This window comes from Halichoeres trimaculatus, unplaced genomic scaffold (assembly GCF_033239565.1).
Source record: "Halichoeres trimaculatus isolate MK-OKI-2021-1 unplaced genomic scaffold, fHalTri1.1 fHalTri1_scaffold_23, whole genome shotgun sequence".
Classification (NCBI taxonomy): Eukaryota; Metazoa; Chordata; class Actinopteri; order Labriformes; family Labridae; genus Halichoeres; species Halichoeres trimaculatus.
The window spans coordinates 13,400,088-13,461,035 of record NW_027437201.1 but is presented as its reverse complement, the minus strand read 5'-3'; the positions used below and the strand labels follow the sequence as shown (position 1 = coordinate 13,461,035).

General features: G+C 41.6%; 3 protein-coding genes across 3 annotated transcripts; 2 read left to right on the top strand and 1 right to left on the bottom strand.

The window, feature by feature from the left end:
* Positions 1–3,322: 3,322 nt before the first annotated feature.
* Positions 3,323–7,833, bottom strand: lrrc3ca (leucine rich repeat containing 3Ca). The gene is made up of 2 exons (XM_074663503.1): positions 7,336–7,833; positions 3,323–4,584 (listed from the first exon to the last, which is right to left on the bottom strand). The coding sequence occupies exon 2, from the start codon at positions 4,512–4,514 to the stop codon at positions 3,720–3,722; it is 795 nt and encodes a 264-aa protein (XP_074519604.1). The 5' UTR covers positions 4,515–4,584; positions 7,336–7,833; the 3' UTR covers positions 3,323–3,719.
* A 9,439-nt stretch (positions 7,834–17,272) lies between these two features.
* top2a (DNA topoisomerase II alpha) lies at positions 17,273–27,738 on the top strand. The gene is made up of 35 exons (XM_074663435.1): positions 17,273–17,483; positions 18,100–18,246; positions 18,490–18,580; positions 18,689–18,752; positions 18,857–19,002; positions 19,228–19,325; positions 19,426–19,638; positions 19,942–20,115; positions 20,462–20,563; positions 20,654–20,791; positions 20,887–21,025; positions 21,115–21,272; positions 21,445–21,570; positions 21,689–21,799; positions 22,060–22,165; positions 22,292–22,401; positions 22,553–22,645; positions 22,729–22,843; positions 22,950–23,071; positions 23,206–23,354; positions 23,461–23,692; positions 23,776–23,910; positions 24,099–24,299; positions 24,385–24,580; positions 24,655–24,746; positions 24,834–24,980; positions 25,073–25,156; positions 25,328–25,513; positions 25,620–25,740; positions 25,870–26,013; positions 26,311–26,491; positions 26,572–26,624; positions 26,707–26,808; positions 26,956–27,164; positions 27,256–27,738. Exons 1-35 carry the CDS (start codon positions 17,466–17,468, stop codon positions 27,403–27,405), a joined length of 4,653 nt encoding a protein of 1,550 aa, XP_074519536.1. The 5' UTR covers positions 17,273–17,465; the 3' UTR covers positions 27,406–27,738.
* A 1,283-nt stretch (positions 27,739–29,021) lies between these two features.
* Positions 29,022–29,885, top strand: LOC141785424 (gap junction delta-3 protein-like). The gene has a single exon (XM_074663751.1). The coding sequence runs from the start codon at positions 29,022–29,024 to the stop codon at positions 29,883–29,885; it is 864 nt and encodes a 287-aa protein (XP_074519852.1).
* Positions 29,886–60,948: the final 31,063 nt, after the last annotated feature.

Sequence of the window (60,948 nt, the reverse complement as noted above, 5' to 3'; positions counted from 1 at the left end):
AACAACCAGAGGGACACTCTCAGTAGCTTCAATGAAATGGTACCAGACTTTTGAAGCGCAGGAATGAACAGAGCATTTAGCTCTGCGTGTTTTTGAGGGCACTTAAGCTTGTTTTTGCCATCCAAGAGGGCAGTTCATTATGTTTTGCCAACTAGCAGGACACAAGCATGTGTTTTGGCTGCAAAGAGGGCATTTTGGCGCCTGTTCGTCATGTATGGCCACATAATGTGAGTTGTGATAAAAACCTATAGTTAAGGCCACTATTTTAAAGCACTGTTTTTTCTTTTCAATTAGCAAGATTAAATTACACAACAAAAAAGGCCAGTAACTGAGCAAAGTTGCAAAACCGTTGAGGGTAAAAGAATGGTGGGTTACTTTGTTAGTGTAGTTGTATCCATATAATAAAACTAAACAAAATTGTTGGATAAAATATATATGTCAGGGCCCTTGTGTTGATGTGTTTTAGTACAGTTTATACCTACACAATCAAATAAATACATCAGTTTACAAAATAGGCCCCGTTGTTCTGTTGTTTAGGTCCCTAAATAGTTTTGGGCTAGGGCCATTTATTTTTCTTACGTTTGCACTTTTTCTACAGCAGGGAGAGCTGTGGAGCTTAAAATAAATTTTGGGTTTAGTGTGCAGCCTCTCCTGATAGAGGGACCACAGCTGAAATATTCCCTCTCATCTTAAGTGTATCCTTGTCTCTCCACTTGTTTGCTACTCCTTTAGTGTCACTTATCTTTTTGTAATAAAGAGGAAATCATGTGCCGACTGGGAGACCCCATGTGATCTAGACACCTGGAAACATTTTCACCTGCAACCCAACCCCAAACCGGGCCGCGCTCTGTGGGATTGGATGCGTCACCTTATCCCCCACTTTGTGTCCCATTACCCAGCAGTTGTAATGCTCACACCAGTGTAACGTGTCCAAGCTAGCAGGCGGGGCAAGCTGAGCCGACCTGAAATTTAAATTAACCTCAGTGACATTTATGTGTGCAGGAGAACAGAGGTGTTACATTACTGGTACCCTCACTCCCGTCATGCACACACACCTGTTGTACATACAGGTGAACAAAAGAGAAGGAGCGCTCACATGCATTAGCAGCAAGATGCCACACGTGTCTGAAGCTGCTTCGATGTTTGTCTCCCCCGGCGGGCAGCTCCTCTTAACGGTGACTGGTTTCAAAGCCACCGTGAGAGTCTGTTATCTGGGTGAGGAGAGAGCAGTGTGTGTGTGTGTGTGTGTGTGTGTGTGTGTGTGTGTGTGTGTGTGTGTGTGTGTGTGTGTGTGTGTGTGTGTGTGTGTGTGTGTGTGTCAGGAAATGTCAGCGAGAGAGGCTTACCATCTATTTTTCAGTACTGTTGAACCTCCTGCTCGTCATGGGAGGTTGTACCTGGGCTTCCTTGAGATTAACTCTGTCAAGATCAATATCATTGTTTTCTGTAAAACAACTCAACCTGTTAATAGAAACTGTGGAGCATGGAAACTGATCAGCACGTGGGGCCCACAAGAGCAAAGAGTAAGGACCACTGAAATAATATTTTTAGTCCAAGTATCAAAGGAACAGCCTAACATTCACTCATTTTCTTTTTCTGGTTAAAAACTGTGTTGTGTTGGGAATTATCAAGGAGCTTTATGCTTCTCTCATGTTTATATGCTAGGCGCTATAGCTAGTTAGCTAGCTGCGTAATGCTTTAAGTGGACAGCACCTAAAGCTAATATATTCACTTGTTATAACTTTGGTAATTTACTAGCATTTTGCATCTGGAAACTTCTTAGAATACCCTATCTTTAATTAATGTAAATTGTCATACAGACATAACTGTTGTACGGCCTCATATTTCTGCGTTGGAGCAACAAAGCTATGTCAAGATGTCTGTTCTTTTAAAAAACCAGGCGCTCCTTTGGGAAAGGTTGAGCTGACTTTAGCTGCCAATGTGATCGCTCTTGAACCTCACCCAGCAGCTAAGGGGCATTTGGAAATAGCTCTACCCAAGCAAGGGTGGAGCAGGGGGCAGCTGATCCCCTGTGGCATTCCTCTTTTACTTCCCTCCGAAAACTGGGTCATACAAGCTGATGGGTTCAATCCTGAAAGTCTCTTCTCAAGTGTTTTTTATGGTCAATGTTAATCTTTTAGTAGTCTTAGTCGGGAGGCATTTGTATGACTCAGGGAAATCCTTGATGACAAACCATTTCTCATATCTAAATCATAAAAACACAAAACTCGATGTTTCAGTGTTATTCTTACCTTTGTCTGCAAAGAAACAAGAGCAGTTTTTAACACTGTGAGTTTTTTCTGCATCAAATGCATTTCCTTTCTATGGCTTCTGTTTGTACTGACAATTTCATCAGAAGAAACTCAAGTGCATCTTCCTCTTTGCAGTGGTCTGGTGAAATAGGAGAGCCATATCCTTTACAGCTCTCTGAAGTGCATCAGTAGGTCGTGGCCCCATAAATGTTATTTGGAAAACCCATAAGAGTGACCACATCAGACAATATGGCTCCCAGAGGCACCTTAGGCACTTACTTCATGCAAGACAAACGAAAAACAGCACATCAGCAGGTACTTAATCAGCGATGATAAAGAAGAGTCCGAGAATAATGCATGTTTGCTGATGGCTTTTCCCAGCAGACTCAAAAAAAAAAACCCAGAGTAGACTGAATGTCTCCTGCCCTGTTCACTTTTTAAAAAAACATTTTTACTATCATTTACTGGTTTAACTGAACGGCAGAAGTGTGACAGTCGGTCTCTGTTATTTCTGAAATGAGCCACCTGCAAGATCTTTGGCCACACAAAATAGGGATGTGTAAAGCTGTGATCATGCTGAAAACATTAAAACTAAAAGTATATGTTTGTTTTTTTTACCTCCTTAAAACACAAACTAATGCATTGTCACACAACTTTCGATGGACTAGCTACTAGAAGAGCACAAGGATGCATTTCTCTGTGTAGTCCAGGGTGTGCTGTGTGGGTCATTTCAGGATCCTGAGTTATTGGAGCGAGCAGACGTTCCTTGTCAAATATTCTTAACATGAACAGGCAGCTCAGAGGTTTGCAGGTCTCATCAGTATGGATCACTTGTACAGTACGTTCTATCAAACATCACAGAATAACCGACGAGTCCTTCATCGTACAGCAATCTGATTCATCAGCAGTGAGCTGAATCTGCAATTTCTAAAGTGTGATTCAGATCCTGTATACTTTTGTGAAGCAGTGACAGGTTTTGTAAAGAGAAACAACCACTGTCCACAACAATATAAATGGAAAACTTTGTTTAATACGCCAGGAATATCATATGGAATTGAATGTAAAACAGCTGTAAGTGGAGTTCTTCATTCTCCCTCCTGTTGTTTCCTCTACCATCTGATGCTGCATCCTGGATTATCTCTGAGCAGGATGCATCAAGGTGCATGCCCTGTTGGATAAACCCCATTTGTAACCCATATTTGGAGTTTGCCAAAAGCATCACGGTGCTTTTACTGCCTTTGTACACAGACTGGACCATCATCTCAGCCTACAACACTCGTAATGGGCCACTGAAAGATGAATAATTGATCTGGGCTAGGTTGCATCGGCCTGGTTTCCTGTGCAGGCACTTGTCTTGTTGCCCACCTGATTCAAAGACAACAGCTTGTAACAACTGAGACTGAAGGAACACTAAAGTTGGAGTCCCAACCAATTCAAATTAGGTTGCTGCAGTTCTATGTACAGCTCTTATACAACAGTACTAATGGTGGAAGACTCTTCTGACTTGCCCTGTCTGCTGGGCAATGACTTGAGGTACTCTAGGTGTCTACGAGCATCCTCCTGATTGGCCCTGACGTAGTAGACCAGGTAGGAGATGACCATTGTGAACCAGCCAAACATGACGACCAGCATGGCTACATCTGTAGTCCTCTTCATCACCACACACAAGTCTATCTCTGGTGCCAACAGGAAGGCAAGTCCTTGAACACCTATCTCCTCAGGATCCGAAGTCTGGCACACTATGCCTGTTAACGATGCAGGCTCGAGGTCCACGCGGGGCATCGCCATCTGCAAGTTGCAGTCACAATGCCATGGATTGTTTGTCAGATTGGCGCGAGCTCGCAGGCCTTCGAAAGCATCTGGGTTGAAGTGGACAAGCTTGTTAGAGGAAAGGTCCAATAGTTGTAGTGAGGAACCAAGGCCTCGAAATGCTCCTGGTTCTAGTTGGCTAAGCTCATTGTGTGATAGATCCAGTTCCACCAGCTGGTGCAACCCTGCGAAAGCATTCACAGGGATAGTAGTGAAAAGGTTAAAGTCCAGGTAGATTCTTCGAGTGTCATTGGGGATGTCCTGAGGGATCTCTGTGAGCTGCAGATTGCTGCAGCGCATCGTCTTGCCAGCATTGTCGCTCTCGGAGCAGTAGCAGCTCTTGGAGCAACTAGTGGCAGCATTGTGGAAGCAGAAGGTCATGAGCACCAAGCTGTGCAGCAGCAAACACATTACCACTGAGTGGCGCAGGAGCCAGTCTGTGAGTAGGGGCATTGTGGGATACTGGCATGCTCCAGGACACGAAGGATGATGTCCACGTCAACCTCCACAGTAGCTGTTGAGCCTGTGACATAAAAAAATGACATAAATGCTCAATTTTTAACACATCTAAACAGAGGAGTGCAGATTATTTTTCTGGTAAAAAATTGGTGATTTTCCACTTTCTGCAGAGAACATTGTGTTATTTAACACAGAGCTGGTGGGGTTAGTGTAGCTCATCTAATTGCACTGAGGAGGCAGCAGGAGGCTGTGTGCTTGTTTCAGCTTGTTGCAGGCCAGAAATGACAGCATTTCTGTTGTACTTCCAGGATCAAACAATCCCTTCATGACAACACAATAAACAAGCTGGAAAGCCTTTGGTGTCACTGTGTGTCTTTTATTATCGACCATCCTGCCATGCAGGACAATTTCAGTGCAGAGACTGGCATTAACATGGGGATGGAGAGGCACAATGAGGAAGACAGTGTTCTGAACCAACCATTGACTATGTGACTTTTTGAATTGAGTTGGAGGGTGAATTAAACTTGTATCAGCTGTTTTAATTTATCCTTCCTTGGTGGCTATTAAGCTTTGTAACAGGTAGTTCTTTTGTTAATTTAGTCAAAGTGTAAGTAACACTTGTGTCTGATAAACGCTTGTGTCTGTAGATTTCACTCTTTTTTGTGTATGTCTTTGAAAATAGCTGGTCCACCCTCCCTAACATACTTCATTAATAGGTGATCAGGGCTCCCTCCTATCCTGTTACTAATCCTCTTAAGAAAAAACTCCTTAAGTCAGTGTAACATCAGTGTTGGCCACCCAATCCTTTTGTTTGGGGTAGATGCAAATGCTATAAGCAGTGCCAGGGCAAACAAAACAGACAATGAGAAGATCCGTCACCTGTTGAGACAAAAAGAAACTGAGTTCAATCGGACTTCTTAATTTCTTCAAAATGGCTGGAGGCTGGGCAAGATCCACTTACCAAGATTAAAAAATGAAATCGATCTCTAAGTACCTCTAAGTATCACATGACGTTGAGGGTGGAGGGCAGAGTGTTGTGGTAATGTTGGTGTGTGTGTACAAGGGATGGGTGATTTGTCTACAAGACGCAACTAATAATGCTCACCATGTTACGCCCATTCATGAGATGCATAACAGACAATCAATCATGAACCATTGGGGATGACTAAAGCTGAGGCACAGGCATCTCTGAAAGGCTTCCTTTAGCTCTACATGACAGCAAACAGCACCGCACATGCCGTAACTGAATGGGTAACATCATGGACTAATAAAGGCTATACTTTCCCTGTCACATGGCATGCCAGCATGGTATTTACTGAGGGATAATGGGGGAGTGGAGGTCGAAGGCTGGTTACAGAGGATGAAGAGAAAGCATTTTGGTGAGAAGGGTAATTGGACACATGAGGAGCACATGAATGGGAGATAAAGAGTGATATCAAGAGGGTTTAAGGAGAAGGGTAACATTACGATAACAACAGAGAGAACGGTGCGTGACACTAATGAGATATGGAAGAAAGGGACAAATGTTTGCAAGACACAGCTGATGAAGACGGCTGCAGAGAGGCGAGATAAACCACAAGAGAGGGTGTAATGAGTCCCTGGGTGCAACAAGATCATAAAAAGATGTCAGAATCAGTTTTTCACCCTGTATATGCTTCCTGAAGACATTAAAGTCATCCTTATAATAAAATTTAGCCCATCCTACATCCTTACAGTGCAAAAACTGGCCTCTAAATCAGCCAAGTCTTTGGTGATGTTCCTAAAGTCAATGCCTATTTCTGTGATAAACAACCCTTAACAACACTCATGCAGGCAAAGGTCAGTCTCTCACGTCATAAATCCAGGCTGTGCAAGCAAGTCTCAGGAACCAATCACATGGAGAGCAATAATTTGGACTCAAACCCAAACATAATAGACATCTGAAATTTATTATGTCATAAAATTTGGTGACATTTTGTTTTTCATGCATGAGTCTGACCTCCCCCCTGGCATTGGATCACAGCTGTAAGACTGGCATGAATGTTAAATGTGCTGTTGGTTCTATCAATGGAGGGGTGGGCTGGATGACAGGAAGGGAAGCAGGGGGATAAAGCATCCCTGACATCTATGCTCCAAAAAGGCTTTTTACAAGGCTTCTGTAATTGTGTTTTTGTGCTTTTAGCTCAATCCGCTCCCCATCTCATTAGTCAATGTCTATCCCAATTACTACAGAGGTGTTTTTTTTGTTCCTTAGTGCACCATTAAGCATTTGATTGTGAACCTGAAGTACTCAATTTGATCCTCTTGGAATAATCTTTTATTTTTTCAACACAGCAACATGTAAGATCACAGTGTTGCAGAATGCAGCCAGTTTTTCCTCTATGTCATGACATTGTGATCAATAGTCTTTTCAGTATCTTCTTTAGTATTACTTTCATATCAATTTCCACGACATAAACTTCAATACAAAAGAGAATGATACAACTTGCTACCTTTTGTTACGTTTTGAACACTAACAATGATAATTAAGCTGCAAAACCAAGCCTAAAATTATTTTATTTTCGTAGTTTGTTGTACATTTTATACTCTATACCAAAGAAACAAGCGTCTGAAATCAACTGAAGAAAAGGAGGTAAAAGACGATGTCTCAAGGGAACTGATACCCTCGATAAGTTTGTATTTCACCCTCTTTTAGTCGGTACTTTCCAGTTCTTACTTCCTGCTCCAATTGGACTGTGAAAACTAGAATAACATTCAGGAAAAAGCCACTCCTTCGTGGTTTAAAAACGTATCGGAATAAATGCAATATCGCGAGGAAAACATGCGTAACACTCACGTCCGAGCCGCTTTCCCTCTCCTTTTCATCGTGCGTGTCCAAGCGAGAGCTCCACAATGAAATCCCCCGGATCAGATCGCTCCTAAACTGCCGGTCTGATCAGTGCCTTGGTTCGCTTCCATCAGGTCTTTTTAGCTGCTCGTTAAACTTGTGCTGAGTGCCGCTCTGGCAACCTCCAAGGAGCGCCACTGGAAACGCTCCCACGGTTCAGTTCAGACAAGGCTCGGTCAGAGCTGCCGATTCAGTTTCCACGCAACCAAAGAACTGGCAACATTGTTGGAGCCAGCGCGAGGGCATTGACGGTCTCTGATGGTGGTGCCACGCTGACTCTGCTCCTGCATGTGGTAAAAAATGGAAATGCAAAGTTTAAAATGACAGGAACGTGGCGCGTAATCCTTTTACGCAGAGCATGTCTGGATAGATGACGCCCAGTCAAAAGCGTTGCGCATACGTGATGCAGTGACTGATTGCATTCATTCACATGCAGCTCCTGATTGCTTCGAGGGAAGTGGATTTGATGTGCATTCATCAGGTGCCTGTAAAGTGAGCAGTACCCTTCCCTTCCTCTAACACACCCACCCGCTCTCACTCAGACACTCTCACACAGAACAGAAGTGAGCTCATGAACTACAGGGCGGGTTGGTTGGCAGACCTCTCTAATCAATCTTCATTTAAGCTTGTTGTTTCTCACATGGATCTCCTCTCTCTGCCGTCTCCTGCACCCTTTCCTGCCTGCTGCCAGACGATAAGGCAGCCTGATCAAATCCACTGTGAAAACAGGGGTGTGTGGGCACGGGCCTGTGAGAATGTGCCAGGAGAAAGCCGGTTATAACCTATTAATGGAATTAAAATCAATAAAGTAGGCCACCCCACCCAAACTCCCTTTCTGGTTCCTCTGAACGACAGATTTTGAATTATTTGCTGCAGCTATAGGCTCTTTCTTACTTCCTGTGATTTTATACACTTTCTCATGTGGTCTGTCTCTGCAGCTCTCCATCAAAGTGTTAGATATCTCTATGTTATACTCCTAGAAAGGAAAACTCCGTTACTTTGCTCTTTTAATTTCAGGTTTTGGAAACCACACAGACTGCATTAAAATCTAGATTTCTATCAGGGTAAAGCAAGACATCACCTTTTGACCCCGGTCTAGCAGAGCCATAACTACACCTTTCACCTTATGAAACAACTAAGAAAGTGACTTGATTTTAGAACAATTCTTAAATAAATAAAAGCCCAATAGTATCTGGAAGGTGGTGCCCAATGTCACGGCTTAATGTGAAGCTGATCTTGAAATATAGGACCAGCCTGATGTTTTAGAGGCAAATTCAGTTGGGATCCAGGAGTTATGGAAAGCTAATGTCAAAATATATCCTTTAGCGCATGAGTGCTTTTTCCCTTATAAGTCTGACCAGTTTGCAGATAATATGGAGGCAGAAAAATACTGTATCCCCATTAATCCTCTGGGAACATATTGCAACTGTAATACTATCATAGTGTCCCTCTGTCATAGTATGAAAATGTTGATGCAAACATGGTGAAACCCTTATGAGTTATGTTTTTTTATCGTTTTCACTTCATATTCATCTTATTAGCTGTTACATAACCAGAGGTATCTTTTTTATGTCAAAACTCTTGATAGTTGTATAATCTACATTTTTTAGATCCCTGTTGATCATCCAAGTAGTTTATTTTTTCACCCCAGTTGTCTCTGCTCTAAAAACGTGTCCTGCAAACTTTGAAGACTTTTCTTCAGACAATGTTCGCTAAGTGATTCAGACTCTTGATCTTGCACCACTGCTGTGCAGCATTTGTCTCGGTATGTTGTGTCAGGGTTGATTGATTGATTAAACCATGATAATGCATCTATGTACTTCAGTGCCCACGAGAGGCTCATATAACTGTTGCTGCTCTCCATTAACTACTACTACAACCCCTGAGGTTACATCACGGCTCTTGTCAATTAGAAGACGATCAGATAGGTGGAGGAGCGTATGACAGTGAAACAGGAGAAAATAGGATTACTGTCCTCATCGACAGAAGAGAGTGCACTGGCAGTCAGTCTTCCACAGTTTTATCAGATTACTCTGAATGCTTTGCTGTGGTTGGCAGCTAGATGGGCGCTGTGTGCATTATCTACCACGCATTAGACCTGATAGACTTTGCTTTCAAGCTGATCAAAGTGGGTTTTCCTCATAGCACATTTTCTGGAGCATGCAGAAGTGTCTCCAATTCTACCCATTCTTTCTGTAACACTGACATCAGTGTAGCCAACATAGCTTGAAGACAAGACCTTTTCATATTTTTGCACAGCCACCTCTTTCCTTAAAAGATGAAGCCTGAAAAACCTTGAATTTTAGCTACTGTTAGATAACAGCTACGTCTAACCATGACACTTACAACTTGCCAAACTAACGTTAGCTAGCATCTCGTATGTGCTGAGAGCATCTCATATAACCTACATTTTTACAGAAATCTTATTTACCTTTTGTTTCATGTTTTTATCACCTTAATTTTTTTTCTGTAATTAATTCGAATGTTTTGGCTGTAGAACACTGTTTACTTTCTACTTGCTAGCTATTGATGCTAGCTAGTGTTGCTTATAATTCGTGGCACACCTAACTGACCTGAACCTAGATTTATATGCTGTTTTAAGTGTTTTGATGACTTACTCATTAATGTTTACAAAATCATAGGAAAGAAGGGAAATTAGCACTTAAGTTACCAAGAGATAACTGAGAAAACTGTAGCTAACAACAGCTACTGGCTAACAGTAACCAACAGAGGCTAAATGTGTGATGAAAATAACTAACAGCTTATGACATTATGTAGCTTAGCTACAGCAAGGCTAATAACAGTGGCTGAAATCAAGTTTAGCTCATATTAGCTAGGTATTAGCTAACTGAATCTAGGGTAAGTAGAATTATGTAGCCTGTGCCTACTTGGTTATCAAACAGGTTTCCTTTGGCTGAAGTAAGTGTCTATCGCTTTGCATTTACTTTCACATTGTCTTTTCAAACGCAGTTGCACTGAAATTAGCATAATACGTCAGCTGCTCTAAATTATACCTTTTTACAAAGCTAGAACACAACAATAGATCATAATTACAGCATTTCAGCTTCTCTGAGCTCGGTGTTATGGGAAAATGGCCACCATGTGATTGTGTTAAACGATGCATAAGTGTGAAGGGTGAGTATGGCTGAGAGCAACATGGCAATGTTCTTTCAAATGCCTTATCTATTTGCTCCTGAACAAAGAGACTCTCATAAATGAGAATTAATTTTCATTTTATATAATTCATTCACTTGTATACTCCATGTAAACACTTTTTTCCTGTTTTGTCTATGGCTCCAAGCTAACTTTTCACTCTTGGGTAACATCAAAGTGCTCTTACATCTTTTTGAATATAACATTACCCGGCTTTATTTTTTTCTCACCTGTCTGGAAGCTTTTAATCAGAATGTGGGAGAAAGCGTATTAAAAGGATTTCCCTGCTTCAGCAAGGAACAGAAGGGTCACAGCTCCTCATCTTTCCTGTATGGAGCCTTGTCTTTGAAGTCTGGTATGAGTGACATGAAGGAAACAATGGCATGGAAATATGAAAGCGGAGAAAAAATTTCCTGACCCTTCTGAATTTCTGCATGTCAGAAGTACACCTGGCCTGGAGTCTTGATTCTTGATCAAAAGCAGTTTATGGATGGATTTCTGCATCATAGGAATGGGCTGGTTACTGATTTTATTTGAAAAAGAAGCAAGTCAAGAAAAATATGATTCTTTTAATAGTTTTGGGCTTGCAATTCCCAATCTTTGGAACATTGATTTAAGAAGACACAAAAATTGCTACTTGCATATTGTGGTTTTTTTTTCCATTTTAATCCCTGAATACTGGTTTCTTTAGCCCCATGCTTTTAGCCTGATTTGAACCCAAATATTCAAATTGAGTGATGATGAAATAACTGTTTAATTCTTATTTTCAACATTGATAGAGGTTGCCGTGTTCACTATTTTGTCTTAAGCTAAGATTAGGAATAAAAAAACTTAATAACAATCTAATTGGAAAAAAAAAGAAATTATAAAAAAAATAGCGGTACAGGGACAGTCAAGGTTCTTCCTCTGAGGATCATCAATTTATTTTGTTTTTCTTTTTTGATACCAACCAATCCAGCAATCTAGCAGTGTGAGCAATATTTCGGTTTCAACCAAAATGATCAAACTGATGATTTCTTTTTAAGTGGAGTGGATCTCTGCAGGACACTTGATTACAACCCATGCAGCTATCAAATAGTTTTACTAAAAAAACATTAAAAAGCAGCCTTATTGAGGTATGTGTTGGAATTTTCCAGTTAGGTCTTGAGTAAAACAAAAAAAAAATATCCAAGTGTTCTTGTCTTGTCTTTATTCCCTTGCAATAGGAAGCAAGCAAGTCTGCAATAAAGCACCATGAGGGTCAGTCCCTTGCTTGTTTATACACAATAAGATTCACAAGAAGATGTCAGTCCATCTAAAAGTAAAAAGGGACAAGTTTCACTATTTCATGATTTATTTATGCATTTCCAAACTTTCCTTATCAAATTAATGTGAGTCAGGTGTCAGCAGATGTCTACTGGCACATAGAATTATACAATGAATAAATGAACATTAAAGTTTACATTACATGCGCCTATAGAAAAGATCACAAACATTAGGGTCTATACTCTGGATGAAAGTATGTACAAAATTTTACACAAACATGTCCAAAGGATTGAAGTAGTTAAGAACATACGATAACTGTGTGTGTACAAAAACCTGGACACCAGGCAAAGCAGCTCATAAGACAGATTCCCTGACCGTGCATTTGATCTGCGCTGACCAAGCTTAAAGAAAACCTAATGGCCTCTGAAGCTGACTGGTACATGCACAGAACAACGATTTATGCCTACATCAACTCAGGTCCCAGTCAATATTATTGAGGTCATGGTGCTCTATATTTCACTCTGCCAGCTGATGAAGCCATTAATCCAGTCTGCTTTCTTTGTTGAGTCCACGTGAGATCCAAACCTTCATGAGAAAAGTCTTTATAAAGTCAACATACACCACTCTGAAGAAACTCACTGCAAATACAAAGTGTGGTCAGTGTGAAACCTTTGTAGAAGGTGGAACAATGAACCAATCAAAAGGAGCCACTGATTGCACGGCATCTTAAATGTTAAGTTGTTACAGTGGCATGCCAACACAGGATAAAGGTTTTTGAAGCTGCCTTCCACTAACCTTTAAAAGTAATTAGTAATTCTTAGTCCTTCATTGTGTTTCTCAGACCTATTCACAATGACAGCCAGGGAGGGGTGGTCACCTCAAAGGTCACATTATGGGATCTTAAGGACACTGCCTGGAACGTGACGGTCAAAACATGAGGCTGAGAGTTAAGTGAAAAAAGAATATCTTCAGTGCCTTAAATGTTAGAGGTCAACTGTTAATGTTAGCTCTTTCCTCCAACACTGGAACACTGGCTGCAGTCACAGGATTGATTTTAAGAGCAGAACCAGAATGTGTTATTCAACATTTTTTAAATCTTGGCTACGCTTGACCAAGATCCATCACACACCTGGAAATAGGTATGAAAAAAACATCTGCAGTACAGGCTGTGCTCGGTTTTTCCTAACTTTCTTATTACACTCTGAATGAGTGTTTTCATATTAGTTTGCTCATTACACTCTACATGCTCTACTTGCTGTCGATCCTCTAACACCCATGGAGAGAAATTGGGTTAGTTGTTGAGGTAATTACTCAGAAACCATGAGATGAACTTAAGCTAGCTCCTTGAGGAAGATAAAGTTTTACATTCTCTCAAAGAACAACTTGATGGCTATTTCTGGGTACAGACTTACTTTGAATAAGAAACAGCTCAGTTAAAATTGAGATAAGCTAACTCTGGTGCCTGTGGTTTTATAGAGCCATGTTTAATTTATCTCTGAATAAATTGTGTGTTTTTAAATAACATATGTTAGCATGTGATGGTGATTTAGTCCACATATGAAGCTATAATAATCATAATTTTCAGTAAATAAATGTGTTTTTTGGTGTAATTGAAACCAACATTTAGGGGGCAAAACAAATAAAAGGAAACTAAATCTGCTAAACCTTCACCCAAATGGTGTCATTGTGTGACACAGCTTATCAAAACCACACCAAACGGCCTTTTCTGCAGCTATTAACAGACGTATAAAACATCAAGTCTCTTTTTCCCCACTTCCCCAACAGACAGAAACCACAAGCTTATCAATAAATAAAGAGGAAAGCAGGTGGTATTTGGAGCACGGGTGTCCATCTAATCTGCTAACGTCCCTTGGCTGTTTTAGATGGATGACTATTTTTGGTTGCTAAGTACCCCCTGGTTCAAACTGCCCACTATTCTAGATAAGGGGAAGTCTGTGTGTGTTAGTGCGTCATAGGGATGAAATAGCAATGCCTCTAGAAATAGTGTACAGACAACGAATTGTAAGCTAGATTGGAAAGTCAATGGAAGTCCTTGCAGCGCTGGTTAGTCTTTAAAATGACACTGACATTTACAACTCAGATTCTGAACTTGGTCATTTGAAAGAGTCAACTACTGGCGTGCTTTATTTTTTGTTGCAGGTTTGGTAGAGAAAACACACCTTATTTTGAAGCTAGCCTGTTCAATCTCCAACTGCATTAGTGGGTAAAAAAAAAAGGATCAGGGCAGCTGGCACATTCTGTTTTACTTCTTGAGGGAGATCAATCATTCCTTCCCGCCAAAGATGCCAAGAGCAAAAATAAACAGTTTCTCCTTCATTCATGTGTGCAGCTGTGGGTGTTTTTGTATATTCACTCAGCTACATCCGCTGGACTGCAGCTCGAGCTCCTCAGCCCTATTATTATCATGCCAAGGTCAGAGGAGTGGGCAGCATAGCAGAGGAAGACAGATAAGACTGCTGGAGCGGTCGAACAAATCGGGTTACTGCATTTCCATTGACTGATAACCACTACACTAGAAAAATGTGAGGTCTGTGTTTGCTCGGTGAAATCAGAGTTTCTCTTCAGTGCTTCCTCCTGTATTCATTCCCCATCTCTTTACATCAGCTGAAGAGCTGTACGTCATGAGGAAAATTCTGCATAACACTTCAAAAACACATCTGCTGAGGGCTATCATGAAACTATAACAGCACACTTCAGGGGAAGATAAGCCCATTAAACACTGAATAGCTTCAGGGCTGTTATCACACAGTGTGCATGTGACAGAGAGATTGGATGAAATGAGGGGGAGAGAGGATATTGATAAATGAAGGATAATTGAAAGTGAACACTTTGGGGGAAAGGAAACAATGCACTTCCAAATCCTATTACGAATCCTTTTTCCTGGGAAGACATCTTTTGTGCACTTTGGATCGGAAAAGGCCGTTCTGTTTGGGTTCCTTGAGGTCTATCGTGATGTCAAACAATGCTTATAGCTTAGGTATGTTTCTTTGACAGTTTTCCTCCCAATTAAAATTGGCACTCGCAAATTTTTTCACCTCTTTTATCCTCACAGGGTATTGTTAACTGGACCTGGATCTCAACAGGTGTAAAGCAGCAACCTCTGGTGTTGAAAAAAAGGAGCCAGTGTAAAAATACAAAAAAAAAAATCTTCAAAACTACTTAAGATTATAATCAAAGGCAAAGTGGTTTTAGATTTGCTGAGGCAAGAAATTAGGTGGAGTCAGAATTTCAGAATTGGTTAAAGTTGAGCTTCATTACGCCTCTACAGAAAACTAACGGGAGATATCCCTGCTTGTAGCCATAGTGTGTTTTGTTGGTCTTTGGTTGAACTTTCTTCAGAAAATGTACCGACAGCTCTGATTAAACTTGTAAAACTTGAGCTGCCACAGTTTCTATTATTGGCTGTCTGGTGAGTCAGCGCTCTTGCTCCTTCCTCTATTTTTTATTTTGAATCAATAAAAATTTTACACATCATGAAGTGAAGTATTTCTTTGTCTGTGTCTAAGAAGTAGTTATTACCTGCTCTACTCTACATCAGTACCTGTTGACTATTTATGAATGCTTGACTTTTCGGTGTTCAATTATTTACCAACTCTCACAGTGTGGCCCCAAGGAGAGATGTAAATAAGATTCAGTGTGCACAGATCCTGCATATTAAAACTTCTCTGAATCCTGAATGCCATCATGGTAGAATGGAAGTTTCTCTTGTCTTTGAAAATCCTGCTGAAAGAACCACAGGCCGTACAGACAAAGTCCATGAATTGTCAACTAATTAAGTTAGATATATTTTATTGAGGAAATAATCAAATTGTATGGGCAGACCTCAGGACAGCAAAGGACTGTTTGTAGTCAGCCCAAGCTCATGTGCTTGTACAAAGCATTATCTCTCTCTATGTTAGTCACTGAACATTAGGGATCATTCTGTGCACCTTTTGCTAGCGCTTTTCTCTTCCCTTGCCTTGAAATTTTAAAATAAGCAACTCATGTGCGCGTAAGGGTTAAAACTCCTGAAAAACTGTATTTTAAGCATTTTTAAACAATGTCAAAATGTAATTGTACAGTACACACAGTGCAGCTAATGAAACTCTGAGGCTATATGCTGACTCTGAGCTCTCATGGTGTTAACATCAATATCCACTCAACTGTGCTGAAAGTGTATCCTTTTTTATACATGGCACCCCAGGGGTGAATGGCTAAGATTCCAACATTTCTCACCCAATAATCCTCCCCTGACACCTCTGAAGCTCAAAGTCAGCACATTTATCTGGTAGGCTTTGTTTCCAGAGTGTTGCTGTACTGCCAAAAACAATGAAAAACACTGCACTGTTTATACTCTGTGACAGCACGACAAGAAAAATGTATACAATGTAAAAGATGTGCATGTTCTGTCAGGGTATGACAGTGCCTGTTGTTGTCAGATCTTCCATAATGCTTATTTTTGCAAGATATAGCCATAGCCAATCAGCTGCATCTTCTTGCTGAAAATACTTTGTCATGTTTTCTGTAAGTGCAAGATTAAGCAAACAAATGTGTCTTCAGGCTCTGTAACTGATTGTGTACCCCCAAAAAAACTACACTTTGAAGACTAAGAGTACAGGTGCTAATCAAACACTAACACTGGAGAAAATCCATCCTCTCATATTTTATCTATCACTGCTGAAATGACAGGAGTTATAAGGGTCTGTAGTGGTTTGAAAAGTTAAGTCAATAGGGTAGCATCCCGCATGGATTCTATGTCTAGTCTTGTCAGTTTGAAATCGATGGAATGAATAAGAGAATATCTACCACCAGAAAATTCACTCGAGCCTTCTCAGAGAACTGAAAGGATATACAATTTGGTCGGGTGCCTGCCTTTGCAAGCAATAAAGAGAACGGCAGAGCAAACAAAATTGCTAAAAGTGCAACAAATAAAAGAGCTGGCAAAGGGGAGAGAGAGGCAGTAATAAAACAAGGAAAAATGACAGAAAATGTGGGATTGATGGGTAGGGGCAATAAGGAGCAATCGTGTTACAAAGTTCAGAAATCTATAAATGCGCAAAGTGTTAGAAAGCTGAGGAGAGGAAGTCATCTTAACCTAGTTAGGATTTAATCATAAAAGACTTCAGATGACTTTTCTGGAGATGTATCTTTCTGGCTTCCCTGAGGGATTAGAAATAGCAGTACAAAGTGCACAAAGAGAGTGGGAAAAGAGCAATAGAGGAAACAGAGCTGAAATGGATGTTGGAAAACTTGCTTGTAGTTTTTATTTTCGAAAACATGGCTGTGAACTCATAAGTCTGTATCTATTTCATGCGTTAAAAAACTTTTTTTTTCTTTTTCTTTTTCATAGGCCCGCATACCTTCTTCTTCGCACTGTAAACAAGAGTTTGGTCAGTGGGAGGGAAAAAAATCTACGATAGGTGGCAGTAAATGACTTCAAACCTCTACCAACGGCTCCCCTGAATTCAAAACCAGGCGAAGAAGATACACGCGGCTTGATTGGTCGGTGTGGCTGGCGCGAGAATTTCCTCCAAGATTCGAATTTACATCGAGGGCTCGCCGTCGATTGACTCAGTCACATAATAGAGCAGTCAGGGCCAAGAATAAGATATAGACAGTTAGAAGTAAAGTTTGTGTTCGTTATAAAATTGTTTATTTTGTTTGCAACGAAGAGAAGAAAAATGGCTGAACCGCTGAAGGTAATTCTCTCTTTTCAGCATCTGTCACCCAGTGCTTGCTAACATTTTAGCAACAGCCAAAGATAGCTAAACAACTAATGAAGTGCAGTTCAACAAAGACTAACCGCTTAAAATTATATAACTCTACTGTAACAACATCACCGTGCACGTTAATATTTATGTTAAACGCACTGCACTAGAAAAAGCAAGTCAACACAATGAATTTCATCGGGTAAGAATGGCAGAGCTACTTGACATGTAAATATGACGCAGAGCCGTTTTCACGAAACAGTTGGACGTTAGAGCCCGATTAAACATTAAAACATTTATATAAATAAATAATAAAATGGTGTGGGGATACGAGACATTCCATCACAGGCTTTGTGCGCTTATCACGTTCTCTGTTAACCCTCTGTTATGTGTTGTTTCTACTTTTTCCTACAGCTCTCATTCAAAAATACGTAGTCCATTATTCTTGAATTGAACACTGTACATTTGTATGATGTTATAATTTACAATAAAATTGCTAAAAGTGTATTTCTATTCATTTGTTTTGGAGAAAAACTTTACATTAACGTAGTGAAATTCTCCATCCGGTAATTCAACTCAATAATATCGCGGTGTCATTTTTCCACAGGGCTTTCTAGAAAACAGGCCAGTGCAGAAAACAAAGAAAGATCCAAAGAGGCTGTCAGTGGAGAGGATCTATCAGAAGAAGACCCAGTTAGAGCACATTTTGCTCCGACCAGACTCCTACATTGGCTCCGTAGAGCCTGTCACCCAGGTAAGAAGTCGCACGGTGATGTATCTTTGTCGGGGATTGGATCTCGAATTAATCTGATTTATGTCCTCTGGTTTATGTCAGAGGAGCTTTTGTGTTGGCAGATCATTTGAGATATATTCTGAAGAAAGTTGGCCTCAGTGCAGAGGTGCAAGATGTGAATCAGCCTCAGCTGAAATACAAATAGATACAACCTGACACATTAATGTGTGATTTTTGAGCTCACTAGTTGACTTTTCTCTGCAGCAAATGTGGGTGTTCGATCAGGATGTTGGACTGAACTGCCGTGATGTGACTTTTGTTCCTGGACTTTACAAGATTTTTGATGAGATCCTTGGTGAGTAAACAGTTCAAGTGATTCGAAAAGGTATAAGTATTGAGAAAACACAAAATGTGGCCCATTTTTAACATACTGAAGAAATTATCTTTTGTTTCCTCCCTGCAGTAAATGCAGCTGACAACAAGCAGAGGGATAAAAGCATGTCCTGCATCAAAGTGAACATTGACGTGTAAGTAATGTCAAATATCCCAAACATCTTAAATGTCATCTCGCATTTCCTGATGCTTTCCCAGTGACCTGACATCTAATGTAAGTGTGTATTTCTCCCTGCAGTGAGAACAACACAATCAGTGTGTGGAATAACGGGAAAGGTATTCCTGTGGTGGAGCACAAGGTGGAGAAGGTTTTTGTGCCGGCTCTTATCTTTGGACAACTGCTCACTTCCAGCAACTACGATGATGATCAGAAAAAAGTCACAGGTATGACTTTTTAGGGAAATCTGTGGATCAAATTGACACCAGAATGCCTGTAGTAGTTGTAATGAAATGAATTTATGAGTGATAACACAATATCACAGATTTCATCCTGCCCCAAAATATGACATTTAAAGGTGTGAATAAAATCTGTATACAGGTTGTGTATGAAGGACTAAAAGTTATATTCAGTGTTTAATCACAAGGTTTTATTCTACAAATGTCCCTTAGGTGGGCGTAACGGATATGGTGCTAAGCTTTGCAACATCTTCAGCACAAAGTTCACCGTGGAGACAGCCTGTAGAGACTCAAAAAAGTGCTTCAAGCAGGTAAGAAGAGGGTGCTTCCCCCTTGACTGTTCTTTTGTAGCTTTTTTGAATCTAGGATGAAAAATGTAATTTCAAAGCATCTCCAAATTTTTCTCTCTAGACTTGGTTTGACAACATGGGCAGAGCAGGAGATGCTAAAATCACTCCCTTCGACGGTGAGGAATTCACCTGCATCACCTTCAGACCTGACCTTCCCAAGTTTAAGATGAGCATCTTGGACAAAGACACTGTAGCTCTGATGACCAGAAGAGCTTATGACATTGCGGGAGCAGCCATGGGTGTCCGTGTGTACTTCAATGGCAAGAAACTGCCAGTAAGTTTCTGTAGTGTGTCAGTTCCCTGCTGCCTCCTGTCAGCTGGAACATTTGAAAAACTTAATGTGATGATCTCGATCTGAGGTTTGGCTCATTGCTTATTTTCTTTTGATGATTGAGGAAGTTTATACTGAGCTGAAGTAGTTAAAACAGGATGAATAAACCACACCATTTATTTCTACGGTTTTTGATTTCTTTACCTGTAAAAGTTTTACTATTTGAAATGATTTCACTGGTCATTGCATGAGCCTTTAGTCGTCAGATATTCTGATTATCGCTTTAACACTCTGACTCTGCTCCAGGTCACAGGTTTCCGTAACTACGTGGACATGTACTTGGAGAACAAAGTGGATGAGGTTGGAAACGCCCTCACTGTGGTTCATGAGGTTGTCAACGAGCGCTGGGAGGTCTGCCTCACCATGAGCGAGAAAGGCTTCCAGCAAGTCAGCTTTGTCAACAGTATTGCCACGACTAAGGTAAAGTCAAAGTGTATTACAGCTTTTATTAAGCATTAAATGTTTCTATATGTGTGTAGCAGAGTGATTAACTAAGCCTGTGTTTTGACTTCTGTGCCAAACTAATTATTTAATTGTATAAGTGCTGGAATACTGAGCGCCAATTTTAATTTATCTTGTGTTGTCAGCCATGTTTAAAATTAAATTTTGGCGCTGCTATGAAGCATTTAAAGGCTGACTAAAGCAGAAGACCAGGGTCCTTTGTCAGCTAAGTAGAAGTTTGGCTGCCCCCCAGGCCACTTTGTGTCACAGTGATCAAGACTTATGACATTTGTTCTGTAAATGGGGTTTTGTTTGTCCACCTCAGGGAGGGAGGCATGTCGACTACGTGGCTGACCAGATCGTCACTAAGATCATTGACGTGGTGAAGAAGAAGAACAAGGCAGGAGTAGTTGTCAAACCTTTCCAGGTACCTTCACCTTGCTGTGCCTACAGCCCCAAAGTTTCATTTAGTGCCATAAATCCAAAACTAACAGCCCTCCTTTTCTTTCCCATCCAGGTGAAGAATCACATCTGGCTGTTTGTCAACTGTCTGATCGAGAATCCGACCTTTGACTCTCAGACCAAAGAGAACATGACACTGCAGCAGAAGAGCTTTGGCTCCACTTGTCCTCTAAGTGAAAAGTTCATCAAACAGGTACTTATTCAATTGAGTTTGACATTGAATCTGTGTATCTTGAAGGGTTGTCTTACTGATTCCACTTTTTACATTGTATTGTCTGCTCTCTTAAGGCCACAACCTGTGGGATTGTGGAAAGTATCATGAACTGGGTGAAGTTCAAGGCTCAGTCCCAGCTCAACAAGAAATGCTCTGCTGTGAAACACACAAAGATCAAGGGGGTGCCCAAACTGGATGATGCCAACGACGCGGGTAACATTTAGAGCCTTTCCCCCAAGTTACATCGGAGAATAAAAAGATCTTCCATCTTCATAATGTGGTAAATATATTCTCTCTGCCAGGTGGGAAGAACTCGAGCAGCTGCACTCTGATCCTCACTGAGGGAGACTCAGCCAAGACACTTGCTGTGTCTGGGCTGGGAGTGGTCGGTAGAGACCGCTACGGTGTCTTCCCTCTCAGAGGAAAAATTCTCAACGTTCGGGAGGCCTCGCTCAAACAGGTTAGCCTTCACATTATTTCACTTTGTCTTAATGAGTGAAAATGTTTTTGAGAAATCACATATCATTTTATTTCATGTGGAATTGAGTGAAAAAAGATAAGGAGGAATTCATCGGGACCTGGAATTCTTGTTCCGTAAATAATGCTAAGACTTTTTTGTGACCTTTTTTCAGATTATGGAGAATGCTGAAATTAACAACATCATTAAAATCCTCGGCCTTCAGTACAAGAAGAATTACAGTGACCCAGAATCCCTCAAAACCCTGCGTTATGGCAAGATCATGATCATGACTGATCAGGTGTGCTAACATTTTCATTCAAACAGTAGTTTTACCTTTCTTTTAACATGTGAGAATAGTGTCTTTATAACCAACCTTGTTTCATTTAAATGTGGCTGATTTTCTTTGGTTATAACAGGATCAGGATGGCTCCCATATCAAGGGGCTTTTTATTAACTTCATCCACCATAACTGGCCTTCTCTGCTGCGTCACAACTTCCTGGAAGAGTTCATCACCCCCATCATCAAGGTATATTTTGTACCTGTTTGTGGAAAATCACAGGAAGTACAAAATGATTTGATGAAATATGTTGTCCTGGAAAGTGAAGGTATCTTTATCTAGAGCTGCATCCTGTAATTTGTAACACCACTGCCATCTGCTGTCCAAACCCGGAACTGTTGTTACTCAGGGTGTCAATACAGGGATGCACTTTTTTGGTCAAACAGTTTTAAAGAGAAAGAGTAGAGACTTGGGGATATAATTGACAGATTTTTTTCTCCTTGCTTTAGGCCACAAACAAGAAAAATCAGATCTCCTTCTACAGCATCCCAGAGTTTAAAGCATGGAAGGACAGCCAGCCCAGCATCAAATCTTGGAAAATCAAATACTACAAAGGTTTGTTTTAAACCCCTGTGTGGTAGTAAAGGCAACAAGTAAGCAACCCTTTATACCTGGTGAATGTTTTAGTTTAATTCCGGTGTCACTGTAAAGATATGTCTCATAGGTGTTTGTCTTCTGTAGGTTTGGGAACCAGCACGTCTCAGGAAGCCAAGGAGTACTTCTCTGACATGCAGAGACACAGAATCCCATTCAAGTACAGTGGGCCTGAAGACGATGAAGCTATCACCCTTGTAAGATGTTACACTCCTCTTTGACTTATTACTATTTTCAGCAGGTTGACCTTGTAGTGTGAACAGACACCGTAAGCTGTGTCAAAGTTAAGGATAGAGTTACTGACTGCTGGTATTGATCTTTTGAGTGTTTGCTTGTAATTTTGCTCAGGCCTTTAGCAAGAAGAAAGTGGACGAGAGAAAAGAGTGGCTGACAGCCTTCATGATGAACCGGCGCCAGCGCAGGGAGCACAACCTGCCAGAGGTAATGTCCTCACAAATCACAGGCTTCATGTTCTTTACTGCTGCTTTCTCTCAACACTCTGTTTTGTTTTGTACCATTCCAAGGACTACCTGTACGGAGAGGCCACCAAGTCCCTTTCCTACAACGACTTTGTCAACAAGGAGCTGGTTCTCTTCTCCAACTCTGACAATGAGAGGTCGATCCCCTGCCTGGTGGACGGTGAGTCAGGTGTATTAGAGTTAATTTAAGAGGAAGAGACCTCCTCTTAAACATCTGTCAAGTGTCGGTGTGATGTAATGTGTTCATGTGTTTGTGTCCACGTCAGGTTTCAAACCAGGCCAGAGGAAGGTGTTGTTCTGTTGTATGAAGAGAAATGACAAGCGGGAGGTAAAGGTGGCTCAGCTGGCTGGCTCGGTGGCTGAGATGTCTGCCTATCACCATGGAGAGGTGAAACATTGCATCTAAGACTACACTCTGAGTATTTCTGCTCTGTTTAAAGAAACACAAGGTCTTTTGAGGAATTGTTGTGCTGTCCTTTCTGTTTTTTGTGGTTTATTTGTCTCAAACTCTTCCTTTTTCAGGGCTCTCTGATGTCCACCATTGTAGGTTTGGCCCAGAACTTTGTTGGAAGCAACAACTTGAACCTTCTGCAGCCTCTGGGTCAGTTTGGAACCAGGCTGCATGGTGGCAAGGACTCTGCCAGCCCTCGATACATCTTCACTATGCTTAGGTCAGCAACTGCCTGATTGAATCCTGCACACATCTGGATATCATGGGGCAGGTCATTGAGGGAGTTTAAAAGTTGCTGAGGTATAATATTTTCCTTGTCCTTTCAGCTCTCTTGCTCGCCTTGTTTTCCCATCTATGGACGACAATCTGCTCAAGTACATCTATGATGACAATCAGCGTGTAGAGCCTGAGTGGTACATGCCCATCATCCCCATGGTGCTGATAAACGGGTCGGATGGCATCGGCACAGGCTGGGCCAGCAAGATCCCCAACTATGACATCCGAGAGATCGTCAGCAACATTCACCGCATGCTAAACGGAGACGAGCCTCTGCCTATGGTGAGGACAGGACATATTTTTATCATCTCTTTTATTTAATTGTGCACAGGGTGACCAAAGTGTTTTATCTTTCTGCTCTCCAGCTTCCAAGCTACAAAGGCTTTAAAGGAACAATTGACCAGGTGATGGATAACCAGTTCCTGAACAGCGGAGAGGTGTCGATCATTGATTCCACCACCATCGAAATCTCTGAGTTGCCGGTCAAAACCTGGACGCAGGTCAGTCTCTAAGGCAGTCACTCTTTGATCTGTAGTTAACGGAGGGCACAAAATGATGTGACAATGAGAAGACAATGCTCTGAGGTGATGCGTGTCTCAGCTTACATACAACTCTATGTGACTCAAACTACCTGAAGTACTTGAAAGACCATTTTTTAGCTCTTAATTTGTCGTTCTCTTCTCTCTAGGTCTACAAGGAAAACGTGTTGGAGCCGATGTTGAACGGCACTGAAAAAGTCCCTCCTCTGATCACAGACTACAGAGAGTACCACACTGACACCACCGTCCGCTTTGTGATCAAGATGGCCCCGGAGAAGCTTTTGGAGGCAGAAGCTGCCGGACTCCACAAAGTCTTCAAACTACAGAACACCCTCACTTGTAACTCAATGGTAAAAAGTGAAGCAAAGTATTCTTCCCAGTAACCGTCCAGTCATGGATAGTTTAAAATTCTCAAGATGTTGTTTTTCTGTTCAGGTTCTGTTTGACCATGTGGGCAGCCTGAGGAAATATGAGACTGTGCAGGATATTCTTAAGGAATTTTTTGAGCTGAGGATGAAGTACTACGGGCTGAGGAAGGACTGGCTGGCTGGTATGCTCGGGGCTGAAAGTGCTAAACTGAGCAACCAGGCCCGCTTCATCCTGGAGAAAATCCAAGGCACCTTGGTCATCGGTGAGCAGCTGTTTACAGTCTTACCTCATTTTTAGTCATTGTAGTGTAGGTTCTAATGGTTCCTCTACTTATAGAAAACAAGCCAAAGAAGGAACTGATCCGCATGCTGCAGGAAATGGGTTATGACTCTGACCCTGTCAAAGCTTGGAAACAGGCTCAGGAGAAGGTAGAATACTCTCAACAATGAGACTTTCAGGTACATGAAATACTCTAATTCCATCTATGAGATGACTGAATGTGTTTGTGCTCTCAGAACGAAGAGGAAGCAGAGGATGAAAGCGAGGAGGCAGCAGAGCAGGAGGACACCAGTGGGCCGGACTACAACTACCTGCTGAGCATGCCCATGTGGTTCCTGACCAAAGAGAAGAAGGAGGAGCTGTGTAAACAGAGGGATGCTAAGGTGAGGCGGTATAACTTCATATGCCTGATGAATATGATCTTTGATTCTTCTCTTTGGATCCATAATAATAGACAATAATATTTGTTTCGTAGATGACGGAGCTGAACACCCTGAAGAAGAAGACTCCATCAGATCTGTGGAAGGAGGATCTCGCTGCTTTCTCTCAGGAACTTGAGGTATTACCCCCATCTGTTTGCACCCTCACTCTCTGAATGTTCATGTGATTTATCAGTTGGTCGTCCAACCTGTTGAATAATTCTAATTCTGGTTATGCTACATGAGGATCAATCCATTTCGCATCATGAGTTGCTGAATGTTTTGTGAACTTGTTAACATTTTGTTCTCAGATCTGTGAGGCCAAAGAAAAAGAAGACACCACCAAGCCCATTAAAGTTAAGGGGAGAAGCAAAACAGTGAAGGTGAAGGAGGAGACTCTGGCCACACCACAGGGTCGCCGCGTCGTTCCACGTGTCACCAGCACCATGAAAGCTGAAGCCAACAAGAAGGCTGATACCAAGAAAGGCAGGAAAAAGGTGTGTGGATTTAAATTTTCACAAACCAGGTTGTTAATGTGCTTATTACGTATGCTCACTGTGTAAAAAAGTTACAATGTGCCCATCCTGATTTGTCGAACTGTAGAAGGAAGACGTGGCGGTCAAGATGGAGTTTGGAGAAGAGCTGGAGAATGTAGAGCCAAGTGAAGAGATGAGCTTGGCTGCACGGCTGGGCAAGAAAACTAAAACCCAGCCGAAGGAAAAAGGTATGAATGCATTCTGTTATTAGAGGGAAGTGAACCAGTTCTGCAGACCACATCCCTCTCTAAATCCAGATCTTCTGCAGAAAAGCTTTATTTCAGTTAAAGATGACACAGACACTCATTTCTCTGCAGCTGCATCAAAGACCAGCAAGCAGAGCACTCTGCAGTTCAAGCCTGTCACCAAGAAACCCAAGAAGAACCCGTGGTCTGATGACGAGTCTGAGATGTCCGACAGCAACGGAGACATGGAGGAAGGTGTTTTACCGAAGGAGAAAGGTGAATCCCCAACTCAAGATGGCCTTTGATGTGATGATCTGATCTGACGATATCACTGCTTCCTCTTGCATAACGTGACTTAGCAGATCCCTCTTAAACTCTTTACTTACTTTGACAGCTTGATAACCACAAATACTGAAGGTTACATAACAGAAACACTCATTCAGCCCATTTCCTGAGGCTAATTAGCTCTCTTATCTTGATCAAATCCTATCCACAGCACTTTGATTACGCATCATTTTGTTAAAACAAACTCCACTCAAATGACATTCTTGTCTCTGTTGTCTGTCTGTTTAGCCGTCGTAAAGAACAGTGCGCCCAGCAGTGAAGATGAATTTGATGACTGGGCCAAGAAGAGCGCTCCGAAGCGAAAAGCAGTAATCAGTGATGACGATACCAGCTTTGTCCCCGAGCCCAGCAACATGGCTGACAGTGATGTGGACTTCCCAGCCCCGCCTCCCAAAGCTCCAGCGCCAACGTGAGTGTGATGACACAAAGTACACAATCATCCTCGTGGCTTTTTTTATTTTACATCCAATCAAACTGTCTTCTCTGCAGGAAGAAAGTGACTAAAAGCAAATCAGTGAAGAAGTCTGAAGCCAAGTCCAGTTGTGAGTATTCATCATTCAGACTGTGGTGAATTTGGGAGAACTTTGACCACGAGTCTGTCTAATTTTTTGTTGTTTCCTGCAGCTCAGTCAGATGATCAGCTGCCAGCACCAAAAGCTCCTGTTCAACGGAAGACCAAAGAGACTGCACCCAAGAAAACTGCTGCTGCCAAGAAGAAAGCTGCAGGTATTTAATAAGAGACAGCCCAGTGCGGGTTACACATTCAAAAGTATCAGTGATGATGTAAATCTACAACAGTTGTACTTGTTTCAACATTCAAGACATAGAAAAGTATCTGCCTTAGACCTGAAGGTAAAATCTTTTCTCTTGTAGATGCAAATCAGCCGTCTATCCTGGACGCTCTGTCAAAGTCCAAAACAACAAAGAAGCCCCCTTCATTTGACTCCAGCGACACCGAGACTAAAGCTAAAGCTAAAAAGTCGAAGCCTGTCCTCAAACGCAAACAGACCGAAAGCATCGACTCTGACAGCAGCTCCGAAGACCTCATGTCTCGCCTCAAGAGCAAAACTACCGCCGGCAAGGTTGGTTTAACAATGATGTTGGAAGCATCTGGAATTAAATTTGAGTCATTCTGGGGGTTATTGAAACTGAGTATTTTCTCTTTTCTCGTAGAAAACCAAAAAATGGGATGAAGATGACAGCTTCAACTTTTCAGGTCTAGGGGATTCAGATGATGAGGCTCCTGTTGCTGTGGCGCCAAGGGACAAACCCTCACGGGCTCGCAAACCTGTGACCTACGTCTTGGACTCAGACTCAGACTAAAACATTTTATCAAGTCAGTTTATATGTGGTTAGTATTTTTATAGAAAGTGAGTTGATCATATAGTTCATGCTGTGTGTTAGCATATATTTGACTTTTAGCATTGGAGAATTTAAACTCACCCTGCTGTTAAAAAAAAAAAAAGATTTATTAAATTTCAAAACATCACTCGTCTGTCAAAAGGCAGTGATAATCTTTGTTGATTCACACCTGCTTGGACCTCATAATAACCAAGTGCAGCTCTAGTTTTAGGCCTAACTTTTTTGTGTGTTGCTTATTTTTGTGTCTTGTCTTGTCTTGTAAATATTTCAATGGCTGTTTTTATTGTATTTTGAAAAATAAAGCTTACCTGTTGTTTAAACTGTAAACTAAATGTGTCAGTATTTACTTTCAACTTTACTCTCGTGGTCATGTGGTGACAGGGTTGATCCAAAATAATAGCGACATGAAGATAAAGTAAGTTTAAACCAGAATAATCAGTAAAATAAATTTTTAAACTTATTGCTTTTAGATTTTAGTTATATTTACAAATTTAATCTAGGATTTAAAAGTAGGATATAAAAAATGTTAATTTAGGTTTCTGTTTGGAAGGCTGAACAATATATGACCTGCTCAAACAGTGATCATGAAGATATTCAGCTTTTATCAACAATAAACCGGTTGAGGCTTACATAACTGCTGAAAGATTTAAGTTCAGTGAGTTATAGATTGAGTTTATACATCTTAATGTTTAACTGAATGAGGCATGCTGTATCATATTCTGCTGTGTGTGCAGGTTGCACACTCTTTTTGCCCCGTTAGGAGCGGGGAAACTGGTGGTACAGGAAGCTCTTTGAAATACTCATCAAGACTTTGCCTCTCTCGGGTAAACATCGCTTCTGTCCGGGACTCTTGATGGCTGCGAGATTAGGACGTAACAGGAATTTCCTCAAACTGTTGCCGCCCTTTTCAATTTATAAGCACCGTCAGGAGCTCAATCACAAGCAGTGAAAGGATTAGAAGCTGGTGTGGGCACGCTTACAGTGGACAGTTTATATTTTCCTTTGGTTGGAGGTATTTGGGTGAGGAGGACAAACACAAAAGGTAGTTCAGGTAAGTGAAGTTTCTTGTCTCAACCTGTTTTGTTTCAAGTTGCTTGAGTAAAGTCCAAGATTAACAAGTAGCTCAACCAGTCTGGAGACTCATGTTAGACTTGTTTCTGATCAGAGCTGTGTACGGGCACTCAAAATTCACACGTCTGGAGAATAACAAACATTTTTACATCCACTGAACCTGGAAAGGAATGTGCTGAATAGTGTTTTTATACCACTCATATTGAAACTCAACCGTTTTTCTCCTTATCTCCTGCAAACTGGTTGTAAATAAACTAGTTCTCTTGTTTTATTCCCTGAGTCAAAGGTCAATGGTGTTCAAATCCTGCTTTCTCTTTGATTTCAGGTGATTTGCCGCTCCATGAGCCTGTAAAATGCAGGTTGGTCCGTTTGGTATCAGTAGGAGTCATGAAGTGGAAATCATAAAACAGACTTTAGTTTTTCTTTCTTTTCAGAAAAAGTTCACTCCTTGAGAGGCACAGGTGGATAAGTTGTTCTTCCTTTGAAGAAATCACAACCTTGAAATCATGGGTGAATGGGGCTTCCTTGGTGGGCTCTTCGACAGCCTCCAGACCCACTCCCCAATGCTGGGTCGTTTCTGGCTCCTTCTCATGCTTGTCTTTCGGATTCTGATCCTCGGGACTGTAGCCAGCGACCTGTTTGAGGATGAGCAAGAGGAGTTTGCCTGCAATACGGCCCAACCGGGCTGCAAACAGGTCTGCTATGACACAGCCTTCCCTATCTCCCAGTACAGATTCTGGGTGTTTCACATCGTCCTCATCGCCACGCCGTCTCTGGTTTTCGTCATGTATGCCATGCATCATAGCAACAAAAAAGGCAACAACTCTAAATCCAGCCAGATCAGCAGCCAGATCTCCAGAGATGAGCGTCATTTCAGGAGGTTTTACATTGTCAACGTGGTCTTCAGGATGCTGGCAGAGGTTGGGTTTCTGGTGGGACAGTGGTTTTTGTATGGCTTCAAGGTGGAGGCCCAGTTCCCCTGCAGCCGCTTCCCCTGCCCTTACACAGTGGACTGCTTCACCTCCCGCCCGGCGGAGAAAACCATCTTCCTCTGCTTCTACTTCATTGTGGGGGTGATAGCAGCCATTTCCAGTTGTGCAGAGCTCTTCTACAGCTCCATGAAGTGGTTCTGCACAAACCAGCAACCCCGTGACCTGGAGCACTACTGTGTGTGTGAGAACTCTGTGAACTTAAAGCAGGCTGAGGCAGAGATGAATGAGAAACCACCTGGGAAGGCGATGTCAGGGAGTTTACCCAGCAGTATGCGGCTGAAGAAAGGGTCTGTGAGGAGCAGCACCAGCAGGAAAGTCTCCAGCTTCGGACACAAGTCGAGAGGCAAATATGTGAGCACCAAGACCCTCATGGTGTGAGAGGGGCAGTCTCAAATATGCTGCTATGATTTTATTTCTGGGTTTTTTGTTTGGCATTTCCTATGTTTATGTAGAAATGTGTACATTTTTGTGAAGTAAAGAAGGTTTTTAGACTCCTGAGACAGAAACTGGGAGATGAGAGCGAAGGCTTTACATGGCAGATGTGTTACATACCACAATCAGCGCAAGAGGGGACCAACCTTTGGTTACAGCTGATAAGAAAAATGGGTACATCCTTGATAAAGACAGAAAAACAAGACTTCAAATGTATTTGCTTGCTCTAGTTTTACAGTCCATTGTTTAGTGCTGCAAAGAGAAACTTCACATGTAGTCAACACTCTGAAGAAGGTTTAAATCTGTCTTACTCTCTGAGGAAGTTAAGGAAGACACATCTTTTAAGTGATTAGCTGTGGTGACGGTTATTAGAATGTATGAAATATCAGGTAGCAGTTAAATCTGCCAAAGAAGAAAAAGTTTTCATCAGATGACAGCAGCTAAAGGAAACCATTGGGCTCCAACCTAAGTAGAATAGAATAGAATAGAATAGAATAGAATAGAATAGAATAGAATAGAATAGAATAGAATAGAAAATACTTTATTTATCCCCGAGGGGAAATTCAGGAGTCACCGCAGCATTTAAGAAAACAAAAGTAAGAAAGTATGTAGAAAGTGCAAAAAGTATTACTAATCATAGTTTTTAAGGATTCAAACTCATTCAACTTTTGTTAAAAATACTTTAATCCTACTTCTTTTTTTCCGTTAATTCATAATAATACACTAATATTACCAACTGCAGTGTGTGAGATCTACATTTATCAGTGTTGTAACTGTGTCCTTTGACCATACAGTGCCCTACTTTATAAAATGTTCACATGTTGTAACTAAAGTCTTTATTAATGACCTTAAGTTGTGGAAAAAGACGGCAGAGCAGATGGACCAAACTCCATAACTGCAATACTAGAACACAGAAAGACTTAGGCAAAAGTTTTTCCTTAGTTTTGTAACAAAAGTTAATCCTATTAATGGTTTGTAACTAATCCATGGAGAGTCTTTGTAAACGTTATTCATTGATTCAGTGATTAGTTGTTACCTATTAAGCCATTTATAAACTGTGCTGTATTAAAACAAAGTTTTAGATCTGGACAATGACCTTATATGATCATTTTAGTCATCTCTAATGAGTGATGAGAGATCTTGAAACAGAAAGTGTACCTTACAGCAGTGCAATAGGACTGGTTGCTCCAGTTTTATCTTTCACGTTATCATGAATGACTTGATGATGTCTTCTGTGAACTTGTGACCTTTTTATGATCGTTGTTTATTCTGATGTTTAATGTTTCACTTGTTTGAGAAGTGTTTGCACATTTCATTTTATTGTGTGACTTATAGACTGAAGTATTTTTTAGGAAGTTATTTGATGGATAATTCTGTTTTTTTCTTTGAAAATGCCAGGGTTCCTCAAAGTGCACCTTAGATGAGTTCAAAGTCAGTTTTCAGCTTCACTTCCTTCACTGTTCCTTTGCGGATGCCCTGATTGCCACGACAAATGGTGATCTGTCAAACCACATCTTAAACAGGCTGAGTGGCATTTTTCAAACATGTGGCTGTGTAGGTTGCTTGACGGGAAACTGCTTATTCATCCTGTAAGTATGAGTATCATTTTATTTTCTCTTTTTTGATACGTCTACATATTAAACCGTCAAATACAAAATCACTTGTCAACATGAAACACAACCATGCTGAAACTGTTTGCTGAGGCATGGCTTGGAGGTATTTCTAACCTGTTTTCATGAATACATAAAATGTTATTCCCATCATTAAGTTTTATTTTTACACTCAGCTGCCTTGAAACACATGAATTGTTGAAATGTTCGTGGGTGGCATAAGTGACTCACATCAAACCTGCTTTATTCACCTGCAGAAAAACCTGTCATTTTAAAGCTCCCCTCAACTGAAAAATGTTCCCGTATGAGTCTCTTCACTGAGGTGTTTGTGTTGAGCGTGACTTAAGTTGGCTGTTTTGACACCTGTGTGTTGAAGAGAAACTTTTTCTCTGTGATCATGTACAATCTCAGTTCAAAATGTTTATGTAAGAGCAAGATTTGTGACATCATTAATCTGAGAGCCATTTTTATAGCACCATTTGTAATGAAAGTACATATTTATTTTTAGATTCTGTGTTTTTTTTATTAAAAAGAACAAATTTATCAGCCTGTCATATTATCTTTTAACTACACAATTGTTCCCCTTATCTCTATTGAGGGGTATCATATTCACTTCTGTATTAATATGGATATCACATCTCGTTCTCCTCCCATTCTGTGATGTGAACCCACAGTACACTCTCAAAGGGTGCTGACATATTGGGCTGATGGAGCCAAGGCACGCACAGAAGCGATCTGCTCAGTGTCACACCCTTACTGCTAACTCAAAACCACATTTAACTCACTGATAAAATGTCCCTCAGGTCAGTACAGTCCACAGCAAAACAGATCCTTGTGTTGATTTATAGCAGATACTCAAGGCTATGGAAAGTTTGATGTTTCTGCTGTCAGCGTTCATTATGTCTCCTCTCGCTGATTCCCTCTCTCTCCTCTCTGGGATCCCATATTTCAACCTGTCAACTTTTGAACACCAAATTACGGTTTCAGCTTATCCAAAACATTTACACATTTCTGCATGATAAGAACCAAGTAATGCCAGAAACTACATTTAAGAATAAGATGGGATTGACATGAATTCAATTTTTTGTTTGACCCAAGTTTCGTTTGTTGCATAGAGGAGTTGCATACGGCAATCAGTCACCAGGGGAGGATAAAGAAGTTTCAGCATGAACTTCATCTTGTTTTGCAAAGTATTTTTTGAACCAATTAAAGTAATAAAGGGAACAGATTGCTATGGGGAAAATGCATGTGAATGCCACCTCAAGACTTAACAATCACTCAGGAACTTGAGCAAAATTTGGTATATTTGGTATATATTCCACATTAACATGAACAACATGTTATTCCAGTCAAAAAAAATGTACATGATTACAGACTGCACTTCAACTCTTTGCATTGCTATATTTTGTAATGTAATATCAGGGTTGATTGTTGGTCATGAGTCACCTAGATGAAGGAAACCTGTTAGGAAACACATATTAACTTGAATATGTTGATCAACCCACAGGTTAGTGATGTCGGCAAAAAAGCAAATACATTAAGGGTTTAATAGAATTAATTAATAGAATTAAACCTTGATTAAAAAAATCAAGAGCAGTTAAACCAAAATTTCCAACACACTAAAGTTAAAAAAATGACTTTCTGAAATGTCCATGACCTGAACGCAGCATTCTCCATCACCAGCCAATCAAAACCAAGAAGGGGCAGACATTATCTGACATTAACTTTGTTCATAACTGCACATCTGTAATTAAATAACAGTTTCAAGGTCTGAGATGATGTTAGCTTTGGGACGTGTCTCCCTTACATTATTTTTAAGATTTGTCATAAAAAAGGATTTAATAATCGTTTCTGTCACATGACGTCACGTAGGATGTACTATCTGATGGACGACCGGGTTGTGCTTTGCTTTATTGGCTATGCTGAACGACCAAAAGAATGGAAACCATCATGCCTATGAGTAAAGAATTCATCAAAGGTAAGTTAAAGAAAACACTAATTATTTGAACTCATGTATGTTTAGTCGATGTAGTACTCTTTCTTTTAGTGAGCTGCAAACATCTTCAACTGTCACTTGTTCACACGGTTAGCATTCAAGCTAACAGTAGCTTAGCGCTACTGTTTTTACTACAGGACACTTGTATTCTGATATTCTCCTGACAAAGTGGTGTCAAGCAAATTTCCCTGTTTATCTATAAGTAAAAACATATAATTATCAGTTTATCTTCCATATATTTCATATATTTTTTCTTTTGCTGCTGGCAAAGGGCTAAATTGAGTTCGCATTTCGCTCTTTTTGCCCTACGAGCTCCTGCGCTGGTCACGTGACTGAGACTACTGTGCTCTTAAATTGACATTACCTGCACTCGTAGCATTGATAAACATAGACCCTTTCTCTTCCAAGAAAACACGTGCATTCACTTTACTCTACCTAGGTACCTACCAAGGTAAACAGCATATAATATAATTTGCTCAACAAATTAGTAGCCTATTGTAACTAATGTGACTACTGTCAAGCTAAGCAAACCTCGTCTGCATTTACTTTTGTTGGAATCTAAATGGGAAAAATGAGCTCTGTATGCTGAAAATTGTTATTTACGTACTCTCTTAAAAGTTAATAGTTGTCTTTACAGCCTGAAAAGACATTTTTATTTCTCCTTGTCAACACTAGGTGGCAGCAGTGGAGCAGCTAACCAGGAATTAAAAAGCCTTCATCTCCAGTAAGATGACTCTATTTGAAGCTGCACTATTTCTATGACAGCACCCACACTTGTGAGTCAGACTCTGATTTCTTCTTATGTAAATTCATGTATTTAACCTCGGGTCAGGATGACACATTACAGTGCACTTCTCAGCCTTTTTACCTTAAAAAGCATGTAGATTCATGTCGATTGAATTAAACCGCCTTTTGTTTTTGATGATTTAAGCTCTGTTTACACGTTGACGTGAAGCAAATGTTTGCCTTTGAAGTCTTAAGCAGTCATTGATCCAAGTGGCTCATCTAAACACAAAGTAATCTAAAGACTCTCCAAAGAAGCTTATTTTTGACTCAAACATTTCTCCCAGACACACACACACACATACGCTCATACACACACACTCCCTGCTGCTGTTCCCTGGACGCATCATATATGCAGATTGCAAAGCGGTGCAGGCTCTTTGAAGTGCACAGAACAGAATTCTAGATGTGTTTTATATAACCACTCGAGAGGGAAGCAAGGCAGAGTCGAAGAGGATTACCGTCAAAACTTTCCCACTCTCCTTTTGTCTGCTTGCGTCTCTTACCTTTTCATGTCTGCCTTGTCAAACTGGAGGAGTGCCTGTTTCTGTCTATCTATACCTCCTCTTCTTCAGACTCTGTTTTTTTTTCTCCTGTGCCTCTCCATACTTCACTCCATCTTTTTCTGGATCCAGGGAGGCCTCGCAGCAGGAGTCTGTCTCAAAGAAAATGTAGGTCATCTGTTTTCAGCGACTCCCTTCACACCGACACGAGGAGGAGATAGAAGTGATAACCTCCCCCTCCTCCTCTTCCCCCTCATTTTCTTTCTCCTCTCTCCTTTTCCTTCATTCGCTCTCCACCTTGAGTAAGACACTTAAGGGGCTCCCTGTGCTTTACCTGTGTCCTCCCTCTGGCCCCCCATGGAGGCTCTCTCAGTACACACCTGGCTGACTGACAGCTCCTCTCACATTCTGCCAAGTCATGCAGGGACAGTGCTGGATAAGAAGCTTTTCTGTTTCAAGGAGAAAACTCATAAACATCATCCCCACAGTTTGCTTTCTTTGCTCCACACACAATCTTAACAGCTCGCTCGATGCTTTAGTTTCTGCACGGCTCTGTGCCCAGTTTAAAGCATAACAGCCTGCATGTTTACTGAGAGTTTGGAGAACTTGTGACTCAGTAATGTTGATTCCATCGCTTTAATTTACGGGAAAAACATCACTGTCACGCTTTTGACATTTTGAGAAATTGTGAAAAAGAGCTTGTCTCAATATCTGTGATAGTTTTCAGCTGTAAGGTCGCCTTTGACTTCCAAGATATCCCAGGCAGATAATTCTACATTCATGCATACGTGGCACGCTGCGCTACGACCACATTTTGCTCTCTAAAGGTGTATGCAAAGCATTTTCAGTGAAGTTTTGCCCCAAAGAATAGAAATAAAAACACTGTTCCAAACTATGCATTATACATGTGCCTCCCAAGCATTAATACCTGCTAGCTAACAGCTGTCAACATCTAAACCATGCCCTGGTTTGTCCTCGATGTGTTTGTGTGTTTTCGGAATCAGGGTTGTATAAATCCACCAGGGGCCAAACCAAGCCTTTGGCCCCTGCTGGCCTCTCTGTGCCCCCCCAAACTATCCACGTAGAGTGGGTACACATTCACCTTTAAGCAACCAACAGGTAAACACAGCAAACAACACATGGCAGGATTAGTATAGTTTACCTGAAGACCCCAAAGTCCCCTATAGTTCCCCTCTGCTGTGTCCTACTCTTGCCATACATCATTATTGCTTAATGTGATTGAGAGAAAACATATTATGAAAATACATATCACCTCAAGGGATGGCCTCATTTTGGCTTCACACAGGAGTCACCTTGATTTATCAGTTGATATTTACAGTTATAATTTATCAACTTAAATTATAGAAAGAAAGCAGGATTTTGAAAGGGGTTATTTATAAAATCAACCTGCCTCAGATTCTTCAGTTCCAGCAGTGTTTTAGTACCCCCTAGTGGCCGATTGTTGGTACCAATGGTAACTTGTTCATGCAAGAAGCTTTTTTTCTGAAAAGTGGCAGTATTTCTTGTTATGTAGTCACAAAATCTGACCTGAATGTAATTTCTAACCATCTTTTTGTTGTAACTCAAGTGCCAACCTCCATTGTTAAAGAAATGAAGCCATTGCGTCATGCTGCAAACTGCAGTTCCATGAGTGCCCACATGAGGCTGACTCCAAAAATCCAAGATACGTCATTTACACCCTAATAAAAATACCTAAAACATTAGGGGCTCGGCTGACTTAATGACAGGCAGCAAAATTATAGCTTTTATCAAGGATGCTACATTTTATTTTTTTAATACTTTTTTGTAGTTGGCACCTATATGGTTCTATTCATATATTCTTTCTTTTATTTTTTTTGCACTGCATACTTTCTTGTATTGCTACATCTGAATTTCCTATCTAGGATTGATTTTTTTTTCTTTTCTGTTCCATTCTACATTTATTTGTCAGAGTTCACTATTAAATGCGTAGACTAAGAATGACAATCATACAGGTTTTGTGAAGCTTTAGAGCAGGTTTAGGCCAAAAAATGAAGCCTATGGTGAAGTGCTACAAGTTGAAGTTTGTCGATGGTCCCCTTGAGGCTGGCTGCAGAAAGACTGGACACCACGCACACACCAAGCCAAAAAACAGACTTTTTCCAGCATTAAAAGAAACGATTCATAGCCATTCAAGACTGGCTTTTGTCCAAATCATAAATTTCACTGTTGATGCACACTGTACAGGGGGTAATTGTCTTTTTTTTTAACGCAGAGGTTTCTGAATGCATTAAGATCACAAGTTTGTCTAATCAGAAGCGCAGCTCATGTGACTGACAGGTCTGGTGCTCTGTGGGTGCTTATAAGGAGACTCAAAGCCTGCCTCTCAAATCATTGTTTCCAATATGGTGCCCGCTGACGACTGGCATCATTAATCTGTTCAGGTACAGATGGCTGACATTGTAGAGACTACGTAAATTTAATATACAGTCTGCGGTTTTGGCTGATTGTTTTGTGAGACAGAGCAGTTTGTGACTTGCTAAAAAAACCCCTTTCGTTTCATTAGAAGTTGGTTAAGACCAAAGCTGAGCTAAAAGATAGCTGATGTGTTTCACAGATTAAATGAATGCTAATGTTGCTGGATGTGTAAACAGATGTGAAAGCTTTGTAACAACTTTAAGTTAATAATACGTCAGTGTTATGGTTAAAACTTGTTATTTCTGCCCTAAGGTGGCCGTAGAATCTGACATTGCTTAATCTCTACACTATATTGTGCTCAAGTGGTGCTTATGTTTGTTAGATTCAAAAATGAGTTTTTGTTTTGGAGGCTAACTGGCTGCTGCCCTTGTTTGAACTGCACTGACTCAAGAGCGGCATTGATCTCTCTAAGTATCGATAGTTTCTTAGAAAAACTCTTTTAAATCTCTTATACAAAGAAAACATCCCAAACAATCCAACAGTGTGGATTGTGTGTGACTCTGTGTGTGTGACTTTGTGTTTGTGTTTGTGTGTTGTGGATGTGAACAGACGTGCTTTTGTTCTGGATATTCAGGCTCAGTTATATAACTTTGACCTATTTGACCCTCTGTATCGCTGACTGTGCCCTGTGTGTGTGTGTGTGTGTGTGTGTGTGTGTGTGTGTGTGTGTGTGTGTGTGTGTGTGTGTGTGTGTGTGTGTGTGTGTGCGCGTGTAATTTGCCACTCTCTGGCCTGACGCGCAGAGCCGGTGTCCAAGGACAGCTTATATCTCTCTCCTCGATCAAAGCCGTTGAAGCGTGCCTCCAACTTTATGGCGTCACCGAAGAGCTCGGGTCAGCGAACATCACACCTCGCCACTCTATCTCCTCCATGTCCTCCTCATCCATCTGTACCCCCTCAACCCCTCCCCTCTTCTAGTTTTCTTACACAGGATGCAAAAGTGTGTGAGTGCAGCATTTACTGAGAAATATTCCTCCTCATCCTCTTCACTTGTGTTCTTGTTGTTTTCCTGCCTAATGGAAGTGTGAATGGTGCATCATCATCATCATCATCATCCACTCAGTTCCTCTCCTTTCCATACCCCACTCTTGTCGAATTCCAAGAAGAAAAGAAGTGTCCAAGCTGCTGGGTTGTAGCCAAAAGTCGTGTTGCGTTCAGTGACCAGAGAGCAGCCGAGCTGCCTCCCTCTGACACAATATGTGACACAAGATGATCATTTTGTGGCTGCTCTTTTCCACCCAATGTGGTAGTATTTATAACGCCTGTAAAGTAAATTGTTATGGTTCACTTCTCGCCTTCTGCAGTCTGCAAATCTGTGTTTATAACCTCCTTAACAAAATGACACATTGCATGTGTTCCTGCAGAAATGAGCCAAGAAAATCAGGTTGCAATTTTCCCCAACGCGCACATTTTTGGGATGGACGGATTTCATTTGGTTCTGATTTATTTTTGCAAATCATTTTTTCCACTCAGAGCACCCATTTTTTGTGAGAAAGAGAAAAAGTATGTGACATTTCCTACTGGTGACTGTACCTATGAATGAGAGCAATGGATAGAGCTGATGGTGGACAAATGGATAGATGGATGGATGGATGGATGGATTGATGGATGGATGGGTGGGTGGATGGGTGGAGGTAAAGTTCGGAGGTTGAGCTCTCTCTCCTGGTTTCTGTCAAACTCCATCAGCGCTCACTTGTTTTGGACGTCCTTGTGGTCCTCATGGGAGTTTACAGCATGTGCCTGTGTGTGTGTGTGTGTGTGTGTGTGTGTGTGCGCTTGTGTGTGTCCTTGTGAATTTAAACGTGTGTGTGTAGAGAGGGAGGGATGGAGAGGGAGCTGTCCGGAGTGGTGTGCTCAGCAGTCGTGCTCGACTGCACACTAACGCGATGTGACAGGGTAGAAATACCAGCACCGACCACGCTCCCTCGCCCACCCACCGTCACACACACACCAACTCCACCCGGCACAGCCACCATCACCCTATCCCCCCCTCCCCCACCCTCTTCCCACTCCACTACACTGCGCCCTCATCCCATTGGCTGTCCTCTTCCGTCACTCCACGTCTTCTGCTCAGAGACAGAACCATGAGCTCTCCATGTTCCACCTCCTCACCCCATCGTCCCACCTCACCTCCTAAAAAAAGCCTCCCCCCTTCTCCTCTTTGGTTTTTTAGCTTACCAGCAGCGTAACGTGGGGTGCTATTATGCATCAGTGAGTGACATGGTATCAAATGGGACATGTTATGCAATATCCCATTACGCAACGTCACATTTTCATGTGTGCATCCGCCCAGCCTCCAGAGACGTGTTCTTCCCCTGTTCTTCTCTTTTTTCCCCCCTCTTCGATACCTTCCTGCTGGTTGGTCAGCCTCCTGAACGATGAACCAAGGTGACAGTCACAGTAGGGGACGAGTCATTTGACATTTGCCGCTGACACAGTTTGAACCCTGACCCCTGTTTCTTTCACAGCTGGCGGGTTTAAGCTGATAGGACAAGGACGAATTTAAATACCACACTGTGTTATCGTCCTGCTGTCCAAGAAGAAGACGACACCAGGCCTTATCCTGGAGCTGAGGAATCTGGGAGAAGCAGATTTATCACAAAACACCTTGCTTCATATTTAAACCATTACACATTTTCACGGCTGAACGCTGCTGAATAAGAACTCCGACTTCAGCCTCAGTTAGCTTCACCGGAGTATTTAAGGTCTCAGTACCTTGCTCAAGGACAGTGTTGCTTAACTTGTGAATAGACTGAAGGCCATTTTTTTAACCACAAGCAAAGAAAGACACTAAGTATCTCTGTTACATTGTATTAGGAGTGAGTATTGGCAAGAACCTCATGTTTTGATACACATCACGATACTTGGGTCACAATATAATAATACCACAATATCACAATATTGTGATATATTGCGATATTCTACCCAGTTAACTATTTGATTGAAAACTTTTCTATTTTATTGTAGTTAAAATAAAGAAAGTCAGATGCAGTGTTTTATACATGCACTTTACTTGAAACCATAAAGTGTGTCACATTTGTCACTTAAACTACTGTCACTTTAAACTAATGCTGCAAAAAAGTATTGGGTGAAGGACATGGTCAGTTGGTCAAACTGATAAATGTCACTTGGTGTTACCAATATTAATCATGAAAAATCTAATATTGCACAAAACATGACCATGATTATCATTTTATCAGTCTATTATGCTGTTAAAATAAAACTTAAAATTTTAAACTAACTAACTAAACTAATTTTGATTTTAACAAAAATATCAATATAAAGAGTTTAAATATTAATATTTTATCGCTGGTCAAAGTATTGGGATACATTGCTGTATCAATATTTTTTCACACCTCTACATTGTGTTAAAAATAAACACCAAAAATAGCTACCGTAACCTTGAAAAATTAAAACTCCTGTGTGGAGGTTTCACACGCTCTTTGTTCACATTTTCACAGAAATAATCTTGATAATGAATACATTTTCTGTAAAGTCAAAGTAGGACTACATTTTGTCGTACATGTACAGTTTGAAATCAGCAGAAACTGCTTTGTCCCCAGGATTCACAAAAACTACAAGTTCCTCACAGGAGCTTTAAAGAAGGGGTATTTTCTTTATATTGCCTTTCTAATACCTCCTCAGAAGCTTTACATGTTATACAGCTTGAAAAATGTACTCACTTGTTAAGCTAGCGCACTTTTTTTTCCCAAGTGGCCAGCTCTCTAGAAGCCTCCTCTATTGTTGCCTGTCAGTGTTTCTTTATCGGACATATTATAGAAAACCACTTTAAATCTGACCTACAGAAGGGACAAAGAAATAAATCCACAGCAAAGAACAGGGGGGCTCATTTGTGTCTTGTAGTTGTTTTTTATGCTCATTTTGAGAATCACCAAGTAAGTATGTCCTTAAGAGCAGCCCGTAGTATCAGCTTTGATTACCCCACACTTTAGTGTCTACCAACATTTTTACTCGGTATATGTTATAAGACACAAAAAAGCTAATTACCATTCTTATTGAATGTGTGATCATACACAGTGAGCAGAATCCAGAATCCCTTGTGAAACCTGACTAAAAAACTGTGTCCTCGGGTCTCCTGTTACTCATCAGATCACTTCAGTCTGAGGGTCCATGAACTTTTTATGTCCCCAACAAGATTTCAGTTTTTATTTTACAAAAAGCACAAGATAGAGTTGTGTTCTCTATCTCACCCCATTCATTGTATTCATGAATCAAAAACAAAGTGCTTCTTATTTAGCAGCCAAGCATCAGTCGTCAAATCTAATAATGAGGGACACTTTGTCCTTAACCTTTTATGACCTACCATACCAAGTCTCCCAGGGCATATCTTTACATTTTTACACTCGGTAGCGTCATTGTTTTGCTACATCAACACAACCCTCATATCCCCAATCTTAAGAAAATATAACCCAGACTAACTAAATGAATTGATAAAAAGTGCAATAAACTGTAGAAAAATGAAATTTTTACACATATTTTTATAAATACAGAAATTTAATGACTGTCCCTTAAAAATGTAAAAGTAGAAACTTGATGATGTGTATTTAACCTTATGCGATGTGAACAGCCCCAGTCTGAGCTGGATTGTAATATTTTTGTGGTTTACATTTTATACTGTTTTCTGCAAACACATTAGTGTAAGGAAACAGCTTTCTGGGATATGCAGAGAACTAAATATTAAAGTGTAACTCCCAGATTTTATTTGCAAAAATAATGATAGATCCATCTTATCTGGTTTCAAATCTACCACCAATCACAGCTTGATATGGAAATTGTAGCACCCGCACTACGCTGGGCTCTGTAGGGTTAACTTGTACTCTGGGATAACATTATTGCACGTGTAGTTTCTCTTCAGTTTGATTTTAAGTGCAGGACTTTAAGCCCTGGACTATTTTTACACGCTTGAACCTTTCCTTGAGTGAACCTCTGAGTACTTCTTCCCCTCTGTTGATGGCAGGGATGTGAGGATGAGACAGCAGGAAAAAGAGATGAAGGACAGAGAGGAGGGACAGCTTTCCTCCCTCCCCTCACCACTTTGACCTTTTATCCAGAACAATCTATATTAAGACTGAACGCCCTGTCTATATTTTCTTTCTGCATCACTCTCCCTCTCACCTCTCCTCCTCCTCCTTCTTTCAGTTTGCACTTTCTCCCCCCTTCCCTCCTTACCCCTTCTCTGCCTCCTCCCTCCCTCTCCATCCTGTGTTTTTCTCTATCCTCAGGGAGACGTCTGCATGCAGAAGCATTGTGGATCACTGAGCTTCAAGACACCCGCTCTAAAAATTGCTCCATTTTTCCACGAAGCGTTTTTTCAGAAGTGCTGAGAGCGATGGGCGGCTCGATATGATGCTGCAACTTCTCATCCCCGAGTTCGTTGCATGAGTAGATGGATCAGTTTCTGATGCATAATTGATATGATATGCTTTTTTTTCCCCCGGATTATTAAATCCTTTCTGAGTTATTAAGTTTTTCAAAATCTAAACTTTTTTGTCCTTTGAACAATTTGTTCAAACATTAATCATATTTCTAGTATTTTAAATGTCCTCCATGTTTCCAGAAGAGTGACTTTCACGGCAGTTTAGCTGTTCCCTGCAGGCGTCCATCTTGGAACATCTCCAGTGCAGTTGCAGACTAGATTTTGGCTCCCTTCCAGTCCAGTGGGCATGAAGCAGGCCTCAATGGCTCATGGGATTCCCCTTTTTCACACCAAACCTCCGCTGCCTTCCATTAACCAATTAGAGGCGAGAATTGTTTGACCAGACTTATAAAACTGTGCGTCCGGGCTGTGCTGAGGATAAATCATGAGTCTATGACGGGGAGAAAGTGTGTGTGAAAACTGTGCTGCGATAATAAAAAACACCAAAACTATCACAGCGTAGCTCTTCTTTCTGCTCCATTGCATCTGATTCATCCGCCGCGCATTCCACACTCAAATGTGTGTTGCCGAATACACAAGCCCGTGATAGATGTTTATGAGCTAATGTCAATTTTCTCCTGCGAATTTACTGTCAGCGGATGATGAATGCACTCAATATCGCCGGTTATTCATCTCATATATTCTCCTCAACAGCTCCTCCAGCAGCACAAGTGCTTGCTTCAACCAATAGGTGTCGTCATTGCACAGCTTGTCTTGAGGTCACAGAGGAGCACAGGCTGGCAAGGGATCTACTTTCATAACTACAGGGGCACAATGTGGTGTAAGGCTGCAATGTTGTCACAGCCCTCTGAGAAAGTGTTACAGAATCAAGGAGGATCTCTCTTTCCCTCTTTCTCTTTCCACCTCTCTCTTTCTGTGTGAGTGTTTTTGTCATGAGCTCAGATTTATGAATAAACCAACATTTGGTTCAGAGAGAGCACGACCACACAGCAGATGAGAGCAGGTGACATGTGAAGGACAGCATGTGTACACAGTGTCACCTCACCCTTATGGTTCACCTTTGTGTTTGTATGTGTGTGTGTGAGTGTGTGTGTGTCCGTCCTTGTCTTGGCCATGCTCCTGCAAGCGACCCACATCAATTCATAAGGCCTCTGCCCTTTTCCTGGGGCTGCCTGGGAAATGTGATGTGACATGTGGGATGAGCAAGATGGAGCGAAAGGGGACGATAGAGGGGGAGGAGGTGAAAGGATAGGTGAGGCTGCTGTTGGTTGTTTTCTAGAGGACACTTTAATACACAAGTCTGAGGTAGTACACAGAGTCAGGCTGTGGAATAGAGACAAAGACAGAGGTAAACAGAAAAACTGCTTCAGAGAGGTTGTTGTTGCAAAAGTGTGCAAGAATGACACAACAAGTCCGGAACAAAAGCATATTTATCATAAAATAAGAATGTGTTCATGACAACTCTCAGACTTTATTCAACTATTGTCAGAAATTTAATTTACTTGATTACTCTAAACAGGTTGAGACAGAAACTGACCCCATTTTAAGAACTACTCAGTTCCACAGCTGTGATATCATTGTAGAAAAGCAGATGACTTAGCTTTAAGTAAAGTTCATTCATTAAGTCTAGTGCTAAAGTTGAAACTCAAATGGGATCAGTATCAGGCAACATTACATTTTATCACACAGAATGACTCATCAAAACCTTGGAATTCCCTTTTTCCATCTGAGTAGCTCTGAATTTAAAGCTTTTTTTATGACTTAATATGTGCAAAAAAGCAAAGATGTTCTAATTACTGTGCTGAAATTTGTGCTAAGTAGCGCGAATTAGCATGATAATATGTTAGACAAAGCTTGTGAACAAGATAAATATCAAACCATATGTATTTATGTATGTTAGAATTTATAACAGTATGATAGTAGGGCTGGGCGATTATGGTAAAATTAAGAATCCCGATTATTTTAAGTGATATTGAAATCACGATTAATACACACATGGCTGCACATGGAACACAGAAGAGCTATGAAGCACAGGAACTTGCATACATCTACACTGTGTGGCATATTAATTGTTTTTCTTCGATTATATTGTTTTTATGATAGTCAGATGGCAAAATTGAAATCACGATTAAAATCCGATTAATTGTCCAGCCCTATATGATAGCTTGCTAATGTTAGCATCTGATGCTAGTACTGTACAGCATATTTAGCTGTCTGGTGTTAGCATTTTGTTGAAAGTGCCACTGTTACGATCCAGTCTAGGGAAACTGGGAAATAACATAAGTGACCTCTCCTGTCTCACCACCAGAGTGTCTCAATTCAGAAACAGAGAAAGGAAACAGAATCAAGTTTGCAGTCTTAACCAATATTTAATTATTTTAAAGGTTTTTTTTTCACTCAGGTTACCTCAGGGAGGCACAGAAAACGAACAAAGAAACAAACAAAATCACACTGATAAATCAAAATACCTTACCTAACTCTAGAGTAAAAAAAAAAACATATGAACCCTGGGACTGACTCCCTGGACATAAAAATAGGAGAAAAATGATCCCCCTTCCCATGCTGTTTTCCCCTACTTACCACGACTGCAATTTTAAAATTCTAAACTTGACAAAAGTCAGATCTATACTGATCTCATACTGAGAACACACACAGATATACAACACTCGAATACGACTTCACACGAATGACGGTGGTGAGGCAGAAGAGTTGGCGTCCGAACTGTCCTCTGATTCCAGCCGATCGTTCCCCACCAAGTCACATTCTCCTCCAACCAGGAGCTGGTGCGTCCCCACACCCCTCAGCCAATCACAGGTACCACCTACAGAAGAGCAGCAAGGAGAACGAAAGAGGAGAGATGGAGGACAGAGAGAGAAACAAACAAAACAGCGCTTCTACATCCGTGCTACAAACAACAAATATAACTCACAGTCATAACAGCCACAGCTTCAAGACACTATACCTGTTTGCTAACTTATCAGCTAATTTCCATTTATTATGAGTATTTTACCTTTTACCTTACTGATGTTAGCTTTTAGCTCAAAGTTTTACTCTTGTGTAAAAGAAAAGCTTCATAGAGGTGTTTCAGATAACAAACCAGCTTGCTAATGTGCTAGCTCATCCTCTAATGAGAATTCATGTCTCTTAGCTAGCTGATGTTAGCATTTCGACAAAAGTGCCACTGCAATGAGTATAGCTTTAAAGAAGTGTTAACCAAATGGACTGATATTTTAACAGTTTTTCCACATTAGCTGGTTAATATTTAGCTCAGTGTGCTTCTGCTGTTAGCAGCACCTCATAGCTGCTAGCTTTGCTTCAAATTTAAATGTCCCACTGTAACCACATTAAACAGTGTGAGTGTGTTTTGAGCCACGGGCTGCAGCAGTTTTTGAGAAATGTGAACTTCATTTTGAAAAATAAATGAATCTAAACAGACATGTTTGCCGCTGGAATAAACAAATAAAAAAGCAACAGATATTTAATTCCCTCAGAAAACTGCTACTGTTGCTTGTGGTTAGCAGACTCTCATGCCCATAATGGGCAGCAGATGAGAAAGCAGGCAAGAGAGAGGGAATGACAGTGAGAGAAAGAGATGGGAGAGAAATGAGTGAAGGTGAAATCTATTAGTGTGACAGGACTCCCATAAAGCTGGAGACCTCTGGGGGGAACACTCCAAATATTCAGAGCAACAACAAAAAGGAGGGCAGCAGTGAAGAAAATAAGGCAGAAACAGAAATAAAGTCATGTCTGGAGAATGAATATATGTGCGTGGATATTGATAGCCTTCCATGTACATGTGCATTCATGTATTTGTATGTGCATGTTCTCCCCTCCCCCTCTTTTCAGTGCTACCAGGATGAGTGCGCTCCATATGTATGTCAGCCCCGATCACTCAGTGAAACATGGAGAGGAGAGGAAGAGGAAGGGGAGGGAGTGGAGACTCCCATTCACGTCTGCATCAGTCTACGGATGACTGAGCATCTTAGACCTGAGGTGAGAAAAAAAGAGTTACACTGTTTTTAGGGAGGAGGTGATAGATGAGAGTGGAGAGAGGTGTTCTTTAGGGAGGGAGGGATGGATGGATGGAAATAATATTCTTTTATATTTTCAGCTTCTCGGGAGAATTATTGGTTTACGGCTAAAAGTCATTCCTCGCTGCCTCGCTTTTCTGTATTTCTCTTTGTTTTTTCTTCCCCCCCCTGCTCCATATTTCTCTCACCCGCTTGGCTGTCAGTCTTTTTCTCCACTGCCCCACCCATGTGTACTTTGACACCCAACCCCTTCTCGCCACGGCAGAAGGCCAGCCCCAGCCTTCAGTGTCCTAGACCCCAGTCATGTGACGCTGACCTGCTATGTTTTACAAGGCTGCAGTGCAGAGAGGGGGCCTCCGAGGAAAAGAGCTGCGTTCTCCAGCAGCAGGAAACAAAGCACAGCTCGGAGGGGAGAAGTTATGTGTGTGGACGGAGGGATTGTGTGTGTGTGTGCGTGTGGGTGGGTGGAAGGGGCGCAGGAAGCAGTATTTCAAGCAGTGGAACCCCACTATAAAAGTTTGACATAAAGAAGCATGGGGTTTTCAAGCGGGGCTGTGTTCAAACGTGCTGTGTCGTTGTCTGAAAGTCTTTGATCAAAGCATGTTGGATTTTTTCCACCTGGCTGACGTTAGATTTTTCAGCTCTTATTGACATGCTTAGATGAGCTCTGGCCTTAATCTCCGCTCCCCTTCGTTCTCCCTCTTCCTTTCCCCCGACATTAAATCTCCTGAATCTGAGCCTCCTCTTGCTCGCTCTGACTGTAGTTTATTCCCCGAGGAGTTGACCTCCACTATCGCGCAGCTCTGCGGCCGTAATCTATGGCTGTAGACGCAGACATATCCTGTTGCCCTCCCACTCTCCCACGCACACATGCACCAATATGCACACAAAGGGAGACAAAGTAAGTACATGAAGGATGACCACAGACACTTACAGGCAAGTTTGGACCCACGTACACACACACACACACACGCACACATCCGTGTCATTCCTGGGAGATTTTAGCCCATTAAATGCGAGCAGCCCAGTCCAGTCTCTCAGATCGCTGCCGTTCCCCCCTCTTTGTTCCCCAAATCAGGAACAGCTGTGCTCCTCCACAGTTGTAAGTCACTCACTCAGTGGAAATTTAAAAGCCATTAACCGAGCCCCTCATTGCTACCCCACCCCTTTCTGTGCATGAGAGTGTGTATGTCTCGCTTATCTGTGCACAGAGTAACACTCACATTTGTACGCATGCTTGTGTTGCAGTTGAAAGTCAGAGTACCCCCTCAGCCCTGCACGCTGCATCCGAGATGGCACCTTTTCGCAACAGCCTCAACGGCTTGTAAGCGAAACATTTGTGCGGACTCATCCGTGTTTGGTGCACTGCGTGGTTTTGCAGCGATCTGCCCCCCGCACCTTGAACACTCTACTTTATTCCAGCTGTGAGTAACTGAGGGGGGTCACTTGAGGTCATGTTGTCTTTGAGCGTGGAACAACAAAAACAAGGCCCCGCTGAAATAGCTCGCTGCTTGTCCACTTTCTTGGCTTAGCCGGAGAATTACTGTGCCAGGAAAAAACAACAAGCCCGGAGCCTTTCATAAGGCGAGCCCTTCAAGCTCGCTGTATAGACGCAGGCACAGCTGCACGCACGAACACACACAGCAAGCAGATGTTCACTGAGACGGAGACACAGAATATGGAGAGACAAGAAGAGGGGGGAGACACAGGAGAAGAGAGTGGGACCACGACATGGAGAGTGGACATTTGGATACTAAAGTCCGATCTATGGTTCTATCTGCTGTTTTTCTTTTGTCTCCTCCTCCACCTTCCCTCCCTCCTCTATCTCCTGTGGAGATCTCTCATTTCCTGCAGGCCCAATGTTGATTTCATACTGGAGCTCAGGGCTTAGGGTGGGAGTCTGTGAGATGGGTGAGGGGGGACAAGGGGAGGCGAAGTGTAGGGGTATTTGAGTTCAGGCCAAAAACAACCTTCACCTCCACTTCTTTCAGCCGCCTAGTGTTGTGTGCTATTTAAAATATGTGAGCGTGCTAGTGGAGGTGTTGTTTTTTAGTCACCCAACAATCACACACACCTCAACACCTGGGGGAGGCCACAGTACAACCACACTCTTATATCAGTCAAGAACACGCTCCTCTGGGGCAGTTTGTACCATTTCTCCTCTAGACCACCTAAACAGGAGTTTGAAGAGAGCAAAGCACCGTTCACTCGCTCCCTGTAGAGATTTTTCCACAAGGTTAGAAGTCACCTCATTGAAAATATGAGAACCAGCTAAGAGAACATAAAGTCAGCTGGTTGTTATGAAGGATAACAGCATTATGACTAAACTTCTCTTTGGACATTTGGTACAGTCTGCACTTTCTTGCACAATCCATGCTTTTTGACAGGACGGTGTAGTCTCAACCCAAAAGTCATTATACTTAGCAAAGCTGATCACTTTTAGTTCCTCATAATAAAGAAATATAAACACCAGTTCCAACCATAATATATATTTTTTGCCATGAATCGCATGGGTGTCTTTTTTGCTGTCAAGCAGGGATACTAAAATTTGGTGAAGTAAACATGTCCACTCATGCCAACCACTTGGCTCACTGGTTGTTAAAATAATGCAAATCTGTGTGATTTCCTACAATAAACAGTTCCTAAAGTGCAAAAATATCAAGAAACATGCTAATACTTTTTAGTTAGCTTCAGTTTTCCACGTGAAAGCTAGTTAGCACAAATTGCTACCTCCACTGCCTGAGGGAAATACAAATATTGTAACCTGAAGTGTTGTGACATATTCCTAGAGTTACCCTAAGTTTGAAAAAGTCAAAAAAGGAGGAAAATTACTTTTGTTGCCACACTTGGCTAACTTTGTTAGCTTCTAGCTAGCTTTAAGTTATGACTTTTGCACTAGCTTGGTGTTGATATTTTTGTTGGAGCAAGTAATTCTAGCTAAAGCTACGAAGTTAGAGGAACAGACTTAGCAACATGCTACATCCTTTCAAATGATATCAAGGAGCTTCTTACAAACGCTACGTGGATACAGTTTCTAAGAAAAAGCAACGATAGATCACATCAAATTGACATTTGTGATTTTTTTCTGTGATCATCTGCATGTTTTTAAAACACTTTACCAGTCATTGTGACCTCACAAGATCAGAAACCTTTGTGGGCACAGATGACACATGGTCCCATTGAGGAAACAGTCTAAATGAGGTTTCAGTGCTAAGTTTCTTGTGGTGTCACTGTGACCTTTTCTTGTTGAGGTACAGCAAATTGGTGGCATACGAAACCAGAATAATTCAATTAACTGGAAAAAAAAACTTGGATATCTCAGCTCAGTTTCTACATTTCAGCATTTATTGCTGTGTGCGTCAACACAGTTACCAAGGAAGAGAAAAGGCGTTGAAAAAAACAGGAAGCTTGAGTCTTGTTTCTTGATAGTGATGCTACTAATACGCACTTGGACTCACATGCAGATTGTAACTCTCAGATTACTGTGGCATGCTGCCAATTTCTGCTCTTCACTTCCTCTCTCCCTCACATTGTAAAGCACAGATGAGGCCCTCCATACATGAACAGCTGCCGCCCTCAGCTTTCACTTCCTCTTCTATGAAGCCACACGTATCTGTTACCACAACAGTACCCCAAACGTGGCCTCTAATGCCCTTTGAGCCTTCCCCCCATGCCAGCACATGCACACATGTGCCTGCATGCTCACTTAGATCTACCAACACTACTGCCACCAAGTTTAAGACAGGGCAGTGTGCTAGTTTGTCAGCGGGTCATATCCTGAGCCTGTTGTCATGAAGCAAAGATATTTTCAGATCTGTGGACGGATGAGTGGCAGAGAAAAAGATTCAGGTGAGATTTCCGAGGAGGTGCAAATTTGTTTTTGAGTATTTTAGGGTGTTGTCTGGAACAGACTTCCTGAGTTCAAACTCACATTTTCACCTTGTAAGCAGAGACGCACTCACAAGCAAACCACAACATACATACCTTATTTGGTATGCAATCGGTGCCACAGCACCCAAAACACACACACGCACACACACACACACACACATACACACACACACACACACACACACACACACACACACACTAACACACACACACACACACACACACACACACACACACACACACACACACACACACACACACACACACACACACACACACAGACATACACAGAGTGAGCCGGGCAGGGCGACATTGCGTGACTTGAGGCATCACACCTCTCTTTTCTCTTTCACTCAACGAAAGCATGAAAAAAATCCCTCACCCACAGAAATGTGAGAAGTGTGTGTGTGACGGCATGTGTGTCTGTCTGGGGCAGTGACTGACTATGCCCTTGTTGGGTTTCGTTCTTTGTAATTTACACACTTCCTTTTATTAAGACATTTGCAAAAAGAAAAGCCTTACCTAATACCAGTTGATGAGACCTAAAAAAGTTATACTCCTACACCTTAACATTATAGCTGAGAAAGTCTCCCACTAATTTGTGAATGAACCCACTCACACACTCAATAAGATAGCCTTTATTGTCTTTCACTGTTCTCTCCTGGGACTCTGGTAAAAGTGATGCAATGCGAAGGTGTTGGCTGCTAATGGTGAACAATAGCTTTTGGATGATCTCATTCTTTATCAGCTCTCCTGTCAGTGAGACGCTTTATGGCTGATGGGGAAACTAAAAAAGACTCTCCATGCTAAAGAAGGTGTTGCCTGGAGCCTGTGTGAGCAGCTGGCTGCCACAATCTTCCCATCCACTTGATTCATTGCCCCCTCGCCCACAGGCTGAAAAGCTTGGTCTTGTGATGGCGAGGCAGTGGCCAGGTGGCTAATTGAGCTGTTCCCAGGCCAGCCTGTGACAGCGTGCCACCCTGTGCCAAGGTGTTGGGCTTTCCCAGGGCTTGGTAATAGATGAGTTGAGTCCCCGTAAAGTGTGTCCAATCTCCCTGCCCTGCTGGCAACAAGAGGGCGCAGAGTACTGGATCCTCAGGACAGTCTGGTCACACTGAGCATAGCAGAGAGATGGTGGTCAAGAGAGCTGGTTGATGATTCAGATACTTGATCATATCTGATTCTGAAATACCTTGAAAACACTGTGTTAGACTGCAACAAGACTGTGGTACAATCTGTCAGAGTACGGAATGGCAGTCTCTCTTTGTGTTGCATCTTTGACAGCTGTTTGATTACTGATGTGTTACATGTAAGAAAAAAAGGCCTGCTTCACTTCCTGTAAATGCGTCATTAGTATCTCTTAAAAAATAAGCGTTGTAGTGTTCTTGTAATCAGAGGAAGTTTAACAAATTTGAAACAAAGACGTGGAATCCTTTTGATTTCACTGATTCTCTGTCTTTTTGTTGGCACCAACTACCATGAGATGGAAATGGCTCATGCAATGCAAATAAAAAGCACTTTAAGTGATCTGAAGACTTGGGAAGATGCTTCATAAACACAGTCTCTTTACCATGAGGTTGCTTTTTAAAGTTTGAGTGAAACATCTGGACAGCTAATGGATGGACTGTCATGAAATATGATGCAGACATTCATGTTCCTGTCAAAATGTGAACAGTGAATTCAATGTTGATGGCTTAATACTCCGAAAACTCATGTGCACTCCTACATTTTTAAGCCAGTCTGCATGTTGAACATGGTGCAGATGATACTTATGTGTTTTGAGAATTTTAGCATGTCAGTAGCACGCAGCCATACTGATGTATAGCTACTAAGTTATACAACACTAGCAGATAGTGAGCAGAACATGAAACTTGGAGGGAGTGAGACTGAAACGTAGATGTACAGCTGCACTATTTTTGATTAACACTTCTTTTTTAATCCAAGAACTGATTTCATGTGAAGTAACTTAATTGAAACAGAAAAGTTGTGAAAGAAAGTAAAACCTTGCTTTTTTCTTTTAACTTAAGCTTTATGCTGAATATAGATTTGTAAGGCTCTCACCTTCTGATATCCTTTGTGGTACTTATATTTCTATCATATTTACCAGAAATGTGTCATCTTTTATTTAGCTTACCTCTTTTAACTTCCGTTGTGGTTGTACTTCTGTTGTGTTGTGGCATTTATGTTCATGCTGTTACGCTTGCATTCGTGTTGTGGTTTTTGCAAATCGTCTGACACCTACCAGCTACCGTACTTGCCAGCTACCAACTACGGGCATGGACAAGTTGACATAGAATATTCGTTTAGAGATGATTTAATGGGGTTTTAAATTTTGTATTTTACATATTCCTCTGATTGTGTTCTCTTTAATGCTTCTGTGACCCCTTAGTTTGATCAGCCTACTTACCAGACGAGTTAACATTAAACCTGCATTACTATAAGTTTATGGTGATAGGAGTCAAAGTAATTGGACTGCCACAGAAATATTTACGTTGATATGTCTCCCCTCATACAGTGCTACTTTTTCTCTGAGGTTTGGAAACCACTACCTTTGAACATACACGAGGCAAGTGTTACAACTGTTTGATGTTGTAGGTTAACATTTTTGCCCTAGAGGGGCGCAGATGGCCTTGCAGTCTAGGTGGCACACCATGAGATTTGCCATTGAGTGGATGGCCCAGGTTTAAATCCAGCCTTTGGCCTGTTTCCCTCATGTCATCCCCCACTCTCACCCTGTATCATACTCTATCCACTGTCATATCATCTCTAATTAAAGGCCCAAAAAATAACTTAAAAAAATGTCACAGTGTCCATAGGCAGGGGTGGAATGAGCTGAACTCTCCACAGGTTTATCTGCAAAGACATCTGATCAGGTTGTCCACGGTGTCACTTCTCCTGTTTGTAATCTATCACAGCTATTAATGGATTTTGACCAATCTGGATCACGTATTTGACGCAACTAGAAAATGAGAGGCTATACTTATCTATAACTCTTGGAACTGATAGTAAAACCCTTATTTAAAATACTTAAGAGGATCTGAGGCATGTTCCAAGAAAGAAACATAAGGATTATGGGAAAGGCTTTGCTGTAACATGGAGAGCAATCAAAGAGAGACTTTAAAGTCTGTATTTTATGTACCTTTTGTCGATTTTTTGGGAGGAATCCACAAGCCTGGAGAAAAAAAATCCCCTATTTTTGATTTCATAGACTTATATGCCGCTCATGTTTCCTCTGTTTCCTCCCAGCGTTTCATTACAAAGTGGAACCAACTCAACATAATCACTGGAAGCTGCTTCTCAAATGACATCTGCTACAAGCACTAACAGATATTTGAAACATTCATATATCAAAACAGTCATTTCCTGCTGCGGCTTTTTTATTTTTATATTTTCTGTATTTCTGGCAGATGATGAGCTGAGGGGTAAAGCTGGAGGGGAGAGTCGCCGGCTGTGAGGCATCAGTTATTGGATTGTAAACATGGTGGGGGACTCCCCTCCCCTCCCACTGAAAAAGTGCCTCTTTTGAAACGGTTGAGCTTATGGCTGCGCCCCCCTCCCCAAACATCCTCCACCCCCCAACCCCACCTCCCCCATCCTCCACCCCTCTTTTCCTCTTGGTGTTTCCTGTTGAGCTGGCTAGACTCCTTTGACAGATTTACAACTGTGGGGTCAAAGTTTTCCGACGGCAGCAGATAAATCTTACACCGCCTCCCCCACCCTCCCTGCCTCTCCCTTACCTGATAAAAAGACACACACTCTGAACAGCCGCCCTTCACCCCCTCCCTCGTCCCCCCTGCATCCTTTCATGTGTAATGTGCCTCTTTTTTCTCCTGCAGAAAAAAAGTCTGTGCACATGTGTGTGCGAACATGAGTTCTGCAAGAGGTGTGCGCAGATTCCTTTTTATGTGTGTGTGTGAATGCAGGAGGGTAAGTGCCGTGGAGCTCTGAGGTTAGGAAAAGAATGCAGGACATTGTTCTTAAACCATAAACCCCCCTCCTCCCTCTGTTCTCTTTCTCCTTTTTCTTTTCCCTCCATCAGATTTTTGTTTTGGTCCCACTGTGATGCTCCCTCTGCTTCTTTTGTCTCCTATTCTCCCTCAGATAGATAAGAGCCTCATTCCACCAGCATGCTATCATTTGTATTTTCTCTGCTCGTTCTGAGACACACGATACCCCTCACCCCTCCCTCTTATTTCTCTTTAGTCGCCTGTCTTTTATCACCATGTCTGTGTCAAACATCTTCAGTCTACCTGAGCAGATTGGGGAGAAACAGAGGCGCAGTCTCTGAACACACACAGGTTTTGGGGCCATGTCTTCCCCACTCTCTTTCTTCTTTCCCTTTATTCCCTCTGATCTCTGTTCCAGGCAAGATCATCAGTAACCTCAATCTCCAGCCAAGGCACATAAAACTTTTTCCCACTCTCAGTTATTCTAATAAATCTGCACATACTTTGCTTAGTGTTTTTCATTTGGCATATTCCACTGTGTGACTCCTCCTCTCTCGTTCACCGCCTCTTCTGGGAAGGAGGAGGTGGCAGATCCATGGAGAAGTCATCGATTTGGAGTTGTTGCAAGTTTTCCAAGTGTAAGTCATTTACAAACAGAGATTACAGTGACGTCCCTCCATTGAATTTATGGCTCTGTGATTGTCTAATCTGACGCAGCAGTGGTCATAAAGACAAGGGTCATCTAGTCTGACCTTGGCATAAGTGATTAAAGATTAGGTCAGCTTTTCTTTCTCGAAAAATTGGAAAAAAATAAACTGACGCATCATTTTTTTCCTGCACTCTTTGTAAAATCAGCATCAATTTCATCCTAATTTCCCCACCGTAATACAGTATTGTTTTATAGCCTTCAACTTCAAATATTTCCCAATATACACACACATTCCTCCTCTGCTGTTGGATCAATGGACATGATTGATTTGGTGGTGAGCTGGCAGCCGGTCCTGATCAATGTTAGCTTGGCTGATGGCCACAGACCGTACATCACTGTCACTCACAATGTGTGTCGAAAATAAGTGTGAGTGACTCTTCTTTTGCTGCCATCATGTTTGATAGATAGCAGTTGTTTTTTTTATTGCATCATGTTATGTTTGGCTTTTGTTATGATCACCAAATGTTGGGCACAAGTACAAAGCAGAGTGTTTTCTGATTTTTCTCATTGTTGTCATGTAAAGATTGTAGAGCGCTTTTGTTTTATCTCAGTTTGTACAGATTAGTTTTGAGGAATATTTGGTATCAGATGGTTTAAAATCAGAAAATGGCAAAAAGGACTGGTAAAATTTAAACAAGGACATTCATTGTGTACACACGCATCTGTTTCCTTTTATTAAGGTTTGCTAAATGGATGCATCAGATACTTTTTCAAATATTTACACTTTTGCGTTATGCAACCTGGATATTAGGCACTGAAAGCTAAATTACAGAGTCCAACGGCTGCATTTCTGTCATTGCTGTTATCAAGCTAGCTTTACTGTTAGCTTGCTTGTTGTTGTGTAGTTGTTTGGTAGATGTTAGTATTAGCTAGCGAACAGTGATGCCAGCCAGCTAAAGGTAAACTAAACACAGCTACATCCAAGCTAACATCCCGGTTTAACATTGTTGAATGATAGGATAGTAATAACAGTCAACGTCAGCTAAAGGCAATTTAAACAATAACCAGATCCTATCATGTAACACTAATAAACTGCCATGTTGGCTTACAAATAGATATACCATAAGGTACCTTGATATAACTGTCTTTAGCTAGCTAACATAACTATTAGCAGCATTTTTCTTATCAGTACCACTATTAAACTGTGTTTTTAGCTAGTAAGTAGCTATATGGTTGGCTAGTTAACATCACTGTAAGCATGTTGTATCTGCTTTAAACTACCTGACATTAGCTAGAGTAGCTAATACAACCATCAGCTGCATTGCACTCATTCTATCGTGACTCGGTGAAACTGTAAAAGCGTTGAAGTAGCAATATGATTAGCTAGCCTACTTTACTGTTAGCTTGTTAAAACTATGATAATAGGTGGCTGACTTTCTGTTAGCCAGCTAAAATAACCATCAGCTACATTTACTGTGTCCTATCAGGTAACACCGTTAAACTGTGACTTGAGCTTGGAAGTGGCTACATGATGAGCCATCTTAGATCACCTCAAGCTTGTTAAAGCTCTTTTAGCTAGCTAACAGTACTGTTAGCTAGCATTACCATCAGCTACATCTGCCTCATCCTTTCATGTAATGTTTTTAAATTGGGATGGTAGCTGAAAAGTGGAAAGAAGCTGGGTTGCTGATCAGATTTTAAACATTAATGTTTGGCTCAGTTTCTGTCTTGGTTTTGATAATCATTCTATTTTCAGAAGCTTTGCAATTTAAAAGCCTTGAAATTATGACGCTTAGCCATATCCTCAAAGTTAGAGCACAGCAGAACAACATATTATCATCTGAGTGTTTCAGGTCTTAATAAAAGTGATTTGGACTGTGGGTTGCCCATCAGTGTAAGCACTTGCCATAGGCTGTAGTCCTTGTTGCAGTGGTTACTGGTTCAACTCCCAACTCCAACCATTTGCTGTATGTCTTCCCCCACTCTACTCTCTTATTTCCTGTCTCTCTTCAGCTGTCCTATCAATAAAAGGAAAAAAAGAAGTCTGGAAAATAACTTACAAATAAAAAAAAGGAAAGTCTGACGGTGTCGTGAGAGAAAATCTCAAAGAGTGTAAACACGCTCATTGTCAGGACACTCCCAGTTCACAGATCATCCTGTTTCGCAAACCGCACTTACATTTGCTTACTCTCCTTCTCTCCTACACACACACACACAGAGACACACACACACACACACACACACACACACACACACACACACACACCACAAACTCACACTATCAGATTTGCAGGGAAGCACATCAAATATTACCAAACATCACATGCCTTGTGAAACACTCCACGCGCTGCAGCGTTCACTTTGTCAAGCGGTGACCTTGAATACTTAAGAGGCCCCTCGGTGGAGGATTCTCCCCCGGTGCTCTTCACACATCAGCGCCATGGGAATGAGTGATATGATGGCGAGAGCGAAAGAGCGGAGTGACAAAGAAAGGAAGGTTAAAACAGGAGAAATGTGGGGGTAGAGATAGGTAGGGGGTGGAGTGGTACCATCTGACTCTCTCCAGGGAAATCTTATCAGAGTGTGTGTGTGTGGAGGGGGGGGGCTAGTTCTATGGAGTGAGAGATTTGGATGAACGTATTGAAAGGTGGGGGGCTTTAGGGGATTAAAATATGACCAAACCTGTTGTACTTTCTGTCTCTGCCCTTCTCTGGACATGCTCTATATATCCTGCTAAGTCCCCACATAACCTCTGAGGAGTTTTTATGGTCGGCGTGTCTTTTCACAAGACCTGTTATTGGATTACAGTTCGCTCCAAAGACTCTCTTCCCTCTCTCCTGTGCCGTCCGCCTCCCTCTATTTCTCTTTTCCACTTAACCACTCTCCCACACTTCCTTTTTCTCCCTCTTGTTATAAGCGTTCCAGTGTTTTTCCTTGTCCTGCAGGGAAAAGAAGATAGAAAGAGAGCTAATGCAGTTGTCTCATCTGTTTTGGTTAGATTTTTTTCCTTTGCACCTTGTGTCACTCCGCTGGTGCAATGTCGGCTGTAATATCGAGCGACAGGCTGGCTTTCCACTTCAACAAGCCTGTGTCCTTAAAAAAGGGGACGAGAGAGAAATCTGACGGGGGAGGGAGGGATGAGAAAAGAGGGGGATATCAAAAAATAATGAGATGTGTAGTCAGAGGGACGGTATAGGTCAAAAAAATAAAAAGTAATGACATCCAGGCTCCAAAAGCGCCGCCCTCATCGGCTTGACTCCAGCGACACAAGAGGTCGGCTGTTCTTTGAGAGATCCGGTGACCTTTGAGAGCAAACTTTGATGTTAACTTTGCATGATTTGTTTGGCTGCTCCGCTGTGGTGGAACCAAAGAGCGAGACAGAAAAGAAAGAGAGAAGGAAAGAGAGACAGAGAGAATGGACTGCGTTCCTGAAACTAGGCCAGTGTCTGTCTAGAAATGTGGACTCATGTTCCCGTTTCCAACCATTCCCCCCGAGGAACGAGTCTGCCTGCTGCTGCTCGGACAGTTCACTGTCCGCTGGGCTGCATTCACTGTCCTCGGCTGTTATCTGCTTCCTGCTGGTTGCATGACACAATGCAGTGCTGAAACATCGGCTTTATGCAACAGTTATCAAAAACGCTGATCAATGTGACCTTTAATGGAGGAAGATAATTTTCTTGAATCTTTCGAGAAGTAGATAAACAGTATTTAACTGAAGTTTTCACCCAGCCTTTCTTCTGATCACACGGCTGTGTGAAACACTGATTCTGATCTGTACCTTGACTTCAGTTATTAATTCTGAAAAGCATGAGTGACGCTCGGGACAACCCGATCACACGTCATATCAATCTTCAGAAAGGTTGCATCACATCTAAAATAAGTTTTGTGAACTCACCTCTTCCTCTTGATGATCGGAAATTAGCATCAGTGGACAACATCAACAATTATTTTAGAATTAAAGTCAACTTGTGTCTGAGAAAACAAATGGACAGTCTCAGTTTCTGATTTTTTTTTTTGTCAAATCTTGCTTTGATTTCTTGTGAGTAAAAGAATAAGTAAGATTTATTAGAAGTGGAATAAACAAGGGCACGTTTGACTCACTTTTAGTTCAAAAGGTTTGGACCCAGCTGCTGCATCACCAAGCCTCTTACATCATCAGTCATCTGTTTGAGTGGGGCAAGGTTCAGAGGAACCTAACTCTAAAATCCTCATGGTTACATCTGCCAGCCCACCTTTGCCATCACTCTGCCTGGCGCTGCCAAACCATTAGCATCATGTACTGCCCCCGCGCTAATCCAACCAGAGCAGAGTGACCTTAATCTGTGTTCCTACCACTGAGCTCCTCCCACATCTGGCCATCTCCTGAAGCAGCAGTGGCGTCCGTCTCTGCTGCTCTCCTGTGTCCTGAGGTGGGCGAGATAATCCCTGAGTGTTATTACAGCCTCCTCCAAGCATTGCTATAGGTTAGCCCTCATTAAACTGCCCTCACTAATCAGATCGGGCATAATGAGGGGCTCAGACTTATTGTGGATTAACATGGACACAGGGCACTGTTCCAACATGATTTTGATACTTTCACCTTTAGCCCATAAATCTCTTCAAACTGCAGAGTTCTGCTGGTAAAGGGGTTGAATGATAAAAAGCCAAAAAAAAACTGCAGTGGTTATAAACTTTGTTTATTTCTAAAAATCTACCATTTTATTTTCTTGCATTTTCTTTCATTCATTTTTTCAGCTGTCCTATAAACTTTTTTCACTTTTTAGTCTATTTTCTCTTGAGTTGCAGCCTCCGGTGTTTGAAGGAGACAGAAGTCCAAAAACTTAAGTTCCACAAGTGTCCATTCAGGGTTGCTTCCAAAAACTGTACCCTGAACCTTACCAAACAACCAACCAAAAACATCAACACCTCGTCACGAAATATTAATCTTAAAGATGCTGTGAGGAGGATCTGTTTTTATTGGACTGCCTCACGTCTTCTGGCCCGGAGTCTCACGTACAGTGTCATAAATCACTTTTAGTGAGGTTTGAGTTTGTTTTGAAATTCAATGGTGAAACAAATTTTCTTTAAGACAACTTTTTACCGGCTACAACGCCCTGAGGTAAGGTATTTATCAGTACAGTTACGTTCCAATATGGTTTGAAACAAGACATCAAGCAAACGTTGTAGCAGCAGGCTATATGTTAGCCCGATGCTCCAACGTATCTGTAGGCCAACGTGAAAACAAGTAAACACTGTCAGTTTGTATGTATTTTTGTAGCTGTCTATATTTAGCATAGCTGGCAGTCCGGTGCTCTAAGACATATCCGTAACGTGTAACATGTCCTACCAGTCATCTACCAAGCAGAGCTAACGTAACCTCACTCTTCATTTTATTGATGTACTCTCAAGTTTGAACAGTCCACTGCAGAATAACTGCTGACTGTGGGTTGAACATTATTACAAACCGCTTAGCCCCTGTGTTAGCTTTTAGCTTGGGCTGTATCACTCTCCCGTTTAGCTTTTTTCAGCCCCTCTGTCCTTTTTCTGTCTGATAGTTAGGCTCCTGTTTCCACTATCACTATAAAATGAATCACAGAAATGGGGGAAAACACAGATCTCTCCTCTCACTACTAAACTTCGTCAGCCCGTGTGGTGTTGTCATAGAGACTTAGATGTGCCGTAAATCCATCCAGTCCAGCTCGACTGGATCAGGAGGCTAAGAGGTAGTATTTTAAAATAACCTGTAACTAGTAATGTTGGCACTG

Excerpts from the sequence above, each read along its gene's own strand:
- top2a (XM_074663435.1), top strand. Across the intron at positions 23,355-23,460 it reads TACATCTTCACTATGCTTAG|CTCTCTTGCTCGCCTTGTTT; the intron begins GTCAGCAACTGC and ends TTGTCCTTTCAG. Across the intron at positions 24,300-24,384 it reads CCCTCACTTGTAACTCAATG|GTTCTGTTTGACCATGTGGG; the intron begins GTAAAAAGTGAA and ends TTTTCTGTTCAG.
- lrrc3ca (XM_074663503.1), bottom strand. The coding sequence starts at position 4,514 with ATGCCCCTACTCACAGACTGGCTCCTGCGCCACTCAGTGGTAATGTGT.
- LOC141785424 (XM_074663751.1), top strand. The coding sequence starts at position 29,022 with ATGGGTGAATGGGGCTTCCTTGGTGGGCTCTTCGACAGCCTCCAGACC.